The 72,089-nt window shown below is 33.2% G+C and overlaps 6 protein-coding genes across 6 annotated transcripts in view; 5 read left to right on the top strand and 1 right to left on the bottom strand.

Moving 5' to 3' along the window:
* Window positions 1–5,887, top strand: part of LOC130641284 (hatching enzyme 1.2-like) — a 6,899-nt gene extending 1,012 nt beyond the window's left edge. Inside the window, exons 2-8 of the mRNA XM_057448023.1 lie at window positions 736–879; window positions 2,645–2,768; window positions 3,159–3,265; window positions 3,936–4,007; window positions 4,649–4,870; window positions 5,318–5,356; window positions 5,734–5,887. Of these exons, the coding sequence (XP_057304006.1) occupies window positions 736–879; window positions 2,645–2,768; window positions 3,159–3,265; window positions 3,936–4,007; window positions 4,649–4,870; window positions 5,318–5,356; window positions 5,734–5,858 (833 nt within the window). The 3' untranslated portion in view covers window positions 5,859–5,887. The remainder of the gene's footprint in view (window positions 1–735; window positions 880–2,644; window positions 2,769–3,158; window positions 3,266–3,935; window positions 4,008–4,648; window positions 4,871–5,317; window positions 5,357–5,733) is intronic.
* A 12,350-nt stretch (window positions 5,888–18,237) lies between these two features.
* On the bottom strand, window positions 18,238–19,315 carry LOC130640665 (uncharacterized). The gene is made up of 3 exons (XM_057447183.1): window positions 19,286–19,315; window positions 19,086–19,207; window positions 18,238–18,978 (listed from the first exon to the last, which is right to left on the bottom strand). Exons 2-3 carry the CDS (start codon window positions 19,204–19,206, stop codon window positions 18,356–18,358), a joined length of 744 nt encoding a protein of 247 aa, XP_057303166.1. The 5' UTR covers window position 19,207; window positions 19,286–19,315; the 3' UTR covers window positions 18,238–18,355.
* Window positions 19,316–25,484: 6,169 nt separating this feature from the next.
* LOC130641279 (uncharacterized) lies at window positions 25,485–26,463 on the top strand. Its single transcript, XM_057448016.1, has 3 exons — window positions 25,485–25,514; window positions 25,633–25,754; window positions 25,860–26,463. Exons 2-3 carry the CDS (start codon window positions 25,713–25,715, stop codon window positions 26,232–26,234), a joined length of 417 nt encoding a protein of 138 aa, XP_057303999.1. The 5' UTR covers window positions 25,485–25,514; window positions 25,633–25,712; the 3' UTR covers window positions 26,235–26,463.
* A 15,108-nt stretch (window positions 26,464–41,571) lies between these two features.
* On the top strand, window positions 41,572–42,659 carry LOC130641278 (uncharacterized). Its single transcript, XM_057448015.1, has 2 exons — window positions 41,572–41,883; window positions 41,993–42,659. Exon 2 carries the CDS (start codon window positions 42,128–42,130, stop codon window positions 42,617–42,619), a length of 492 nt encoding a protein of 163 aa, XP_057303998.1. The 5' UTR covers window positions 41,572–41,883; window positions 41,993–42,127; the 3' UTR covers window positions 42,620–42,659.
* Window positions 42,660–47,011: 4,352 nt separating this feature from the next.
* LOC130641275 (uncharacterized) lies at window positions 47,012–48,359 on the top strand. Its single transcript, XM_057448013.1, has 3 exons — window positions 47,012–47,041; window positions 47,126–47,247; window positions 47,357–48,359. The coding sequence occupies exons 2-3, from the start codon at window positions 47,127–47,129 to the stop codon at window positions 47,899–47,901; spliced, it is 666 nt and encodes a 221-aa protein (XP_057303996.1). The 5' UTR covers window positions 47,012–47,041; window position 47,126; the 3' UTR covers window positions 47,902–48,359.
* Window positions 48,360–57,557: 9,198 nt separating this feature from the next.
* On the top strand, window positions 57,558–58,722 carry LOC130641276 (zinc finger protein 578-like). The gene is made up of 2 exons (XM_057448014.1): window positions 57,558–58,085; window positions 58,195–58,722. Exons 1-2 carry the CDS (start codon window positions 57,965–57,967, stop codon window positions 58,659–58,661), a joined length of 588 nt encoding a protein of 195 aa, XP_057303997.1. The 5' UTR covers window positions 57,558–57,964; the 3' UTR covers window positions 58,662–58,722.
* The last annotated feature ends 13,367 nt before the right edge of the window (window positions 58,723–72,089 follow it).

Below are 72,089 nucleotides of genomic sequence, written 5' to 3'. Positions count from 1 at the left end.
TTTAAAAGCAACCCAGTTGATAAGAAATTACCCAAAAAACACGTTTGAAGATTCTGAAAGCCAAGCAAAAGTTATTTAACACAAATTCCAGTTTTTATATAATACGCTTGAAAAGTTGCCAAAAAATTGCCTGAAAATCCGTTTTTCCCTATTTTCGGGCAAAATCCAAAAATCAGAAAAATCGGATTAATCACGTGTCCACAAAACTCAGAAGAATTCTGCTTGATGAACCACTGTGTTGTAAGTTTTAAGCTCTAACGATAACAAGAGTTATTTTATTTTCCTGATTATAAGGATTTCATGGAAAGTTTTAGGGGTAGTTTCAAGTAATAGTCAATATCTAGCCGCTGAGAGGTATGGGACCGAAAAAGTTGGCACGCAGATAAATATTGTATCTAAGTAAGTATCATATCACAGCATAGCATAAAGGAAATATCTCTATAATAATAGCCGCCGTCTGTCGGTCTCTGCGCGGACCCCCCGCTGAGTTAGAAAATAATGTTACGGAAACACGAATATCAAATGCGATATATTTTTATCCACTTTGTTGCGACGGGTAAATATAATGGACGGGCGAACCCGTGGATTTTTCCACGGGCAACGACTAGTTATATTATAATTATTATAAATCACTGAGTCACTTGCGCACCATAAAACGTATATCAATGCCTACTCGGAGAAAGACTTTTTTCTGAAAAAAAGATAGCTAGCTACCTAATTTTTTTTTTCATTTAGATCCCAACCTATTTGAAGGGGACATGATACTAAGCCCGGACCAATTGAAAGCCATAAAAAAAGAAGAGTTCGAAAGAGATTTGACATTAGCTGCAACTCGAAAGCCTTGGCCCAAGCTGATTCCTTATGATTTGTACGGACTAAGTATGAACTCAAAATTACTTGAAGTATGTTGTAATTCAAATCCAGTTATTTATAAACAGACAAAGTCAAGAGTAGAAGTTTAGCTACCTTACAGGCCGTTTTCATGAAGCGGAATTCCACACTGAAATGAAAACTTCGACTGTCTTTAATATGTATCACTTCAAATTGTGTTTAATTTCATAAAGGTCTATAAGGTGCCAAATCTTTCACTCAAGGGTAAAGTGTCCCTTTTTATTAACCGGGTTAAAGGGCAGCATCAATATTTTTGAAAATCGCGCAATGTGATTGGTTAGAACTTACGTCATAGCGGGCATTATTCCACAGTATCGCCCGCTACCATAGCAACCATGTTTATAGTTTAAATATTGTAGCATTAAATGTAAATAAACATGAAAAAAAGTAAATTTCGGGAAATACCTTCTAATATTGATCTCTGTCGCGTATTGCCCTCACAAGCTCGGACAATACTTTGAAGTTGGTCAATATTCTCCTGTATTGCCCTCATAAACAGTTATTATAGCGTTAGTAATTCTATTTTGTTCGATTTGACCCGCCACCCAGTGTTAGAAACTAATGTAAACAGTGCTAAGGAATACACTGTGGACCGAAGTGACTCGAACCGGTAAGAGATTTAAATTTGGGTCTTTGGGTGTAAATAAGCGCATATTTATTCCTGGTCACCTCATGTTGCTATCAAGTTAGACATGAAAAACGTTTAACAAGATTATGTATCTGTAATAATATATTTAAAGAATTACTGTCAAGCATCAATCACTTAATTTAAGTAAGATTTGAAACAACATTACCAGTAACTGGCTTTAGCAATGATCTGACAGTATCAACTCAATAACTGATAAAGGGGACAAATTTAGTTATAGGCTGGCTGGATATACAAGGGCAAAATTTTTTAAACTCAACGAATTAACCAAGATAAGAAAACTGCAAATAAAAAGAGTTCTATTTCAAAAATTTGTTCAAAGCAACTGCAACCATTTGCTTTAATTTTTTATTTTAAAAAAAAATAACACAAAAGACCAATGACTGCAAACACGTGGAAAGACATCACTTTGGACAGTAAAAAGTTCACATACGACACATCAACATACAACTAATATTAATGTAACAGAAGTTCAACAACAATAATATATTTGATGTACACAAGCAACTATTAATGGATGCTCTATTCTCCAACGCTAATTCATTAAGATTAATAATGCAATCGCGATCATGAAGTCCGAACACATGGGATTGTCTATCGTAGTAGTGAGAAACAGATCTTTATTCACATGCCATTCGTTGATAGAGATACCGAAATCGACAGCAATCAATAAATGAAATTTTTAAAAAATAGTTTATAAAATGCTTTATAGTCATCGTCACTATTTATTGCGATTACAAGAGGTATAAGGGAACCGTTCTCGAATAGAAGTGCACTCGCTATACTACTTCTTCATTTCCATTTATTTTTCTGTTTTAATTCGTGCCTTTAGATTTTGGTTCTGGTGTTTTAATTAATACCTTCGAAATGAATTGAGAGAAGAATGAAACTTCTAGTGTTCGGCTATACTTTTATATTATAATCACTGATTGTCACAAAAGTAAAATGCCGTCGTGTATAATTGTTTTACCATAGATATACGTAGCATACGAATTACTAGCTAACTAGGATATGAACGCAATAGTGTAAAAAAAACGCCTTTACTCTTAAAAGTTCATGCTCTGCCAACAATTTTCGTAGGTCATGTTTCATTATTTTATATTTTAGAAGCTATCCCGAAAGCTAGAGAAGCAATTGGAGATGCGTTTAAAGAATTTCACAAATATACATGCTTACGATTCATACCAAGGAAGAAGGAAATTGCTTATCTAGAATTCTTTAAAGGCGATGGGTATTGACTGATTTTTAATCACGTCTACGCTACATCAAACACCTATCTTCCTAAAAGAAGAACTTAATTCTTATAAACTCTTAGACTACACAACTTTTTTAGCCTTCTTAGTCAAAAAAAATAAACTTTAAAAAACCTATATAATTCATATAAGGTATTCAGTGTATGCTGTATAAATATTCGGGATAATAAAGAATCATTTTTTGTAAAACAGGGCACTTTTCATACAAATTAAGTCCTTGGGAGTTATGCCGGTTTAACAATGGGGAGGAGGTTTGAAGTGATGCGTCGTCGAAAGGTTAAAGTTTTGCAACTTTATTCTTTTACTTTGTAAGCGCGTTAGTTATTTTACTATGTATGTGTTTAAAATACCCTCTTAAAATTTCATAGGTGCTCGTCCATGGTTGGTTACGTAAGAGGTCGAAAAAATATAATTTCATTAAACTCAGCTTGTTGGACGAAAGGAGTGGCTATTCATGAAATAATGCATTCTTTAGGTAACTTTTATGCAGATTTATGTAGTTAACAATCAACAAACTTCAAATTTTGATAGGAAATGACAAGTATATTTCTGACGCTCGACCGTATTTATTTCGGGTATGGGGGGCGAGCTCCGGGTATAAGAGGCGAGTGCAGTGCACACAAAAAACTCAAGAAATGGAAAACATTAAGAAGTTTGCGGGGTGTAAATGGAGCGAAACTTCAGAAAAACCGTTGGGGGCGTAAATGGGTGTTTGTAGCAAGGGCGTAAAGTCGTTTAGGAACCTCAAAGAATGAACTGTTATAAAGAAAACCATTCATAAGCATTCAAGAATGACCATGGCATACCACTTGCTTAAATTTTTTTCAAATTTTCTTTTGTTTTTTAATTCCAAAATGATAAATTCTCAGCTGCAGAAGATTTTTTACGTTTACATTTCTAATGCTGTCGCCATCCCAAATTTTCAGCAATAACTCATTCAAAACCCATACGAAATTGTGAAATACCTATTCATCAGCAAATTAGCGTGTTTGTGAGTTTTTAACTCTAGTTATCAGAGGTGATTCACAGGAGTCACTTCTTACAAGGAAGTGTCGTATTTGTATTTATTATTGTTTTAAAAAATATTCATGTTGATACCGATCTCTTATTTTCAGTTTCATATTTTTCTGTTATCCGTTCATTAGGTTTCCATCATGAGCAAAGCAGACCAGACCGGGATCAGTATGTGAGAGTGATCATGAAGAATGTACCTAAGTGTGAGTTACTTTAACAGGCTAGTGGATAGAGTTATTTATACTTAAAATATGTTCGTCAAAGGCAATGCCGTCAGAAAAACACTATAAACAATAATGACGCAAGTAATGAGCAAAATATAGAACAATCAAAAAAAATCAAAGCGAATCCTAAGATTTAAAACCATAATGTTTTAATTTTTATTCAATCGGCTGAAAAGCTCTTAAACACGCTATTCATTTCTTACTTTTTTAAGGCTCCAATTTTGTCAAAGTGGCGCTAACAAAGCTCTTGGCTCTATATAGCGGACATGCAGTCAAATGGAAACGAGCCATAAATTTTAAATACAGACTGCTCAAACTGATTTTAAAGTGTTGTTACTATCTGCTGATAAGGAGGTATGGTTAATCATAATAGTCGTTTCCCGTCTGTGAACTGAAAAAAATAGCTGAGAATAGCAAGGGGCCGTGAATGGAAAGGAAATTTTAAAATAGAGACAAAGATAATACGTGTGTTTCCATGCAGTTATATGCACTCTTATCCCCAGCTTGTAGCCTTTATTACTGCTGCTATAAGGTTAATTAATAAGGTAAAATGTCCCTGGGACAAGGTTATACTGGTTGTAAATCATGTAATTGATTGCCATTACTTTTCTTTCTTGTAGACGCAGAAAACAACTTTGTCAAGTATAATAAGGGTAGAGTAGATAGTTTGAACAGTCCTTACGATTTCTCTTCGATCATGCATTATAATGCAACTACGTTCGCTAAACCTGGTACCAACGCTATCGAAACAATTGACCCAACAAAACAGAAGCTAATTGGCCAAAGAATAACATTGAGCAAAGAAGATATATTTCAAATTAACAAGTTGTATAAGTGTGGCGGTAATTATTATTTTCTTTTTTAAAAAAAATGTTTCTTGCTGGAAGGGGCAATTGTAATTCGTAGCAAAAATTTAGACCACATAGCCGTTTTACTGTGTTTTGCTTGTCTGAGTATTTGTTTCTTCAGGACGTATGTTGAACTGGCTTTATATTTTTGTGTGCTCTCAATGAACTCGGTATCCGTTGCTAAAAAAAAGACATCTTCTTTGACATCTTTTTTGTGCTAATAAAGCTGATAGACAATTTCCAACAGACGCACAAGCCTTATTATATTAAGAATGCAGCAACATTTCATTCATTCAACCTTTTCATATGCGAGTTAGAATAGTATTTTGTGTTATACGGGACGTTTTCTCCGCATGAAGATTGTCATGAACCACTGCGTCTATCTAGTGATTTATCTCTGTCTTTCTGTTGTATTTTTTTATTTGGAAGTTTACTTTTTAGAAGAAAAATGGATGACAACTCCTGTTATACCAACCTTAGGTATGATTTGTTCCAGTGTCATCCTTTTCATGACGTCATATAAATTATAACTAAGATGCAGGTCCTTCGCCGCAACCTCCTCCCCCCTTTCTCCACGATATTTTTTTACAAGTAATTTTTCCAAATAACTAAAGTTAGGATTCAGGCGAACAAGTGAACGTTAACCCAACGTCTCTAAGTAAACGTGGACAAAAAAAAGCCAATTAGACTTTAACCCTCAGCGCCACTTATTCTTATGGCCTCCACATAACCCATCTAAGATTGTGTGAGTGCATCTGTTAATAAATATGGTGAGGTTCCACTTAGTATGTGTCCAATATGTTCAAGAGATGTGATGTGTTTAATAAGGGTTCTATTGTTTCTGATTTTTTCCGCAGATCCTAATTGCAAAGACACATATTCGTATTGCGACAGATACAAATACCGGTGTAATCACCCACCAACAGACACACTGACGAGATGGGTGGTCAAAGAGTGCAGACAAACATGTACACTTTGTTGAAAATGTTAAAAGAAAAAAACACTAACACATCTCGTACCCTGCCTTGTCTCCCTTTTTATTGGTTTCTGATGAATCCCATGAAATTTATGTATGAGTACCATTAAAGATACCATTGGTTTCTGATGAATCCTATGTTTTTTCTGTATGAGTACCAATAGCGATTTCCCAAATATAAGTAACAACATCCAGCACTAACAGTACTTCAGTACTCATGATTTTTTTTCCTCTAAAGCTTGATAGTTACATATTTAGAAATCAGCTGTTTTATAAGTAGCTATAGCTTTTATATATGAAACTCAATAAAAAGTACCTGCAGATATTTAAATAGCCTAGCTATCCTTCACAAAATAAGTTTAGACAAGATACCACATTTTAAAGTTCATCCTCGTCCCCAGGGTTTGTTGCCTATGTCAAAGCCGCTGGTGCTTATTTTTACGGCTAAAAAAGACCCTGGAACAGGCTGTTTTTCATAACCAGTATATTGATTACTATAAATAATTAATGAGTTTGTCTCGCTGTTACAGTTTCTGCGGCTAGTAAAAATAACTTGCTCGAGTTCATTTCAAACCAAGTTATTATTTGTTCACCCTGAAACTATATTTTATAGTGATTAAATCAAAATGTTGTAACGTGTGATTAGATAAAGCTTGTACTAAAACAAGACAACATAGCTCAATTTAGCTGGCTAGCTGTTATATTTTTACAAGTCTGGTACGTCTTTGGAAAAAAGTGTAAGTCTTAGGTTGTGGCATCTAGCTAGTTATATATTCGTCAAGGAAAGAAAACCAAAGCTAGTCTGGGTAGCTGGCTAGCTAAGTGTAAAATATGTTTTCAATGTCTCATAAATATTGGCTGAATTATTTTTTTATAAGCAACCCAGTTGATAATCTTAATTGGGTCAAAATTAGCATATGGCTTAGCAACCTTCAGTCATTATTATCGATATCATCGATGGACAATGATCATGTTTAGCTTTATTATTTAGAAACAAAAATAGAGAATCAAATTTAATAAACATTGACCAATCAAATTACACAAATTAAAGTAGTTAACCTTCGGGGACATGGATGGAAACAAGGAATTACTATTGATATGGTTTTTTCTGTCTTTAGATATTACGTTATCTTGTCTTACAACGAGTCCAGTTTCTCTTGCATTGAAGAATATGTTTAGAGAGCATGTTTTAGTTTGAACAAGCTTATAATTTTTAAATCAGGTGCCAGACTCAAAATAGATTTTCTTATTTAGGAGATAGAATCAATTGACCCTCGATCCAATAAACAGTTACATTTGTCTTTTTATAACCTAGTGGGTCATGTATATGATATGGCGTGTCATTTGAAGACCTCTTTGGCGTTGGCGCAATTTTAGGATCCAATGTTCTGTGTTTATTCATTTGTGGTAATAAATGGACTTTAGATTAGAAGCGCTTATGTTTGTAACCTAAAGCCATCGTTAAGGAGTTGATGCATAAGGGCGGAAAAGAAAAACTATTATGGACGATTCTCAACACAAAAGCTGACAGTTTTTTACCCAACAGAATCCTTGTTAAATGTATTTCGCGAGTTTTTTGTTTGTGAGGTACAAAGTAAAGAGAGGATATGAAAATATAAGCATTGATTAAATGAGGAAAGATAAAGTCTGATGAATATTGTTAAAAAAAACCAAAAACATAAACAAAAACAATAAAAAATCATACTCTAGAATTGTCGTACATTAAAAATTACAAGGGTTGTTAAAATATAATTGCAGGGTTTCCTTTTTGCTGCGTATACAACTCCGATTTTCCCATTATGACTTACCGTCTACAGTAAAACGAGAGTAATTCTCTGTTTTAGCAGCTTATATATATATATATATATATATACCAGCGAAAGAAAAAAAAGTGCGTAAGGCTAGCACATGCAAGTTTGGTAAAGCTCTGTAGAATTGCTACGAAACTGGATTTCCACGGAAATTCCGTAACGACAAGGAAACATGACTTTGGACTTATTAGCCATTAATAATATAAATTGAACTCAACCTGTCGTTGAATATCGTATCACCTAAGGTGAATAAATATCAACGCTTATTATTATATTGATTACAATGTATCCTTTTACGAAGTCGGCGACACATTTTGTACATTTTGTATTTAAGACTCGTAATGGATTTATAATGCAGCTTAAACGCGTAAAATATATTTAAATGATATTGCATGTGGTAGTTGTGTATGTTCAAAGAAGTGTCACTATTTTGGGAAAGGAAACCGTCTAAAAATTACAATATTGCGAAAATTTATTTACCCAAAGTTACTTTGTGATTAATTTTTTGTGAATGCAGTACCTCTAGGGAAACATTAGAAAGCTTAACAGCCCAAAAATAAAATTTCCTCGTTCCCTTCAATGCTAGTTGGACACCTACCCACCGCCCAAACCACCCACCAGTAACCATAGCTATTTACATTTCCACTTTATTCTCCGCGGAACCTTCTAGTGACCATGGAGGACTCATTCTGGTTAGGACTTATTGAGCTGAAATTTTTTGTGATATATAAATAAATTGCGTACGACACAATGATGTCTAAACAGACTTTTTTCGTATTTTTTTTCGGGCAAGGAAATTCAACCCTCCTTTCCCACATTGACTACGTCACCCCTCAATCCAATACCAAGAGAATAGATATTTGGTACGACTAAAATTGGACTAAATTTGTTGTCTTTGTGCGTGTGGGAAGTATAGCTTTATAATGCATCAAACACCCAAATCGTTATTTTGTCAAATTTTCCAACTTGTAATTTAGAGAATATTTATTTTATATAAAAAAAATTTCACATCAAAAAATGAAAAAGAAAATAAAACAACACAAAAATTATTTACGTTTGAGTTTCCCTCAATATCTGGGGTACAATTTTTACTCGCCACACGTTTTGGGCTAAAAGGTACAAGCATTTATAAATATATTGAGAAAATTAAAATATTAATATTCTGGGCATGCTTCATTTCTCCTACAGTTACGCTTACACCTACAAAAACATGGTATTTATTTGGTGGTAACTTATTTACTGACAGTGTGGTCCAACTTCCACTGTGGTAGCTAAAATATATATGCAGACTCATGAGACTAGAGCTGCATCAACTGCAGATCACACACCCAGGGTTTTAAAAAGATTTGTGAATGGTAAATAAAAGGGCATATTAAGACTCATTTCGTTGAAATAATTTACATCCGAATATTCAACTTACAATTAAATACGAGAAGAACACTGCGCTTACTTTCTTAGACACTCTATTGACCCGCGACAGTTGTAACTTATCAGTACCAACTCATACTCATCAATATCTCAACAACACATCTAATCACCAAACAGAACGGATAAGAACAGTGACGGGGAGGATGCAGAAATTAACCAGTTGCTACAGTGTTTATGCCATATATACCAAAAAGACAAATAACATACATCGCTAGGTATTTAAGAATCATAAAAAAAACTATTGCTTGAATCTAAAAACACGCAACGTTGCATCTGACAGACAAAATATGTCTAGAGAATTAATTAAGTACTGTCTACAAAATTCCCTGTGTAAGAATTCTCATGTTGTTTATGTCGGTGCAACGAAACGAATGTTCATAGAACGTGTGCAGAAACAACGCAAATACAGATATTATTATCATTATTATTATTTTCCACGAGTTTACATATTGCATTCGAACGTAAAAGATGACTGTTCACACTTACTAATAAAAACAATTTTCATACAGTCAACTCTCAGGAACTTATACCTCGAAAGGATCAACAAATAGTTCGACTTAACAAATTTTCGAGTAAAATGAAGCTCCCGTTAAGTTGAATTCAGTCTAAAATTAGATTATAGTTCGAGTTTAAGAGATCTTTTTAAGATGTGGGAAAAGTAAGATTTTAGTGATAAAAAAGGCATGCCAGTCCTTTACAGACAACATTATCTATCTATATTATATCAGCAGTTAATCACAACTAAAAAACATTAAAATAAGATATTTATATAGTCTTTAATTTCCTTTTCACGAATAAAAAGATCGAGTTATCCGAAGAAATTAGACTAGCTTAGAAGAAAGTATTAACGAAAGTTCAAGGGACCCAGGAAAATGGTTCGAAAGTTCGATTTATCTAGTGTCCGAGTTACCGGGAGCTAACTTCATTTACTAAACAAATTAAAATTTTCCGTTGTAAAACATTAAATATGGATTGTTCACATAATTTACAAGAACACGTTTTGGCTGTCCACATTTTCAAGAAAAATTGGATGATTTTCTTTGTATATCTAAGAATCAAATTTTGTAAAATTAAATAACCTTTGCTTTTTCACTGACATAATGCGAAACAAGTAAAAAAGCTAGTTCCAAGAATAATATTTTTTCGAGAGAAGATTTTCTCCTCAACATAACTAGCATGCAAGAAAAAATAACTTTCTTCTTTCGAATTTGTGTGGGCTGTTTTTATTGACTCGCAAAATTATTCCCTGAAAAATGTTTGCTGAATTAGCCCTTAAGAAAAGCATTAAATTGAATATAGCAAAATTTCTTTATAATCGTAAAGGTTCACTGAAAAATGGTTTTGCTGTAAATTTTGCGTTCTTCTATTTGCCATCAATAAGCAGTACGTGGTTACTAAACGGTAATAACGAGAACAAGACCCCATCGTCACTTGTGTTGCAAGTTATTGCACTAACCAGGTCTTCGTTAACAGGTGTAATACTAGAAGAACCCAAACACAAACCTGATTGTCCTATTTGTACCATGTAATATTGACCAACTGGGATCAAATTAAAATTACTGCAACTAGGGGGATCATCACGAACCACCATGCTGTTTTTTTTGTGCATACACTTGCTCCCTTCCAACATTAAACACTTCGTGAAGTTAAGGGATAATGACGACCACGATTTAAACCTCAGACCGCCTATACCAAATACGTAACCAACTTCCAAACCAGACTTGTGCTTCAGCTTGAAACTGTACGATCCTTCTGTTACTTGCATTCGGTAGAAGTACTTCACTCCTGCGCGTGGTATTAAATTTGATGAACAGCGATCAATATTGTAAAACACACAGCGTCTTGTGGCGGAAAGAAATGAAAAGGATTGACAGTTCAGATTAAGCACGCATTCGCCAAAACATTCCTCCGATCGATTCACAGTTGACATTTTAATGAGATTGGAATGATACGTGGTATTAATTTCTGTGTCTTCGGCAACTTTATAAAACGTTAAGACGGAAGCTGAAATGTGTGAAAGGGAGAGGAGGATAAGCATTTTCTCCTCCATATTTTCTATCTCCGGTGTTTCCAATATTCTTTAAATTTAAAATGAAATACAACGTTATAAGACACAGGCGCGAATCTGTAAAATATTTTCGTTACAAAAAGGCGTTAGTGATATTATGTTATGTAAATATATAATAGAAAATCTCTGAAGTAAATCACTTGCATTCTTCAATGACTATCAAATATTAACCGCCACAAACTTATATTTTTCGTGAAAAGTTGTCGCTTTTTAACAAGGTGTAGAGTTATCAATACTATTTATTACTATTAATCGAAGTAGCTTCTAGCACCTGTCTCTGGTTGAATAAATTTGAGTGTATATCACTTGCAACTTGGTTAAGGGGCGATTCCCTTTGTCACATGTTTTCAATGGACATTATTGCTATTATTTTCAACAGGTAATCAGCTGGTTTAATAGAGATCGGTAAGCCTTTTATCTCTATTAAAGTTATAAATAAAAATAGAAAAGTCTTACAGATAAAATTATTCCTATTGCTACACGAGTTAACAGCTACCTCAATGACATAAAATGATTACTTTGACTAATATGATTTTTTTTGTACGTTTTATGTCATGCTCACTAAATTCGTTATAAAAAGCAATAAAAAACGGGAAAAACAAAATAAAAGCAAAAAGATAAAAATATATATACAAGACATAAAATTTCTCCAATGGTATTAATTTCCTTATTAGCGGTTTTATAAACCAATTTCAACTTGAAATATTCAACACAAAATCTTCGTTTTCTTTCCTTTTTTCTCTTTTTTCTGTATGTTGGATTGGCAAGTTCCAGATGATATCGTTTAACATTTATTATGTCGTACACAACGGTACAGTATTTTTTGTGTGATATTTAGATTGTATACACGAGGTACAAAATTTCGTATGCAGCAAAACTTGTATTGTATATTCTGTCCTTCGGCAGCACCCTAATCGTTCTGGGCTTAATTTTTTTAATAATGTGGCATATATATAAAATGTGGCATACCCGGATCATATCTGTTCAATTTTCTTAGCCCGTACATAAAGTTAGAAGAATTGTTTTGCCTACAGCTAGTTTACCTATTCGTTACTGTTTAGACATAAAATTTTACTCTTTACCGACGTGGTTACACTTTAGATTCTCATGAAATGGGGCTGAGAAAGCACAATCATGACTAATAGCTGCCACAATTGATTTTTTAACCATTTTGATTTTTTCTCATTATTTAATGCTCTCGGCTAAACATGGTGTTATATTTTGTTTGATTTCTGATAATTATTTTTTTTTTCAGTCAGAGCTCCTTTTTTAATAAGTATATATACCTCTTTTACATTAGTAACAACTTCAAATAATTTAAAGAAACTGTTGGATAATAATCCTGTTTTAATCCAACCTGTGTTAAAAGTGTATTCCTGTTTAATTTTTACAAATGTATTTTCTCTTTCAGGACAGCCATCATCAAAAGAGCCGCCATCAGCATTTCTAATAAATCTTGCTGGTTTTACTGAAACAGAAAACGAGCACAAACTACCTAGAAACGACAAAGAAGCTTTAAGAAGCAACCAGAATGAAGTGGCAAAAGTTAAGCGCAAGTTCCAAATATAAAAACTAAATCACTCAAATTCTTATATTTTAATTTCTGAACTAATGGAATACTTTGTTCATAGAAGTTTCTAAGAAGTTATTATTGACTTGTATAAATATTTTCGAGATGTTGCATATCATAATAATTGAGATTTTAATTTTGAAATTTCGGGATAATCAATGTTCCTCCCATATTCCTTGGTTTTCAAGTTCTATACTCCAAAATTCCAGTATTTTGCTAACAGCGCAAATCGTCAAGCCCCAAGTCTTTTCATTCACAATTATTAATATTTTTTCTTTCACATGAATTTACATAACGAATTCACACTGAAATGTCAACTACTAACATCCGTTATTAAATAAATTTAAAAATTCTTAAATGATATTTTAACCCTATTCGGTCCGGGGTTTTCGAACATATTATGACTGGGGGAATCTCCCCATTCCCCCTCAATAACTTTTCATAGCCTTGTTCAAATCGAATCAAACTTGGCACACTTATAGTACGTGACAAAAGGAACAAAATGGCGGTAATGAATTTTTTCTTGCGTCAGCACATTTTCTGTGACGTCATTAAAAACTCGAAACTTCTTCAAAATGCCACCGTCTGCTTAAAATTTAATTGCTTAAGTTGTAGAGCGAATTTTTGCATTCTGTTTGAAGTTTCTGAAAGCTGAATAAAATCCATTTAACATATTTTCCGGTTCTACATAGATCACAAGAAACGTTGCCAAAAAATGCCCGAAAATCCGATTTTTCCGATTTTCGGGTAAAATCCAAAAAATCGGGAAATCGATTTAATCACGTGTTCAAAACATGAAAAATGATTCTTCTTGATGAAAAATAGTTGTGTTGTAAGTTTCAAGTTCTAAGGATAATCCTAACAAGAGTTATTATATTTTCCCCATTGTAAGGGTTCCATAGAGATTTTTAGGGGCAGTTTCGAGTAATAGCCAATATCAAAGCCTCTAAGAGGCATGAGACCTAAAAATTCTAAAAAACTCAGTAAGTATCATAGCCATGCAACGTAGCATTAAGGAGTTATTAAAAAAAACCGTCAGGGGGGCGGAATCTGCCCCCCCCCCCTAACCGAATAGGGTTAAATATACTAAAAACAGTTTGCCATAAACAGGAGATTAACCATATGTATAATTTTTTTGCATCATTCACAAGGACATTATTTAGACTTGCGATATTTTAAAAAAAAAAAAAAAAAGATTTAAGTCACAGAATAAAATAATTCGTTTTCCTTTTCACTCAGATGATGCCAAACCACGAGCAAAGGGCTATTTCCATGACTAATATATGTTTGGAGACAAGATTTTCTCCTTAACTTAAGCATTCAGCAAAAAAAAAAAATTCTTTAATTTGGGTGTGAGTATAAACTAACTGTTTTTACTTACTCTCGAAATCGAACCAATAAATATTCTTTTTCGAAACTTTTCTTAATTCGCGTAAAATTAGATGCAGCAAAATTTCTTGAATAGCGAAAGTTTCTTTAGTTAAAAAATGAGAAAGAAAGGACAGAAAAAAATCACTCGCGAAAGTTTTTTCGCGATATTTGGAAAGAAAACATAATCTCTTCAGTAAGGTTATGCCTTAAATTTTGCGTTTTTCCCGTAAAGTTTTTTCCTGTAGAGTTTCCGTTTATCAACCTTTTTACTAAACGGTAATAAAGAGAACAAGATTTTTTCATCCGTTGTGTTGCAGGCCATTTTGAATCTTGTTATATTATTATTTATTTTTTATGTTGAGTTGTGTCTATCTATCTAGCTAGTTCTGGTTTAAAAGTGAAAGTAGTCATGTGCAGTTTGGCTTACAACAAAATACTAAATCAATAATTCTTATGCTAAATGCAGTTAGGTGGCTACATCTCTTAATACTATTATAAAAACTTATTTTACAAAATAAAATTGCTCACTGATTTTTATTTAAACCGAAAGTTGTAATAAAGTTTTTTTGGAAAAAGTTATTACTTCGATCCGCCCGTGCAACACCTTTTAACTGTACTTACCGGTGAGACTGGCGTTAAAAACGGAAAGTTTTATATGATTTTATTTAAATTGGAGCTGTGATAAGTTTTTTTAAAAGGGTATTATGCCTATATGGGTGTGCAGCATGATTTACATTTACTAATCGCTCAGCCCAACGACATGATTAATTTTTGAACATTCAGGGAATCTTATTCCATAAAATGAAATAATATTGAACGATTGTTTTTGGTATGACAGGGCAACGACGGGTTTGAAACTGTTTTTATTAAAGCCAAATTTGCAGTAAAGCTATATTTTAAACACTATAATGCTATAATGCTGCATGTATGCTTTACTCGATTTACGACATACTGCATACCTGTACTAAAACGCTTCGCCTGAATTTGTGAGACATGTTGCGAGTCTTAGTCAGATCTTCGCTTGGCGTTTAACGGCACAGTTACTTGTGGTTATCTCGGCTAGTTATCGTGATATTACAGTTAAAAACAAAAGCAAAAAGCAGTAAACGCACTAGAAGCAAACAAACGTAAAATTTGTTAAGAAAGAATAACATAAGGCATAGGTAAGATCAGGAAAGCCAAAAAAACCACTGAATAAAGTTATAACGCAAATCAATGCAATAGTGTATGCTTTGGCAATATAAAATAATATACTTTTTAGAAATCCTAATAATTCTGACATTTTTTGGAAGGTCATTAAAGTGCTTACTGACTTCAACAGAGAAAGAATATTCATTATTTTCTGGATCTATCATAAGTTCATCTTGGCGTCACTGTTAGATATTTCTTGTTATTTCCTTTTTAAAGTTTAATGTTGTCGGGTATTGCTTTGTGTGCTAACTTTCAAGTCACATAAGCTATTCTTTCACTAACATTTTTTTAAACCTCCTTGCTAACACGAAGCCAATTTAATTTTACTATTTCCGATTCCGTTGTATAACGGTTAGTTCTATACCCTGCGCAAGAATTCTGTAATTTTGCCGCCGGTTAACGAAGTATTTAGGTAGACTAAAGGCAAATACTGTATTACCATAGTCAATTCTGGATAAAATTAATGTTTCAGTTAAATTTTTCTTAAATGAATCGGTTTCAAACGTTTAAACTTTTCAAGAGGTCGGCAACATGGTCGTTCCATTTCAGATTTTCCTGTATGGTTATTCCTAAAAGTTTCATGTTTGATACACGCGTTGAAGATTTTTTATAGAAGATTTACTAAAATAATGGAGCTGATGAACCCGCTATAATTGTTGCGTTGAACAGAGCATTGTTTTCGTTTTATTAGAATAAAATACGAGGCTGGTCTTCTTTGACCAGAGTTCCATATTTGTAATGTCCCTATCAAATTCTTTAACACAATTATCAACACTTGAGACTTAACATTAATGATAGAATGTAGTATCATCGGCAAATTGTATTGTTGATTAGATAAGTCATACACATAAATGTTGAACAATGTAGGTATGCTTTCTTGCCGGACACCAAAATTGATTTTTTGTAACGACGAGGATTTATCATAAAATTGCAAGTATTGATATCTATTACTAAGTTTATCACTAATCAAGGTTATAAAAGTCGAGTCAAATTTGAACTTTTTTAATTTGTTTAAAAAAATTTAGCGTTAAATGCTTTGCTGTAGTCAGCCATTACAGCTATTGTAACTTAAATTTTGTGGAAAATGAGGCCTTTATATCATTACAAAACTTATGTAAGAGTGTACTACAACAATGTACTTGTCGATAACCGAATTGAGTTTCCTTATAAGCATTAAATTCTTGTATTTGATTTTTTACTTGGTTGAGAATAACTTTAACCCTATAATAGCTGTTTATGAGTGCAATACAGGAGAATATTGACCGACGTCAAAGTATTGCCCGAGCTTGTGAGGGCAATACGTGACAGAAGTCAATATTCGAAGGTATTGCCCAAAATAAACTGTTATTATATGGATTATTATCCAGGCACTGCATTTTACAACCAAAAAATAAAATTATAGGCAGGACGTAGGAACCATGTCTTTTTGGGAAACTATTCCCATATGGAATGTACATTCGAACCAAAAAATGTTTTTTTTAAATCGAATATCGTGTAAACATCACAGGTTTTTATTGTAGCTGCAACATAGAAAATGTCACTTATTTTTCGCGTTTTCTTTACTTTTTTTTCGTGTTTATTTACCTTAAACACGGTTGCTATGGTAGTGGGCAATACTGTGGAATATTGCCTGCTATGACGTAAATTCTAACCAAATACATTGCGCGATATTCCGAAATATTGATGCTGCCCGTTTAACCGGGCAATAATCTCAAATATTTTCGATAGGACGGGTAACACGGATATATTACTAGGAGAATTATCATTATTAATAGATACAAGATAAACCGAACAACAAAATATTATTCAAAATTTAATATTCAAGACAGATCAAGTCATGGTACACTATGATTAATGCCACCTTTTCATACCGTTTATTAAAAAAAACAAGTTATTTAGGCTTTCGGTCTGTAAGTTATATTCCATCTTTAATTATCAATGTTCTTAGTCACAGTTCCTTTTAGTATAATAAAAAACTGTACTAACTCTTGCTTGTTATTTAGATTTTACAGCAGATGTAAGAGAGCTGGTCCACTAAAAGATTACTACGAAAAATGTTTGATACTCACCAATTGGTAAACAGTTGGTATATGATTTGTCTCGATTTGTGCGAAAAATGATTTATTGTGTTCAATTGCCTTGTCATTCACGAATCATAAGCAATTTTGCATACTTATGAAGATGTCCTTAATATATTTAAAGCTTTGGACATAAAAAGTGTGAAAGATGAGAGTATTATGATGGATGTAGCGGCCGTATATGATTTGAAATCTTTAAAATGCAAATAAAAAAACCGTGATCTGATTAGCCTAATAAAGTAGCTAGAGCGCGGTCAACTTTTTTTTGCGTACAAAAACGTTCCAGCTATCGTAAAATTTGGACCACGGAACCCAATCTGTTAACGATCGGTCTGTTACAGTTAGGAAAAAGGCGCGGCTAAGTATCATAAGCGAAAGAGCAAGAAGAGTGCCTCTCTAAGATAGATTTAAAAATAAGGGGTATGGTAGACGTTAATGAAAGAATTCAAGGAGAAGTATGACAATTTTCTAAGGACTTTAAGCATCACCTTATCAGCTGAGGAAAAGGATTAAAAGTGACTATGAAAACAGTACAACCAGAAAACACCCTGTAATATCATAGGTAATTTGCCAGCAAATAAGAAAATAATTTCATTAGCAGGTGTTTCCTAGAATTTATCGAGCTGTGTTCTAGTTTACTATCTATAGAAATTGAAAATTTTTTTCATTAAAACTTAATTTTTGCTACAAACTTGGGTAGTTGAGGCATAATTTTATTTTGGACTAAATTTAAAACCATTCCAAAACTTTTTGTCACATTATTTTTGGATTTAACAATTTGTGCTTTCCTGTCGTAACAATGTAGTTAGTTTGTTACCAGGATAATAAAAGACAACGACGATGAGCCAACAGTAAGGGAACCAAAATAGTCGACATACAGAAACATTTTTTATTAAATGCGTATAGAAACATAGCATTTGGAATATGCAATATTTAATTCTTTATCCAACCCCTAACAAAAGTTTACAGGGCAATTTTTTTGGCATTTAGTATGGCTTGTATCGTCTAAGTTTGTTGTAGTGACATCGGTAGCTACTTTTTCGGTAGATAGATTTTCCGCAATAGCCGTACAATTTTTTGCTGTAACATCGACGTCGGTAACAGAAATGTGTTCGCTTGTGACAAACACCATAACCACAGATTCTATACCATTTTTTCAAATAGCATCGACGCTTCCAACAGAAATGAGTGTGTTTATTGCAAACACCATATCCACAAATTGCGTACCATCTCTTTGAGTAACATCTACGTCTCCAACAGAATTGAGTGTGTTTATTGCAAACACCATATCCACAGATTTTGTACCATCTCTTGGCGTAGCATTTACGTCTCCAACAGAATTGAGTATGTTTGTTACATACTTTATATCCACAGATTCTGTACCATCTCTTTGAGTAGCATCTTCTCTTCCAGCAAAACTGAGTACGTCTGTTACAAACACCGTAGCCACAGATACGGTAATACTTCTTTGCATAGACACGTCTTCGGAAACAGAAGTGACTTCTGATGTTGTAGATGTATTTTCCGCAATATCGATAGTATTTTCTGCTGTAAAGTTTGTTTTGGTAGCAATAGTGGGTTGCAGAGCTATAGCGTTTATATGGTCCACCTAAGAAAATAAAAATAATACAAGGAACTTCTTCATAAATATGTAATTCCTGTATTCTTCACACCAATGAGGCTGTACCATAAAAAAAATGCAAACGAAAAACTTACATCTTCTGTAGTAAGTAGGATCTTCAAGATCAGTCACTTCGCTGGTTTTGTCTTGTTCTACTTCTTCTGCAAGCGCCAAAGCGCTAATGCAAATCAATGCAAGAGCGATATACAGCTTCATCCTAAATAAAAAATGTCATATAATACTAATAAGCTTTGCGTCACAATGTATTCTAACTAAAACTAGTAGAGGTGCCTACTTGGTATTTAGCTGTCTTTGTTGCTACCCTTTGGTAATTAATGAACAACTGTGCAAAATTTACCCTATTTATACCTTTTTAAAAACTGCATAATCAGGTAATGCTGTAATTAATTTATTGAAATATTTACCACTAACTATATATCCACGTGCTTTAATATGGCTATCAAGACCGCGGAGGACTTCTAGACGTGCTTTAACCCATTAATACCCATTGTTAAGGAAGAGAACAAGTGGACAATGACGTTGGAATATTTCGAAGGAAGTGATTCGTTGATGACTATTAAGTCTTTACAGTATTTACTATCCGTATTCCTCTTGTATCACTATCATTGTCTTAGCTAAATAACTGAGAACACATTTAACCGAAATGGAAATAAGGTTTTTGATTACCTATACTTTTTTTCTCTTATTATTTTGGGGACCAAAAAAATTCGTGGCATCATAACGCAATTAAAAAAACCATGTGCACTTCCCACGTTTGGTTGCAGTAAACTTGAGAGCTTTTACATATTGTTCTGTTTAGTACGTGATAAGTAGATTCTCTCGGTCATTATTACACCAAAAGTATGTAGTTGTAGTTATAAATCCTGGACAAATTGAAACAAAGTAATAGCGGTGTTACTACGTTTAATTCACCTATTTTGTGGTGTAAGGAAAACGGCCATTTATAATACCTTGTGTCATGCCTCCATGTTAATAGTGAATTTAAAAGAGTGAGTAAAAACACGAAAAATTTTTGGCGTTCGTCTGAGGTGTATTTTCACATGTTAAGCCTGGAATTTTTGTTATTTTTTTCTTGTATTTAGAGCGGTAAGCACAACTGATTTTTGGTTTTTAGCAACTGCTTTCTAAAAACACGAAGTCTGTTATGGATCATTTTTCTGTGAAAAAATGAAAAGCCTGAAGTTCTAATATAAGCAGTGGTTTAAACAATATTTTGGGAGAAGGATTATATGGAGTAATTGTCTAGATAATATCAAAGGGCGTAGTCTATAGCTATTTCCTCCGCATAGAGTTAAGTTGCCTTCGTTCTATAAATACTGATGATTATTGCAAAAAAAATATGCAATAGGTTTAGCGCCATGAAAAGGAGTACAACCTATATGAAAGAATAAATCTGATACTCAATAATGATTCTACTATAGTTGAAACATTGGTAAGTTTTATTGTCAGAATACCTGCTCTTTCTGTTAATCAATGGGATGGTAAACCATCTGTCTCTTATTTACACCACAACACGAAAATACTAGGATAGATTTGAATTTAACATGAAGTTTCAATTGTAGCAGAACGTACATTAGAACAAAATTAAGAGATAGAAAAGTGGTGAGAGTGTAAAAAAAACAATTAACAATGTTAAAGGAATGCAAGCTGTGCAGCTTAAAAAAACTGGCATACTTTCTTAAATTTAAAACGATCAGGAAAAACATAGGTCTGGTGTAATTTGGTATTATTTTACATTGTCAGTGGACCTTATAGCCCAATAATCATAGCTTTTAAAACTTTTTTTTCTTAAAGAATCTTATTGTTATGAAAAAGGAGGTAGATGGCGCGATAATTGGCTGAGGATATATGATTATTTTTTTTTCGTCCTAATTCATGGTCAAGCCAGCTGTTTAATTTACTTTCAACACGCTCAGTAGGGGCATAAAATCAATGAACAATTTTTACAAATTTTGGCAGAAACATTATACACTTGATAATTTTGATAGCAAACAAAGAACATTTCGAGCATTGTGTTTTATAATTGCTTTCAATGTCACTCTTGCAAGACTCCATTAAATTGGCATTAAACCATAATCTACAAAACTAATTAAAAATCATTATTTTGTCACTAGGACTGATGCGTCCCTTGATATACCCTCACGAGGAACAGAATTTGCATCTGTAGTCACAGGAAAGTTGTCTGAAAAATACATTCTGCTTGTGTCATGAAGCATGAATATATGATTAATAAAATTGTCCCTCAGCTTTTGGGACACTTTTTTTAATGTGGCTTGTATTTTGGAACTAAAAACGAACACAACTCTTTAACGACGTTTCGGCCGTACGACGGCCATTTTCAAGTATAGCTATTTACAATTGACAAATTCAACACTATATACAAAATATCGTACGATATATCATCGTACGATCAAATATTCCGTAGGGGCAAGTCAATTATCTGAAAATAGAAATAATGGCATTGATGCAATATTTCTATTAAGAATTGGCTTATCCCTACGGATTAACAAGCTTTCCTTCAATTCCAAATTAAAATTATTAGATGCGGAGGAGATAATAGAAAAATTATCTAAAGATGGTCTATTTTTACAGAAAACAACATGCTCCAAAACCGCACTAAGGTTAATAGATTTGACGGATTTTCCAGTCAAGGCAGAAACGGCCATGTGTTCGCACATGTATTATTTGGCTTGTATTATTTTATTACATTTTGAAGACCATTTCAAATTTATAGTCGACAAAAAACTTTTTTTCCTGTTTTGTTGTTCGCATTACATAAAGCAATATCTCAGTTAATTTATTATTTTACTTTGAATTTTTTTATAATGGTGTAATCTCTAAACAATATGTTTGCAGAATAGGGAAGAAAGAAGTTAAAGGAATAAAAAAGGAAGTGAAAATGTCGAATTTGTTGCTGTTTGGCACGTACTGACTGCTAGGAAAGAAAGTACTTGTAAAGTAATTTAAACATGCATTTATTAGCTATAAAAACTAAACTACTTTTGACATGGAATTGTAATAGCACCGATGCAATTTAATTAATTTGCAGAAGGAAAGGTACTCAGACTTCAAAATAAGACATCAGAAAATATACCTTATTGCCTTTTTTAACTCATTCAGCTTTGGTATGCTAGTAGAAGGGCCTCCTTTCTATCGCAAATAATTCCTACAAGTTTAAGAAATTTCTAAATAAATTTATAAGTTATACACCTTGATATTTTGTTACTGCTTCTCACCTTTAATTTAGATTCAATTTTGGAGAAACCAATTTTTTAAATTAAATGAAATCCTTTAGTATCTTTTTGTTAGTACTACACTCATCACCCGAACCCCGGCATAATAGGGTTAAGATCATCTGGGCAATACTTGTGATAAGTTTTATATCCATTGAACAATAGGTTTAGAAACTGCAGACGAAGCATTCGAAGGCCCTAAATTGCCCATTAGGAATTAAAAGGAGCTAAAATATGGAGTCGATGGGCTATTTCAAGAATTATTTAACATTAGTACTACAAATTTTAACGAGGCCAATATATTATGGCGGCTTGATTTATGAATACCGTTGTCTAATTTTTTTTCTTTTATAATATGCATCGGGTTATTTGGCTGCTTTTTTAGCAATAAAACAAGTTTGTAGTTAGACTTGCGCTAAGTTGGCTTCTTCGTGCCTAAAATGTCTCTTATATTAAGGTTTCTTTTCTGTTATATTTCGTGCTTTTCGTGATTTGGACCAAACTTACGAAATTTATAGCCGCAGAATATTACTCAAGATAATATTCGCGAAATTAATAACCAAAAAAGATTCCGACTATGCTAATAATTTATAAGATTGTCTTTGAAGAAAAAGAGCATAATTTTATTCATTTATTGAGAAAAATGAAACGTTGTCGCCGAGATCATAATAAAGGATCATAAAAGTGCATTGCTTTCACAAATATTAAAAATATTTAAATTACGTCTTCGCGGAATTTTATACCCGCAAAACATTTTACACATATTCGTCCGCGAAAATGTCCTTTTTCTCCGAGCTTAAAAATATATACTCCGAATCCTGATACCTGAATATTTTTCCATTATTACACCTGAGAAGTTTGAACGAAGTGCTGCGAAAGCTGTATGCTGAAGTGGAGATGGAGAAAAAATAGCATGCAGAACCCAAGAGCATTACCAGGCATTGGAGCTGCTATCGGTCCTACCATACTTTAACCATAATACTCTGGAAAGATCAACATTATTGCTAAATGATAGTTTTATCAAATGTTCACTACAAAATGTAAACTTTGCTGCAAAACAACAATAAAAAGCCTACTTAAAAAAGCTTTTATACAGCAACCAGATATGCCTTTGTAGAACACTTATTTTGATGATCCTGTCAATTAACCAACCAAATTATAAGACTTCATTATATTTAGGGATGTTTTTATTTAGACAGACGAGAAAGAGACAATTCGAAAAAATTAAAGAAGAGTCATTTTTTGTGAGATTTGATTCTGAAAATCAAAGATATGTTATAATGCACGGCTGACAGAAAGTGGTCATGAGTAAAACAGTCAAGATTACAATGATTTGCGAATGTACAACTGGAGGCTCACCTTTAAGTCCGGTCAGAGCTTTTGAACTTTACCTTTATTTACTTAAATCTATTGCAAAAGCCTACAAATGATTTGCTAAAGACAACATTTAGTATACAAACGAAGATATCAGGAATGATGACGAAAACCGTTTTATCTAAACCTAGCCTAACTCAAGTCTATACGAATTATTGCGTAAAGGCGTCGACCGTAACAAAATTGTACCAAGCTGGTGTCGAAACGCATAAAAAGGAAAAAACATTGTCAAACTATATTTCTTCCAGCTCAAAAGAGCAGAAAAGAGATGCGTCTCAACAAAACCTGTCAACAATCGAATTGTCCATACGAATGTTACGACTATGATTTAAAACTAAACAAAATTTCGTGTTTGTTGCATCAGTCATGCCAAATGCCTCTTTTCGAATATTATACCATTATTTTTAATAGTTTTTCTTTCCAGCCCTGATATTAAACTGAGTTTGTAAAGCATGATAGAAAGAGCTTGTAAAGTTTAAAAATAATAAAATTAATCGATAGATTTAACATGTTTTAATATTAGTAACAATTGTAATAATGTTCATCTACTTGGGTGTTGTTGTCATTTGTTACCCCTGGATTATGGCCCTCAAATAACAACAACGCCCTATTAATAAACATTATTTTTATATTTATATATCTTTTTTCCATTTTTTAAATAAGGTGACGATATAAGTAACACGAATTATGACGTACTTCTTGTTTGATTAAGATTTTCATGTATCTAAACTTCTTGGTGAAGAAGCAGAACATTCTACTTATGCATGTCACTTATCTCCCTTCTAAAATTCCTATCATGGCGATGAAATTAAGCACCGCTATTCTGCTTTACTTGTTTTGTATGACCTTTCTTCTTAGATGTTTTCTGCAACCCTAAGAGTTTTCCAAATTATTTGTAAAATTTAATAACACTTCCTTGTTTTGTCAAGCAATAAAATTGTCATTAACATTTAATAGGGATAGAGTAAACCACTAATATCTATTAATATGCCCACACGTTCTTCTAATTTCCTTCCCCCGCTTTTTTCGTGTTGATAGGATTGTGTCACTCAAATTAATTTTGTAACAATATTCTCGCTAGTCATGTCTGTGTTGAAACATTTAGGTTGATATTTTGCACCTTAATCAGAAAAAGGATTTACTTTGCAATAATTTTACTATACCAAATGTATATTATTTCGAATCAATAATTTAGATTGAAGGTTGAACACAAAGGAATTCTTTCAGACTGAGTAGTTTGAAGAAAAATATTGTGCAGGTCTTGCACTACTAGCTGCACAGTTCCAAACCCAGTTGATTTTTTAAATAACTATTAAATTTAAACTAGTAAATCTTTCGCATTCTAAGAATGACTTAAAGTCCACACAAATTTCTCTGTAAAAAAACACGGATCTTCTAAAGAAGGTGTAATAAGACTCTCACTTTCTTTGATCTCCTAACAAAAGCACTGACATAAGGACTTTTAAGCTTCCACGTTAAGGAATGTTTTGCTGAATTTATTACCATCATTACACTATTGATATCCACAACGCGCCAAATGATCAATTTAATAGTTGGAACATTATTGAGACAGTGTTCTTTGTTGGACAAATAAGTAATGTCTCATCAATGAATAAATAACATATATATTTATTATCATTTAACTATAAATTACAAAATTGCGAAATATGGATGTGTAATCATTGTCTGTTTAAAGCACGTCAAAATAAATTAAATTGCAGTAGTGTTTTAACTGATTCGAAAGACACCGCGTGCTTTTGCTAATTTAGCAGATAATTTCTCTCGTAAAACGTTAATAAAATTAATGAACCTTAAAAAATATTGTATAAAAGACTCGCGAAATTCATTTTATTATTCCAACTCGCAGTTCCATTTACACAACCAATTGCAGGAAAGGTAGGTACAAGACTATCTTTGGCCGTGGTTTAGGTCATTTACGTTACTGTTATGTCTTTGCACCACGCAAAACACTTTTAATTATCTTACTCCCACACTATATGCAACTTTTATTTAGAATGAAGCTTTATATCGCTCTTGCATTGATTGGCATTTGCGCTTTTGCGCTTGCCAAAGAAGTAGAACAGGATAGCACAAATGAATCCACTGATCTTGAAGATCCTACATACTACAGAAGCTGTAAGTACTTTGAGTACAGTTTAGTACAAGCTGCCTTTCAAAGATTGATTTCACAATCAAACTTTATTTATATATCTCATCATTTTACATCATTTTATATTTTAGGTGGACCTTATAGACGCTATAGTTCTGCAACCCACTATTGCTACCGAAACAAACTTTACAGCAGAAAATACTATCGATATTGCGGAAAATACATCTACAACATCAGGAGTAATTTCTGTTTCCGAAGACGTGTCTATGCAAAGAAGTATTACCGTATCTGTGGCTACGGTGTTTGTAACAGACGTACTCAGTTTTGCTGGAAGAGAAGATGCTACTCAAAGAGATGGTACAGAATCTGTGGATATAAAGTATGCAACAAACATACTCAATTCTGTTGGAGACGTAAATGCTACGCCAAGAGATGGTACAAAATCTGTGGATATGGTGTTTGCAATAAACACACTCAATTCTGTTGGAGACGTCGATGCTATTTGAAAAAATGGTATAGAATCTGTGGTTATGGAGTTTGTCACAAGCGAACACATTTCTGTCACCGACGTCGATGTTACAGCAAAAAATTGTATGGCTATTGTGGAAAATCTATCTACCGAAAAAGTAGCTACCGATGTTACTACAACAAACTTCAACCATACAAGCCATACTAAATGAAATGTTGTAAATTTTATCAGGTGTTGGTTGAATATACAAAAATGAGCATTTAAAAGCTGTTTTAACTTATTTTATCGCCTATATTCTCTTTTTCTATCACTGTTAACTTTTCTGTTGAGGTTTTTCATAAGTCCTTGTTGCTATGGGGAATAGATTTTCCTTGAATTTTAATGCCTATTTATTGGGCCACTGCCTGCGTAATTTTTCGGTTTGATATCTCCCAGAATTCTAGATATTAGGTATTACTTATAATAACACTTTGAACTTCTATGATAACCTTGTAAGCGGTATCATGTAACAATATCCAACGAGTTTATGCAACTTAAAACATATGTTTATTCATCATAGAGAAACATTCTGTAAAGTTTGGTAATTTTCCCGATTTTGTGATTTTGTGTATTTTGCCCTACAATCGGTTACAGGAAATTTTAAGACATTTTAAGACTTCTGAGCTATGTAGAAACCGGAAGGTATTGTAAATAAAGTTTATTTTGTTTTCAGGAGAAAAATTAATACAGGAAGCAGGAACTATATAAACATTCTTTTTTTCGCCCTGTAAAACTTTCTGCCTAAGTGACTTCTTGTTATAGGGCGTTATAATCCGGTTAAATTATATGTGAAAAGCTAGGCTGTTATCATTCATATTTTCGTTGCCCAGTCATACGTACATTAAGTGTTAATAAGTTTTCTGACAGTGCCGCACAGGGTGGAATCTTTACAATCGCCTGATGATGAATAAGTAGAGACAGGCAAGGGCTTGAACGCGAAGGGTTGTTGGTTTTAAGGAACCAATTGCATTCTTCAGCTAGCAAGTGAGCTAGCTTGTTAGAACGTTTTTGGTCCAATTTATCACTTAAAAGCACTCCACTGGTGAATGTAATAAAGTCTAACCAACAAAGTTATGTGTTAGAAATCGTGTAGTTAAATCCGAGACATATCTGGTAAGACTTGTTATAGTTTTGATATCTAGCTTAGTCAGATAAAGTTAAAAAAAGCAATGCTAGCCGGCTAATCTAGGCTACATTTTGCTCAGATGTGAAATTATATATTTTGTCCATCTTATAGTTAGAAATAGTAAAAAAATTACTCACCATTATAATCTATTAAACTAGCTAGATATATACCAGAAAATGTGTAGTTAATAGTTAGGTAGCTTCTCAGTAGTTTTGATTAATCTAAAACCCAAAAGTTTTTTAAGATGTGTAAGAAATTCAAAAGTGCTGACAAAACGGCCAACTAACTAGCAAGCTAGCTAGCTAGCTATCTATATATATTATTTAAATTTTGCAATTGTTTCCTCCGGCAATAATATCTGTAACCTTTACGATGTCTGCAATATAAAGCCAAACACCCGACATAATATTTTTAAATATTTTATATCATGCTCACTAAATGCGTTATAAAAAGCAATGAAAATAAGAAGAACAAAATAAAAACAAAAGCATACAAGACATAAAATTTCCTCCATGGTACTTATTTCCTTAATAGTGGTTTTATAAACCGTTTTCAACTTGAAATATTAAAACCTCCGTTTCCTTTTCTTTTTTGTCTTTTTCTGTATGTTGGATTGACAAGTTCCAGATGATATAGTTCAACATTTATTTTGTGGTATATGACGTACCTCCATGATATGACACAATGGTACAGCATTTTTGTGTAGGATTTAAAATGTATACACAAGATACAATATGTCGTACACAGCCCAAACTGTATTTTGTATTCTAGTCTTGGGCAGCACCATAATCGTTCCGAGATTAAATCTTTTAATAATGTGTTATATATATAAAAAGTGGCATACCTGGTCCATTTCTGTTCAATTTTCTTAGCCTGTACATAAAGTTAAAAGAATTTTTTGCCTATAGCTAGTTTACCTATTCGTTAACGCCTGGACATACAGTTTTCTTCAAAAGAATTGCCCTCTTGTAAAATGGTTATCTTCTGAAACTCGAAAAATATAGCCAATAAAAATTATTTCTCATGCTTACTTCACCAAGCTAGTCTAAAAACACCACATTATGAATTCCAAAATTATACTTTTATTTTTACAAGAGCTGTTGCATTTTAGATTCTCGTGAAATGGGGCTGAGAAAGCGCAAACATGACTACCGTAAATGACGGATTAAGCGTCCAATAGCCACCCCTGCCAAATAGGCACTTCAGAGTTGGGAAAAAATTTGAAAATAAGTGCCATGCTCTAATAAACGCCCCCCCTACCCACATCATTCTTTGCAATTCTTTTGTCCTGGGTAAAGGCCTTAAATTTGACAGAAGCTACAAGTTTAACTTTCCGTTTTACTTCCAACTATTCTTGTTTGTATTTCTATTTTTTATTCTTAAAAAATTATGAGAATGAAGTTTAAAAAATTTGCTTTTCTGAAGAAAGTTAATAAACTCCGATGCAAAATTAACAGCCTCCTGTCAAGATGAAATTTTTAAATAAGCGCACCGGGCGCTGAATTCGTCATTTACAGTAAAAGCTGCTGTAGTTAGATTTTTTAACTCTTTGATTTTTCTCATTATTTAATGTGCTCGGCTAAACATGTTGTTATATGTTGTTTGATTTCTGATAATTATTTCTTATTTTTGTCGGAGTGATTGCTTTTGTCTCTTAAGTGTACATACCTCTTTCATATTAGTACTAACATTAAATATTAAATAATAATCTTGTGTTAATTCAACTTGTGTTAAAATTGTATTCTTGTGTAATTTTACAAATGTTTTTTTTTTCACGTCAGCCATGAACAAAACGGTCACCATCAGCATTTCTAACAAATCTTGATAGAGAAAGTTTTTTCCAAATTACTCAAACGGAAAACGAGCAGAAAACGAGCAGAAAACGACTAAAAAGAAACTGCCTAGGAACGATAAAAAACTTCAAGAAGCAACTGCAGTGGCAAAAGTTAAGCTCAAGTTCCAAACATAAAAATTAAGACACTCAAATGCTTATATTTTAATTTCCTAACTAATGGAATATTAAACTACTTGCTTCGTTCGTGTTTTAAGGCAATTTTTATTAATTTGTATGATGGAGTATTTTGGTTATGTTCCATATCATAATAATTAAGATTTTAATTTTAAAACTTCGGGATAAACAATGTTTCTCCCATATTCCTTGGTTTTCAAGGTCTTCACTTCATAATTCCAGGATTTCACAGTTTATTTGAAAGCATGCCTTGCCTATGTATTTTTCTACTGGGGAAAATCGTCTAGCTCCAGGAATTTTTGTTCACAATTAATAATATTATTTCTTTCAAATAAATTTACATACCGAATTCAAACTGAAATAATGACAACTACTAACATCCGATAACAATTCAAATATACAGAAAACATTTTATCATAAACAGAAGATAAACCATATACATAATTTTTTTGGGATCAGTCACTAGGACATTGTTCAGACTTGCGCTATTTTGAAACGAAGTGGACGATTTTCTTCAACTCACAGAATCAAATAACGCGTTTGCCTTTTCACTGACATAATGCCAAACCACGAGCATAGGGCTAATTCCATGACTAACATATTTTTTGAGAGAAGATTTTCTCCTTATCATAATTAGCATTCAGCAAAAGAATAATTTTTTTTCGATTATGGATGCGAGTAGAAAGTAACTGTTTTTAGTTACCCTGGAAATCGGACCAATAAATATTCTTTCTCGAAGTTTTTCTTAATTCGTGTAAAATTAAGTGCAGCAAGATTTCCTTAATTGCAAAAGTTTCTTTACCCAAAAATGAGAAAAAGACAGAAAAGAACACTCGCAAAATTTGGAAAGGAAACATAATCACGTAACGTGTTCATCTATCGTTTTTTTTTACTAAACGGGAATAACAAGAACAAGACTTTATCATCCGCTGGGTTGCAAGGTTTTGTAACAACGAGCTCTACTTTGTCAACAGGTTTAATACTAGAAGAACCCAAATACAATCCTGATTGTATAATTTTTACCATGAAATATTCCCTAACTGGAATTAAATTAAAGTTACTGCAACTAGGGGGATAACCAAGCTTCACCATGCTGCTTTCTAGTTGCAGACACTGGCTTCCTACCAACATTAAACACTTCGCAAAGTTGAAGGATAGCATCGACCACAACGTAAATCTCCGACCATCAAAACCACATACGTAACCAGCTTCCGAACCAGACTTGTGCTTCAGCTTGAAATTATACAATCCTTCTGTCGCTTGCATTTGATCGAAGTCACTCCTGTGAATGGTATTAAATTTGATGAGCAACGATGAATATTGTAAAACACACAGCTACCTTTGATGGAACGAAATGAAAACTCCTTGCAAGCCGGATTGAGCATACATTCGCCAAACATTCCTCGGATCGATTTACAAGTAAAACTTTAATGACATTGGAATGATACGTGGCATTAATTTTTGTGTTCTCAGCAACTTTATAAAACGTTAAGACGGAAGCAGATATGTGTATAAGAGAGAGGAAGACAAACAATGTATCCATCATGTTTTCCATCTCACATCTTTCCAATATTATTCCAACTTGAAAAAAAGAAAAACCTATATTACAAAACTCACTAAGGAATCTGTAAATGTATTTTATTGCAAAAAGATATCAGTAATATTCTTTCGTATAAAGTAAAAAAATAAACCGAATAAAGTTGCCATTTTTACAAGGACGAATTTCTTAGATAAAGATAGTGAAATTAAAATCTATACTTCGTGATTAAGCTAACACATTATTCAGGAATCTATATCCTGTCACGTAAATATGAAATAAAAACTCCTTATGCAAATTACTTACAATCTTCAACGTGCATTAAATATTAATGCCACAAACTTGGTTCAACTTGTTGTAGAAATTTACCACCTTTTAACAAGGTGGTAAGTTATCAATACTATTTATCGAATTATAGGGACAATGTTGCAAGTGCCGCAAAGATAATAGACCAAGTGGTAAACCCACAACCTCTCGCTTGCTGGATTATTGCTATTCCGACTGCGCTATCCATCCGATGCTATCTGCCAAGCATAAGTAGTAAATAAGGCAAGGATACTACCTCTTTGCGACATACTACGAGGGCGAGTCGCATGTATTTTCTTGCAACATACCTTTCTACCAACACGTACCAACGAGATATCACCATACAATGCACAACCGGAACTGAAGTATCACCTGATAAAAAAATATGACGTCATATTTATTGACGCATTAGCACCAACCATGGTTGAATCCAATGCGCTAAAGAAAATTTCAAAGATTTACTTACCACGACCTAGTCAGCTTTACTTTCCAGAATTTTATATTACCCTAAATTGCTCATTTTTAAGCATTTTAAGGTCATTTTACTTTTAGTTTTCATAAATATTTGAAAAATATAGTGAAAATACAAAAAAGTTCTTCCTCTTTTGACAATTTTGATAACAATATTGATGAAAATGTTGTCAATTTATGTAACACATCATACGAGATCTAGACATTTTAATAACATAAAGTAATACCTGATTTCTATAAGCATGGCTAGCCCATCCCATTCCCACGCTCAGTTATAATACAAAGATTAAAAGTCTTAGTAATATGGCACAGTAAGTTGCGAGACACGCCAGACCCGTGTAATAAAGGACATTCGACACCGTGAATTTATACACGGTCCACTGACTATCTCTATAGTAATAGCAGTCGTCTGTCTGTGTGTTCGGCAGGCTTGCCGATATTCCTTTGATCTTTTTGCAATTTTAAAAAACCCGGGGGTTGTTTAATCGATAAACTCATTATTGATTAAAATAAATTTAATAAATTAAATTATTTCTCCAAATAGTTTTATTATTTTAATTTATAAACTTAGTTAAAATAAATAAATTAAGTTATAACAAGAAGCCCTGCGGCTTGAAGATTTCCGTCAATAGCCTGAAAGATATTGAAATTTGAAGCGGACCTTGAAAAGGGAGAATTATGGGGTAAACAAATCACCGAGTATCCCAATTCTCAATTATTATTGTAACTAACCTGCAATGTTAAAATACAATCTAATAAATAAAAAATAAAATAAAATTTTTACATAGCTATATGAAGTACTCTAAAATAACAGTTAAAACTTTAACTGGATATTTTTGAAACTGATCAGGAAATTCTGGAAATTTCAGAATACAAATCTTGTTATGTATAAACTTGACGATTCGTATATAATAACTTTTGAACGAGCTCCATTTAAATGAAGGAAGTAGTTCATTGTTAATTAATTCAGCAATAAATACATATTAGCATTTAAGTATTTCAGTATTTAGGCTATCAGAATTTACTCTCCTGTTGAAGATTTGTTTAAATGTTGATGGTGCATGGTTTGAAACAGCTGATCTAAAAAAGAAAGTACGTTTTAAAAATGAGAAACAAGAATACAATTTTGCCATGAACTGAAATTTCATTAGGTTGTTTAATTATTGCCTCTTTAACCTCTCTTTGCCTCTTTGATTTGAAAAGTATATTTATTAAAAAGACACAAATCAATGCCATGTGATGCACAAGGCATATTATATATATAAATATATATAAATATTTTTGTTAAACAAGTAACACATTAAGCAGGCGATCCATGATTTTGATACCTGTGGACAATACATGATTTATTTTGTCGAAATTATTTATTAAATTCAAAAAATTTAATTGCTTGTTATCCTTTTTTGATTCGAATACTCGGAAATCAATAATAAATGCCTTTTATTTTAATACGCCGGTTTTAATATGAACCCCCGTGATCTGAATTGCTGATTTCGCTCACGAGCTGTAAAAAACAATTGCGACATAGGCCATTTGGTTTGGAAGTGATGGTGTCAGGTTTGTAGGTCTCCTTTCGACCTTTTATCCTCTACTTTGTATCTATACAGATATTTATTTTCTGTATGTTTCCACATGTTAAAATACAATTACATTTTTTAGCCATGTTTTAATCTTAAACAAACCAATTTGATTGTTTGAGACAGCATCCTGTTAAAGCTAGCTAGTTATAACTATCCTCGTTTAATGCTATCCTTCTAAAGTTCTTTTTTCAGTTTGTTATATTATTGGTTATTTTTTATGTTGACCCATATGCAATTTGACTTACAACAAAATTCCTAATCAATAATTCCTATGCTAAATACAGTTAGATAGCTACACCTTTTATTACTGTCATTAAAACATATTCTGCAAAATAAGATGGCTGAGTTTTTGTTCTAGCTGAACTGGGCAACAACAGGCTGTTTTATGTATTACGTCTTTTAGCATGTGCAACACGGTGTCCCTTTACTAACAGTTTAGCTTGATGTGACGATTCATCTTTAACGGAAACTTATTTCGTAAAATCAAACATATTACACCCGTTTGTGCTTTACACGATTTGCCACATACTACATACCTAAAGTAAAGTACTACTTGAATGTGTAACACAGTTTGCAGCTCTTTTTAAGTGCTCCACTTGGCTTTCAACGGCAGGTTGCACAGTTACTCGTCGTTTAAACTGGCATTTGACGCCGCGTCCTCTTGGTAGTTATCATATTACAATAAAAACAAAAGCAAAAAGTAGTAAAAAAACTATAAACAAAACTAAGAAAAAAACCTAGAAAACTGGTCCACTCTAAAATTACTACGATTAACATTTCATTGACACTCGCCAATTGGTAAACAGTTGGTAGATGATTTGTCTCGATTTGTGCGCATGATATTGTGTTTAATACACCTTCCTGAATTTTATAAATTATAATAATTATGAAGTCATTAAAAAAGTTATAATGGTTCTGTGCTCTTCAAATACGGATATTCAGATAAAATATTAAATTATCATGACAAAAATGAAGTTTTTAGAGCAATATAACATTCTGGCCGGATTTTATTTACATTTAAGAAAATAATTATTTTGAAAACAAGGCTATTCTTGGAAAGCTTCGCTATATGAAGGGTGTGACCGTAACTTTAACCTCGGAGTTGAGGCACTTAACGAAAAGAAATATTAACGAAATTAGGTAATTTGTTCTACCTTTTGTTAAGAAACTTAGGGATAAGAATCACTTTTAGTATCAACCTCTTTATTTGAGTTTGGCATAATTAAGAAATTTGGGAAAGGTTTATTGCCTTGTCATTCTGGAGTCTAAAGCAATCATCATGAATTATGAACATTTTATTAATAGACATAAAAGTTGTTGAAGATGAAAGTACAATTATGGATGTAGCGGCCGTAAATGCTAATGGGGTAAACAGATTTTGAATACTCTTTCCTTTGTGGAAGGAAATGCAAATAATCAGAAAAATCTTATTTTGAATTTTCCTAGAGTTTCTCTAGCTGAGTTCTAATTTACTATCTATATATCTTTTCTACCTTTCCATAAACTCAATCCATACCGATTTCATTTAGCGTTAGGTTTTGACATCAATAATAGAATTCAAGTCAGACCTGAGACAATTAAAGATTCACAGACCCGCAGTTTGGTTATACGTGTTGATTGTCAATTGTAATTTTTTCAGTAAAGCATACCTTTTCTACAAACGTGGGTAATTGACGTATAAATTTATTTTAGACTAAATTTAAAACAATCCTTAATTTTTTTTGTCACATTGTTTTTTGGAATTAAAACTTTTCATTGTGCTTTCCCGGCGTAACAATGTAGTTAGTTTGTTACCGCGATAACAAGAGACAACGACGATGAGCAACCAAAAAGGCATCTACAAACGTCGACCTATAGAACCATTTTCTAATAATTGCATTTAGAAACAAAGCGTTTTGAATATTCAATATTTATTTATTTATCCAACACCTAACAAAAAGTTTACAAGACAATTTTTCCTGACAATTAGTATGGCTTGTATGGTTGAAGTTTGTTGTAGTAACATCGGTAGCTACTTTTTCGGTAGATAGACTTTCCGCAATAGCTGTACAACTTTTTGCTGTAACATCGACGTTGGTGACAGAAATGTGTTCGCTTGTGACAAACACCATATCCGCAGATTCTGTACCATCTCTTTGAGTAACATTTACGTCTCCAACAAAATTGAGTGTGTTTGTTGCAAACAGCATAACCACAGATTTTGTACAATCTCTTCGAGTAGCATCGACGTCTCCAACAGAATTGAGTGTGTTTATTGCAAACAGCATATCCACAGATTTTGTACCATCTCTTGGCGTAGCATTTACGTCTCCAACAAAATTGAGTGTGTTTGTTGCAAACAGCATAACCACAGATTTTGTACAATCTCTTCGAGTAGCATCGACGTCTCCAACAGAATTGAGTGTGTTTATTGCAAACACCATATCCACAGATTTTGTACCATCTCTTGGCGTAGCATTTACGTCTCCAACAGAATTGAGTATGGGTGTTGCATACTTTATATCCACAGATTCTGTACCATCTCTTTGAGTAGCATCTTCTCTTCCAGCAAAACTGAGTACGTCTGTTACAAACACGGTAGCCACAGATACGGAAATACTTCTTTGCATAGACACGTCTTCGGAAACAGAAGTGACTTCTGATGTTGTAGATGTATTTTCCGCAATATCGATAGTATTTTCTGCTGTAAAGTTTGTTTTGGTAGCAATAGTGGGTTGCAGAGCTATAGCGTTTGTATGGTCCACCTAAGAAAATAAAAATAATACAAGGAACTTCTTCATAAATATGTAATTCCTGTATTCTTCACACCAATGAGGCTGTACCGTAAAAAAAAATACAAACGAAAAACTTACATCTTCTGTAGTAAGTAGGATCTTCAAGATCAGTCACTTCGCTGGTTTTGTCTTGTTCTACTTCTTCCGCAAGCGCCAAAGCGCCAATGCAAATCAATGCAAGAGCGATATACAGCTTCATCCTAAATCAAAAATGTCATATAATACTAATAAGCTTTGCGTCACAATGTATTCTAACTAAAACTAGTAGAGGTGCCTACTTGGTATTTAGCTGTCTTTGTTGCTACCCTTTGGTAATTAATGAACAACTGTGCAAAATTTACCCTTTTATACCTTTTTAAAAACTGCATAATCAGGTAATGGTGTAATTAATTTATTGAAATATTTACCACTAACTATATATCCACGTGCTTTAATATGGCTATCAAGACCGCGGAGGACTTCTAGACGTGCTTTAACCCATTATTACCCATTGTTAAGGAAGAGAATAAGTGGACAATGACGTTGGTATATTTCGAAGGAAGTGATTCGTTGATGACTATTAAGTCTTTACAGTATTTACTATCCGTATTCCTCTTGTATCACTATCATTGTCTTAGCTAAATAACTGAGAACACATTTAACCGAAATGGAAATAAGGTTTTTGATTACCTATACTTTTTTTCTCTTATTATTTTGGGGACCAAAAAAATTCGTGGCATCATAACGCAATTAAAAAAACCATGTGCACTTCCCACGTTTGGTTGCAGTAAACTTGAGAGCTTTTACATATTGTTCTGTTTAGTACGTGATAAGTAGATTCTCTCGGTCATTAACACACCAAAAGTATGTATTTGTAGTTATAAGCCCTGGACAAGTTAAAATGAAATAAAAATGGTTTAACTAGCAAATTACGTTTAATTAACCTTCTTTGTGGTGTAAGGAAAACGGGCATTTATAATGCATTGGGTCATGACCACATGTTATTATTGAACTTCTCTCATTTTTTTCTTGTATTTTGAGCGGTAAGCACAACTGATTTTTGGTTTTTAGCAACTGCTTTCTAAAAACACGAAGTCTGTTATGGACTCCTTTTCTGTAACAAAATGAAAAGTGTGTAGTTCTAATACGAACTGCGGTTGAAAAAATATTTTGTGAGAAAGATTATATGGACTAGTCGTCTAGATAAAAGCACAGGGCGTAGTCTATACCTATTTCCACCGCGTAGGGTTAAGTTGCCTTCATCCTATAAACACTGATGAATATGCAAAAAATATGCAATAGGTCAACTTTTGGCGACATGAAAAGGAGTACAAAATATGTCAGAGAATGAATCTGATATGCAATAAATATTTTTCTCTTGTTGTAACATTGTCAAGTTTTGTTGTCAGAATACCTGCTCCTTCTGTTAATTAATGGAATACTAGGATATCTACCTAGGATATACTTGAGACTAATATGAAACTTGGGCTGTTGCAGAGTACGTAAATTAGAACAAAATTTATAGCTAAAAAATATAGCGGTACATAAAAAAAAACTAATTCGGAAAAGGTGTATTAAATAATTGTTTTCCCCCTGAATGTTTTATCCATGTACTTATAATATAAAAAAAATCTTTTTTGCAACTAGTCACTTTTTATTATTTATGTAAAGAGAGGTAGATAGCGCAATAATTGGCTGCCGATATATGATTATTTTTTTTCGTCCTAATTCATGTTCAAGCCAGCTGTTTTATTTACTTTCAACACGCTCAGTAGGTTCATAAAGTCAGTGAACAATTTTTTTAGCTGTAATTGCAAATTTTGGCGGAAACATTATAAACTTGATAATTTTGATAGCAAACAAAGAACATTTCGAGCATGGTGTTTTATAATTGCTTTCAATTAAACTCTCGCAAGACTTCATTAATTGGCATTTTGCCATAATCTACAAAACTAAATGAAATTATATACCCTCACGAGGGACAGAATTTGTAACTGGAGTCACAAGAAAATTGTCAGTAAATCTAAAAAATTCATCCTGATCGTGTCACGAAGCATGAATATAATGATTAATAAAATCGTCCCTCAGCTTTTAGGACATTTTTTTTAAATGTGGCGAAAGCAACCACGCTGGTATCATTTGCATAACATAAGTTTTGAAGACCATTTCAAATTTATAGTCGACAAAATTCTTTTTTTTGCCTTGTTTTGTTGTTCGTCATGACATAACTAATATCTCGGTTAATTAACAATTTTACTGTGATTTTTTTATAACGGTGTACTTTCTAAACAATATGTTAGCAGAATAGGAAAGAACAAAGTTAAGAAAACAGAAAAGGAAGTGAAAATGTCGAATTTGTTGCTGTTTGGCACGTATTGACTGCTAGGAAAAAAGTACTTGTAAAGTAATTCAAACATGCACTCATTAACTATAAGTAAAAATTAGTCTATGTCATGGATTTGTAATAGCATTGATGCAATTTAACTAATTTGCAGAAGAAATGTTTTCAGGTTTCTAGACTTCCTTTTCCTAGCTTACTTCGCTCTGGTATACTGGGCAAATTTCACAAATCACTCTTACAAGTTAAAGAAATTCCCAAATAATTTAAAAGTTACTAGTCGATAAGACCCGTTAAAAAATCGACTTAGGCAGAGGAACAATGGAAAAATAGATTGCTTTAGGTATTTTGCTGACGTCAGCAGTGCTTAGAAAAACAGTTGCCAAATTTTGTTTAACCGTTGCCTCCCATGTGCAGAGCTTAAAACACTGATGAATAGTATGCATAGGATCACGTAATTTGACGAATGTATAAGAATATTATATTTCGCTGACGTCAGCAAAGATTAGCAAAAATACAAAATATATATATTTTTAAATTTTTTATACCCGTTGCCTGATAAAAAAATGTGCAAGGTCATATACTTTTGCGGAACAATTGCAGAGATTTTGAGCTGTACGTTTAAAGGTATTTTGATGACATCATCAACCTGATCATTCCAAAACGGATGTGGGAACCCAAGTCTGGAAACTTACACCCAATTTGGTCCCAGGATGTGCCTAGTTACCCACGCGGTAAAAAAATGACTTACGTCACTACGTTTTAATTTTTCAGGAAAGATTTTTTGCCATTGCAACCAATTTTTTGAGTTAAGTATAATTTCTTAAAATTTTATTGTAAAAAAATATTAAAGTTGTTTCTATAAGATTTAGGAGACTTTTAAGTATAGATACATTATTTTTTGTTTCCCAAATTAGTGTGGCTAAATACAAACCAAATATACTTTACAAATTTAATTTTTTAGCAATTTTAATGGCGTCATTTGATTACCTATTGATGCCCGAGGAGAGGGGCAAAAATCCCCTATCTGGCATAATTTAAAAGTATAAATTAAAAAAAGTGTACAAACTTAATTTTAATACTTTATGCAAATATCAGTAAAAATATATGCTAAACAAGGCATCCCTAAAAAGTAAAAATTACGGACGTCAGCAAATTTTATTGCTGACAATAATCATTTGAGGAATGATTTTTACAACCCAACACAAGGGAAATTTATGGCGGTAGGGCCTTCCCCTTCCTGCTTTTTTCATGTCTTTCAAAAAATAATTTTAGAAACTACAGAGTGCAGAGTAGCGAATCAACCCTTAGTATAACCAAGACCCCTAAATAGCTCCGGAAAGAATATGGTTACAATAACGGCCTATGTCAAAAATTATGAAACCTTAGTACTATAAATTTTAACGTCACCGATTTGATTTGATTTATTTGTCATTTGTGAATATGAATTTGTTTTAATTTACTTTGTTAGCTTACAATTAAACAAGTTTGCAGTTAGGCTTGAGGTAGCTTGGTTTCTTTGTGCCTTATATATGCGAAAAATTGTTCTTAAAACAACTTTATAGTAATATTATTTACATGGGTATATATTTTCGTGTTTGTCGCAAATTTGGGCCAAGTTTCGCGAAATTTATAACCGTAAGATATTATTTTATTTGCTATTCGCAAAACGTTATGCCCCCCCCCCCAAAAAAAAAATCCAGCTAATACCATGAAGGTAAACAAATGCGTTTGTTCGAAAATTTTTAACTGTAAATAACTCAAAATTTCTCACAAAAAAGATCGAAATGAACAAGAAATATTTTTGTTTATTGTATATTATTAATAATATAACGGTCACTATCTTCCCAGTAACGCCCATTTTTTCCGGCATAAATAAGAAGTTGGTGGGTCTAAATATATTATTTACAACCCACTTGCAATATGGAATTATATCCAAACATAAATTGCCCGGCCAAAAATATCATTTAACGCCCGCAGATTTTTGTGCTCCGCACCGGGCATAAATTCACTATCAAAATCACGTGCCTCAAATGACAACAACGCATTCGAAATGAACATTACTGTTTTATTGAATTCTTTTTGGGGAAGAAGCAGAACTTTCTACATTTGTATGTCTCTTATCTCCCTTCTACACTTCTAATAATGACGTTTTAAAGAAACGATGTGCCACTACTTTACTTGCTTTGTATGAACTTTCTTCGTAGATGTTTTCTGCAGCGTAAGAATTAAATCATTTGTAGAATTTAATAACATTTCCTAATTTCTTCAGGCAATAAAATTGTCATTAACATTTAATAGAGATAGAGTAAACCACTGATATCTATTAATATGCCCACACGTTCTTCTAATTTCCTTCCCCGCTCTATTGGTGTCGTTAGAATTGTGTCACGAAATTAGTTTTGCAACAATATTCTCGCTAGTGATGTCTGTATTGAAGAAATTAAGTCGATATTTTGCAGCTTATCCAGAAAAAGGATTTACTTTGCAATAATGTCACCATACTAAATATATTTGTCTTATTTTACAGCCAGAACAATAAAACACAAAATAAATCTTCCCGACTGAGTAGTTTGAAGACAAATATTGTGCAGGTCTTGCACTACTAGCTGCACAATTCCATATCCAGTCAATTTTTTTAAATAATTATTAAATTTAAACTAGTAAATCTTTCGCATTCTAAGAATGACTTAAAGTCCCTACAAATTAAAGCGTAAAGGATATTTTCTTTAAACAAGGTGTAATGAGATTGCGGAAGGAGACGGGTGACTCCCATTGTGTCATCAATAAATCTTGGCCCAAATCTAAATATACCGCAGATTTGCTGCAGGACGTTTATTGTTTCAGGCAATAGCTGCAAAGAAAAAGAATAATGAGATTTTAACTTTAACTAATCGCGTTACAAAAGCGCTGGCATGAGCACTTTCAAGCTTCCACGTCAAGAAATGTTATACTGAAGTTTATTACCATCATTAAACTATTGTTATCTGCAACGCGCCAAATCATCAATTTAATGGTTGGCAAATTACCGAGACAGTGTTCTTTGTTTGACAAATAAAGTAATGTCTCATCAGTGACCAAAAAATACAAATATAAATTACAAAATGCGAAATATGAATTTGTAATCACAAGCGCGCCAGAAAAACTGAAATTGCAGTAGCGTTTGATTCGAAAGACACCGCGTGCTTTTGCTAATTTATCAGATAATTTCTCTCGTAAAACGTTAATAAAATTAATGAACCATAAAAATAATTGTATAAAAGAAACGCGAAATTCATTTCATCATTCCAATTCACAGTTCTATTTACACAACCAATTGCAGAAAAGGTAGGTACAAGACTATCTTTGGCCGTGTTTTAGGTCTTTAACGTCACTGTTGTGTCTTTGCACCACGCAAAACTCTTTTAATTATCTTAATCCCACACTATATGCGACTTTTATTTAGAATGAAGCTTTATATAGTTCTTGCATTGATTGGCATTTGCGCTTTTGCGCTTGCTGAAGAAGTAGAACAGGATAGCACAAACGAATCCACTGATCTTGAAGATCCTACTTACTACAGAAGATGTAAGTTCTTTGTTTGCAGCTTTTATAGGGAGTTTACTCAGTGTCTTTCGGTGGCCGTACTTACTAGAATTATGTAGTTATTAGAATTTTCCTACTTTTCTTCTTCTAGGTGGACCATACAAGCGCTATAGCTCTGCAACACACTATTGCTACCGAAACAAACTTTACAGCAGAAAATATTATCGATATTGCGGAAAATACATCTACAACATCAGAAGTCACTTCTGTTTCCGTAGACGTGTCTATGCAAAGAGGCATTTCCTTATCTGTGGCTACCGCGTTTGTAACAGACGTACTCAGTTTTGCTGGAAGAAAAGATGCTACTCAAAAAGATGGTACCGCATATGTGGATATAAAGTCTGCAACAAACATACTCAATTCTGTTGGAGACGTAAATGCTACGCCAAGAGATGGTATAGAATCTGTGGATATGGGGTTTGCAATAAACACACTCAATTCTGTTGGAGACGTAAATGCTACTCGAAGAGATGGTACAGAATCTGTGGATATGGTGTTTGCAACAAACACACTCAATTCTGTTGGAGACGTCGATGCTATTCGAAGAGATGGTACAGAATCTGTGGATATGGTGTTTGTCACAAGCGAACACATTTTTGTCACCGTCGCCGATGTTACAGCAAGAAATTGTACGGCTATTGCGGTAAATCCATCTACCGAAAAAGTAGCTACCGATGTTCCTACAACAAACTTCAACCATACAAGCCATACTAAATGAAATGCTGTAAATTTTATTAGGTGTTGGTTAAATATATAAAAAAGAGCATTTAAAGCTGTTTTAAATTATTTTATCGCCTATATTCTCTTTTTCTATCTCTTTTATTGATGTTTTTCATAACTCCTTCTTGCTATGGGGAATAGAGTTGATGCTACCTGACTTTTCATAGCTATCTGATGGACAACTGCCTGCCTAATTTTTGGGTCCGATATCTCCCAGAATTCTCGATATTAGGTGTTACTTAAAACAAAACTTTAATTTTCTATGATATCGCTGTAATTCGTACCATGTAATAATTTCCAATGGGTTTATGCTTAGGATTTGCAACTTAAAACATATGTTTATTCATCATAGAGAATTATTCTGTAAAGTTTGGTATTTTCCCGATTTCGCGATTTTGTCTATTTTACCCTGCAATCGGTTTTCAGAAAATTTTTAGACATTCTGCCTTTTGAACTATGTAGAAACCGGATGGTATATTATATAAATTCTATTTAAGTCTCAGAAAGAAAATTACTATATGAAGCAAGAACTATATGAACATCATTTTGCCGGAAAGAATTTTACTATTTTAACATCCAAGAAGTGGGCTCTTACTTTCTGCAAATGATAAATTTTCCTATTTCTAATCAATCAATTAAATTGGTGGCTTCATGACATTGTTTCTTGATGATTTATAGTCAAATATTACAGTAAACGTATTAAGAAACAATGACCGTTTTTTCTTGTTTCATGAACATTTCTTCTAGCATGTTAAGCTTGCAGAACTTCTTGGAACACTTATTTATGCAATTTGAACACATTACTTTTCTGATAGTGCTGATTGTGTTAAAGAGATCATGAGAAGCTATGCAACAGTTAAGCATCATCATTCTAAGCAAAGTGTATTTTAGTCAACCTCGAACCCCGAGCCTGTTGCGTTTTTTTGATATGAGGATGGACGCGTTTCATCCTCATATCAAAAGAACGCTACAGGCCCTGGATTCGAGGTTGTATTTAAGTAAGGGCGTGTTAATAATGAAATATGGAATGGGCCTTAAAGAACAAGTAGGTGACCTACAGTATTTTCGTATTTCCAACGTTTGCGGGAAATGGCCTAAATCTAAAGAAATGATAAGAAATGGTGTATTTGTGTATTTTCGTTAGCAACGAAAAGTGGCAAAACAGCGCATCAGTACGATACGCTGTTTCACAAAATGATGAAAATGCATGTTTGGAATTGTAATACTAAATCGCCAAAGCCTTTTGCATTGTTTATTTATTTTTATGACTTCATCACGAATTTATCCCATCAGGTGTAGCATTGTATTTTTAGATTCGGACTCGTTGCTACACTTCATATTCTTACGACGTGATTTACGTACAAAACTATTAACAACTTTTGCTAAATAATTTTGTGCTTTACAAATTGATTAAGGTTATAAGTAATGCAGGATTATCTCCTACTTCTTGAAAAAAAATCGAGAGAATGCTACTGGAGGTTAAGTTTTTACAAAGTACCTCAGTTAACACAGGCGATTAAATCTATGTTGAAAATGAACGGTGTAAGGGTTACTTTTTTACACAAAGCATTGTTATTTCCAAGTATGAAACTGCGTGCTAAGGTTATCGAAAACTGATCTTTCTCCTTTAAAATGTTTCTGTTAACAGACACAATGTCTTTGTTTAAGATTACAAGATAAGCATTGTCATGCATCAAAGTACATAACAATCAGAAGTGATTTTGCAAACAACATTATATACCTATAGAAGACCTTGGAATGTGCAGCTAATTTCGTGCCTTTTGACAACATTTTTAGTTTAGTTTTGATCAACAGCCGATCAATGACCAAAAAAAAAATACCTAAAGTGGTAAGTTCTGCATTAAATACATTTTTTGAGTTGAGAAAACTTTTCTTACCTATGTTTTAAAAGACATGCAGTATTTCATATAAGTTAAAATTTTTGTTTTCATCATTTTATCTAAATATTTAAGAAATGTTCCTAAATATTTCATTGTTGTAATCAGTGTGGTAATGGATGTTAAATTACATCACAAGTACTTTTTCCCAATGCAGACATGCTCTAAAACGAGACATCTTTATTTTCTTCTCTGTTATCTTAACTTCCTTCTTCCTAATTTTTACAAATTGGAGACTTTAAGGGGATCGAATGAATATAAAGAATGACAAAAAGTAACATCCTTATTACAAAAAAGCTTCAAGGTTTACCAGAAGAAGCAACCATACCCTATTCGGTCAATAATATTTAAAACATACTAAGACCTCCCTCTCCATAAATTTGAATCAAACATTGCACATTTTACTTATACTACGTCATAAAAGAACACAATAGTAGCAAAAAAAATTTTTTATGTCAGCACTTTCTCTTTGACATCATTAGAAACTTGAAATTTGTTTCACCATATGCTTAAAATTTAATCATTTTAGTTTAGAACGAAATTTAATATCCTTATTTTCAGTTGAATGTATTGAACGTTACTTTTGATATAAAACAAAACCATATTCAAGGTAATACCTTCCCTGCTAAAAATGCACAACAAACAAAGAAAAAATTTACATTGCATAATTACTTTCGATGGCGCAGCAATAGAATCTTCCATAATTAAATCAGCTAAAAATCTTGATTACATTAGCATTTTTGGGTAAGTTTTATCATTGCTAAGTGTGCAATTCAAAATAAATTTCTGCCCCTAAAGAAGGCGAATATAGACTAATAGACTATTTTATAATTAAATCAACCGAAAATTTTGATTACATTTTTGGGAACCTGATATCGTTACAAAGCGAGCAATTTAATATGCTTTTCTCTCCCTAAAAAAGGCGTATACGGAAGTAACGACAGTTTCTGGGATACGCTACATTTGCTCTAAATCTCTCGACTATCGTGCCTATCTTCAAAAAACCATCCTTGACATTCTTAATCATTCATCCAACGATATAAAAAAGAATGGTTATCTAATATAATAAAACGAATATACTTATCACCTACTGAAAATATTACTATGTAAAATATGTAATGATTGTCGACCAGTCGTCAACATGGCGCATGGTTGTTTCAGCAACATTAACACACCACAATTGTCTTTACGGAATAATTGGATTATAAAAGATAGCACTAATTGTAGCACTTAAAGAGCAGATAATAATAGATTCAAACAATCAAAAGTCATATTTTCTTACTCTCTAAGGGTTAAATATGTAATCTCTTAAGAAAAAATGAATTTTCACTTCTATTCTGGAAAGGTAATAGGCTTACAGAGCTACACATAGGGACTGGATAGTTTAAAATCAGCTGATGGGTACCAATCAGTGCAATAAATTGACTCAAATTTTGCAATGAAAGGCATACAGGACTTAAAGTTGTCATGCAGTTGTCATTTTATTAGGTTATGCTGGAATAATACTTGACCTATTAAACGTTAGGGAGTTATTTCTTTCTACTTTTTAAAAAGAAAATCTTTTTACAAGAAGTAACTACAATCGTGGACAAACTCAATAAAACAATAGCAGCTTAATTGCCATTTTTTATACACGGTCAAAAGGTTCAAATATCCTGTACGCCGCAACCAGCAGGCTACAAAGTCAATAACTTTCCAAATTTTGCTAGTAACATTTCCTAGCGGACCCGCACACTATAATAATTCATGTCGGACGCCTCAAAAGTCTGAAATTTAGAGAAATTATTCGTGCTGATGTCAGCAAAAATCGGGACAGGTCAAGAGTTTGAGACTAACGATCTTACGTTATTTGATTAGACCAACTTAGAAATCACTGACTACTTTATGACAGAATTTATGACTTAACATCCTTTGCAACATCTAGCTTTACTGACCTACCGCTCGCAAGTTCAAATTTTAGATGCAACATTAATCTATCGAGAATAATTAGGCTGCATATTTATTGCAGATCTGAAACAAATAGTACTTAGTCACTTAAATAGAACTCAAACAACGAAAATGATCGCATTGTTGTTACTAAAACATCGTGCGCAGATGCAGTTTGTAAACGACAAAACTATAAAGTATATTTACATATCACTACACTACAACATAAATCTCATGACGTAATACTAACAACATATACTTCCGCTGCCAAATTTTTCCTAAACTTTCTACTAAAAATAGAACGAAAGAACTTGAACCGTTAAACAGAAATTGTATTGTCACTTTCTGCCCTGCGTTTATTTGTTTAACATATTTTCTTCCCTTGACAATTAACATAAATGGGTTTCCTATACGTCTGTTATTCAACTGTGGTCTTGATAGCTTTATTAAAGCATGTGCTGATATAATTAGCGGTAAATATTTTATTAAATTCATTTCATCTCTTCATGATTAAGCACTTTTCAAAAAGGTATAAAAGGGTGAAAATATCATGCAGTTCTACATTGCGTCCCTGAGAGGCAATAGTATTGAAACAGGTAAGTGCATCTATTTTCTTTTAACTACGGAGAAATCCAGTGTTAGACGACAGTTATTGTTATACAACGACATTTATTATTTAGAATGAAGCTGTACATAGCTCTTGCATTGATTGGCATTTGCGCTTTTGCGCTTGCGGAAGAAGTAGAACAGGATAGTACCAGCGAATTAACTGATCTTGAAGATCCTACTTACTACAGAAGATGTAAGTTCTTCGTTTTCTGCTTTTATAGGAAGTTTACTCAGTGTTTTCCAGTGACAGTGCCTACTAGAATTAAATAGTTATTAGAATTTATCTTATATTTCTCTCCTAGGTGGACCATACAGACGCTATAGCTCTACAACCCACTATTGCTACCGAAACAAACTTTATAGTAGAAAATACTATAGATATTGCGGAAAAAACATCTACAACATCAGAAGTCACTTCTGCTTCCGAAGACGCGTCTATGCAAAGAGGTATTACCGTATCTGTGGTTACCGTGTTTGTAACAGACGTACTCAGTTTTGCTGGAAGAAAAGATGCTACTCAAAAAGATGGTACCGCATATGTGGATATAAAGTATGCAACAAACATACTCAATTCTGTTGGAGACGTCGATGCTACTCGAAGAGATGGTACAAAATCTGTGGTTATGCTGTTTGCAACAAGCACACGCAATTTTGTTGGAGACGTAGATGCTACTTGAAAAAATGGTACAGAATCTGTGGATATGGTGTTTGTCACAAGCGAACACATTATTGTCACCGACGTCGATGTTACAGCAAAAAATTGTACGGCTACTGCGGAAAATCTATCTACCGAAAAAGTAGCTACCGATGTCAGTACAACAAACTTCGAGCATACACACCATACTAAATGAAGTATTGTAAATCATATCATAGGTGTCGATCATTGTTGTTGGTCAAATATATACAAAAGGAGCATTTAATAATTATTTATTTCTGCACTCAATATCTATATTTCTCCCCTCTAAATTCTAACTTCTTTGTTTACTAAAAGATGTGAAAATGCAATGAAGACAACATCCACATATTTTTTAAACATAACATTGCAAACAACAACGTTATAAGCAACTGTACTAAAATCTGCGGATTTCTAAGGAACTTTTTAAGTAACGGTTGTGCAGGGCCCTATAAACCCCGCCCTGAATAGGGTTAATTATTTTTACAAAAGGATACTTCAGGTAGGTTTAAATTGCTGCTTTCTTCGTGCATCATCTCCAATAAAGTACGTGTTTGTCATTTACCTTTTGAGGTATGTGTGGACTGTTGTTATAAGTGTTAAAATGCGGTAGTTTTGTTGTTCGCCTTTTAATTAGCTAATGTTAATTAAGTAATTCTTTCCATTGATCTTAGCTATGAAATTATAAAGCGATTTCCATTAAGGAATTAAGCAATTATGCTATGTTACACTAATTAAAGTGCCAGCTATCCAATAATTCTGAAGCAGTGAAGCTTATTAAAGTGCCACAATTGTAGTATGGAACTAAATCAATAAATTAGCATAATTATTTTTCTGAGGATTTTCGCACAAAAATCATCGTACCCATCGAGAAGGTCTAAATTGCGTAACAAAAACTGTAATTAAAAATTATTAGTCTCGTATGTTTTAATACACAGTACTACAATACACGGTATTACAATCTCGACGAGACTCACGAGACTCTCGGTGCTGAAAACTCACGAAAATTTTGAGCTATTCGGTGGCGCAAAAGGCAAGTTAGCAGCAGCAGTCAAGTGCATTCACTGCTTATTGCTGGTTTGTTGTCATGGCTAGTAATTCAAGTTGTGAGCCAGTTTTACTAAGCAAGTTTACGTTAAATGATTTCAAGTTTATGGAGTCATCTGGAACTTACAAAATTTCTTTCTATACGAAAAAAACAAGTTGTGGGGAGTGATGAAGAGCTTGCAGGCAGGTACGAGGAGCAAACTCTGCTGCTGTAATTTTATTGAGCTGAATTTATGGAGAACAATATCCTGGCATAGGTTAAATAGTATATAGAGGATAGCCAGTCATTAGCTAGCAGAACTATTTTTATTTATTTTTTTAACACACAGGGCATTTGCAGCTTACGAGGAATGTTGTGATGCTGATCCTGATTGTGAACATACAGAAAGAAGTTTGTTATTAGAGTACCAAAAAAGCTTAGTTATCAGCATGAAAATATATCAGACGCCTTAAAAGTGCAGAAAGGTTGGCTAGGAGAAAAAAATGGAATGCTGACGTGGCCTCACCTAAGCATCACCGACATTTCCACCTATTTTGCAGTGCATAGCTCGCTTTTGAACGTAATCTGTTGCGTAATTTTTCCTTTCTTTCTCCTTCTTCTCAATTATGTATCTCTTATGTCAATTTTCTCACCAAAAAGTATTTTTTCGTAAGGAAAATAAACATAGACGCTTATTTCGTATAAAAGAGACTTCTGATGTGTTGCTCACACCTATGTAACTTTTTAGCATAAGAGTATGGAAAATAAAAATCATAAAGATGCATGCTCTGTGAAACAAGAGGAAACGTTTAGCCTTGTAACGCAGCATTAATGTATAGCTAGCGTTGGGTTGATGAAATTATGTTTATTTGGGTGTCTTCAAGCTGTAGTTACAGAGTCGATTACATTCCTTCTGCGAATTAATTAGATTGCGTCAGAGCTATTACAATTTCATGTCATAATGTAGTTTACTTTCATTGCTACTGATCGCATGTTTAAATTACTTTACAAGTACTTTCTTTTGTGTGCCAAGCATCAACGAGATCTTTCCCTGTCTCTTTAACTTCCTTCTTCCCCATTTTGCGAACATTCTTTTAGAGACTACATTGTAAAATATTTTACAAATTGAAATGAGAAATTACTAGGACAAACAAAACAATACAGGAAAGTAAGTTTTGTCATGCATAAGTTGGAAATGTTCTTGTATTGAAAGAAATGATATAACCGTGGTGGTTTCCGGTATTTTATGACACGAGCAAAATTTCTTTGTCAGTTTTAAATGTCAATTTTTTTTCGATCCAACAAATACAGTGGACATAGAGACAAGACAAGTCTTAATTAAAGATACTTAAGTGTCATATTGTAAGAATAAGGTAAGAAAATTGTGATTTTTTTTAACACTAGTTGTTAATTCTCGCAAAAATTCACAGGGACGTTACTCAGTCAATTACCTATTCCAGAATAAAGCTTCGCGCAACCATTTCCAACACACTGACAGAAAAAATCTAGTAATAAAGGGACTAGCCGAGGGACCCGCGTTTAAATGCCGATTACGCCACAAGTAAATGTAACCCGGTTACGCTAAGTTGAGCGCCAAACTACTACACACTAAGGTGCGTAATAGAGTCTCTTTGAAACATACAGAAAATGAATAGCAGATCTACAAACCGGACCTTCGTAGCATGCTACCAATTTCTGTCCGTTTTAGAGAGGTGTCTATAAAGTTAACTAATTTTTAGTGCGTAATGGACCCTCGACAGCCTTTTTCATTGTTTGGCAGCAGAAATGTTACTTAACAAATCAAAAATAGTTTCTTAGATGCAACCTATGCATACAAGTGATGAAATCTAGCAGATTAAGGAAATAACATGCAGAACAATACTTAGGAGTAAGAAAGTCAATGAAAGGCATTAATGTCTTTTAATGTCCGTCATATGGAGCTTAACTTTAACCAAAATGTTTACTTGGGATATGAAAAAGACAGTTCTATAAAGATAAATGCTTTAGAAAGATTCCTCTTTGTAAATTTCTTTGAAAAATTTTTTCAGGACAAATAAATCTGTCCGTCATATATAAGTGTCATATAAGTGTTATATAAGTATAAAATTTTGATAATTTTGAAGAGAATAGGGAGTAATGGGTAGTGAGGTGTCACGCAAAAGTTTTACATTCTCACATTTATTTACTCAATTTAAATTATTTTAACGATGTTAAAAGATGTTAAATACTAAGTAAGGGAGGTTAGTCAATGTGATATTTCGCAAAGATTACATTATGTTACACCGCCGCTTATCTTATAGAACACATATCCTTCTTGATAATGGATGAGGTCATAAACTTCTTCTTGTTCTTTAAACCCAATAAAGGAGATTTGCAGCTAGAACATTACGAAGAGTATGTTAGTTCAATTGTCACAACATATATGTAGGGGAGATCACAGTTAACAGATATTTAAATTGGCGAATAGGTTATATTGTTATCAATAAATCAATCAAAAATGTCGTAAAAATGCTGTGCAAGTTGTATTTTATCAGCATAAATGCCGGAAAACTAGGATTTTCATTTTGATACGTATCGAAAATACAATAAAAAAGGAAATATCTGGGGTGATACGATATTATTTCTATGTCGTTAGTCGGTGTGATTAATCACTTAACATTTTATACCCATGAAAATGCTTTGCATTATTCAAAATTCTATTTCTATTTTTTTTTTGTTTAATGTCTTACTTATAATACTGTGAACGAATTATCACTACTTCAACCAACATGTAAAGTGTGCAAACATTTCCTTCCTAGATTTAGTACGACTAAAGTTCCCGTGTATTGTCCATATGTAAACAGATACGAAGCAGGGAGTGTGGTAGAGATATATGATTGTTATGATTAAACAAAATTTATGGGAAAACCAGCTGTTTAGTGTACTTTTAATACACGCAAGATGCACGCGTAAAATCAATGAACAAGTTTTAGCCGTTATTGCAAATTTAGCGGAAACATTACATACTTTATAGTGGGGACATCAAGCAAAGCAACCATGCAGAAAAAGTGTGCAGAAAGGTCAAAGACTCCATCATTGGTAGTACCCTATCAAATTAGATATTGCCATGCGCATTCCTTTGTGAGGTGAAATGCAAATTTATGTACTAAAAATTATAAATTGTATGCACCAAAATACCCTTTTGAGCCTGATTCTCTCTTTCTTTTAGTTTTTAAAAACGTGTAGGCATGAAAATTATATTTCAAATGACAGATTTCCTTTTACCACAAAGAAATAATTTGAGAATAGTTAGTCAGTAACAGAACTATTATCTCATTTAAATTTGTCTAGAATTTATTACAGACGTAAAAACATTCAAGTTTTATTTAGTAATGATCATGAGAACCTACTTATCACGTACCGAAAATAACAAAGTGTAAAACCACTGAAGATTACTGCGACCAAACGTGGGATGTGCACATGGCTATTTTTATTGCGTCGAAATACCGTGGAAACACTTTAAGCCAGAAATTTTTATGATTAAAACGCGATCTCTAGGGCATAATTTTAATTTTCCATTTCGCGAATAAAAAACGGGAAGTGTTTTGCATACAAGTAAGAATGTAGGAATAAATTAAAAATTCTGATACATTTTTTGAATTTTCATAGAAAATTCCGATTAATTTAAAAAAAATCAGTCATTTTTAGCTATATGTGTTTACAATAAGTTTACAGTCATCGTGACTTTCGAAAGACAGGAAATTTGAGCATTTATTAGATTTATCACCTCTTAAAGTACGAGTTATTGCAAAGGTGATACTTGACAGGAGCAACAGATGTTATCTAAATATCACATGTTAAAGAATCATGAGGTATCAATGAGAAAGATAATATTTAGAACTGCACTACTTCCTGCAAAGTATTGTTACGTAAATATCCAATTATTTGTTTCTATCCAAAATGTTTCTTAACAGGTTTCAAACACGTCTAAAAATCTGCCGTAGTCTTAAGGCATGTGGATGCATAATAAGCGGTAGATGTTTCGATAATTTAGTGGCATCACTACATGAGTGTGCACATTACCCTGAAAAACGAAGGGTTATAGTAAAAACACCTGCCAATCAAGTAGGTATTTCTTGTTTTATGCCAAAACACACTGTGAAACAAGGACTATTGATTTTATGAGATTTATATCGTTCTAGCATTGGTTGGGATTTGTACCTTGGCGCTTGCCGAAGATGTAAAACCGGATACCACACACGAAACCACTGATCTTGAATATTCTACATACTTCAGAACATGTAAGTTTTTTGTATTTTGATAACAAATTGCCTCAACTGCTTTAGCTGGCTAGTACTGCAGAAAGTAATTTTAAAACGTACCTTACATTACTTTATAGTTGGACCTTACAAATGTTGTCGCTCTGCAACACACTATTGCTACTGAAACAAACTTTACAGCAGAAAATAGTATCGATATTGCGGAAAAAACATCTACAACATCAGAAGTCACTTCTGCTTCCGAAGACGCGTCTACGCAAAGACGTAATACCATATTTGTGGCTACCGTGTTTGTAACAGACGTACTCAGTTTTGCTGGAAGAGAAGGTCCTACTCAAAGAGATGGTACAGAAACTGCAGATATGGTGTTTGCAACAAACACATAATTTTGTTGGAGTTGTATATTCTACTTGAAAAATCGTACGGAATCTGTGGCTATGTTGTTTTTCCCCAGCGAACACATTTTTGTCACCAATGCTACAACAAGAAGTTGTACGGCTATTGTGAAAAATCCATCTACAGAAAAAGTAGCTACAGATGTTACTACACCAAACCTCAACCACACAAACCATACTAAATGAAATGTAAATTTTATCATGTGTCGGTTAAATATACAAAAATGAGCATTTAAAAGCTGTTTCAACTTTTATAGCCCATATTCTCTCTTTTCATCACTGCTACCCATTTGGTGAGGCTTTTTCCTAACATGTTGCTATAGGGGAATAGATGTGATGCCATCTGGCTGTTCATACCTAACTAATGGGTGCCTAGCTGCCTAATTTTTTCATCCGATATCACCGAAATTTCTAGGTACTAGGTACTTATGTATTTCTATGAATTGTAATAGGTATCATGTAATAATTTCTATGGTTAGAATTTGAAACTTTCAGCATATGTTTATTTCATTATGGAAAATTATTTTGTAACGTTTATTGTGTTCCCGATTTTGCTGCATTTTACCGTAAAATCGTTGTTCGTGAATTTTTTAGATATCTGACATCTGAACTATGTTGAAAGCGGAAGGTATATTAAATGAAATTTAATAATTCGCAGGAACTTAAAGAATTGAAATTAGTTCTAGAACTAATGAATTGGGAAAAAATGATATTTTTGTGAGTTGTGAGTTTCGGATCACGTTACATAAAAAAACAAAAAACTATTGGCAACATTTTCTTTTAAGACTTAAATTATCTCCGCAGTAAAACCTCGAAAAGGTTTAATATCTTTAAAGTTAAATATGAGTAAACCATATTGTAGTTCGTGGTTTACTAAAATTACTTGTTAAGAAGACGGTGAACACATTCATCCTTGGTCTGAGTTTTGAGTATGAACAGTGAAATCTTCACCATATTAAAATAAGCAGATCAAAGAGTTGGAATTTCACTTTCTGCAGAAAATAAAATGAACAGTTATTTTTGGTATTGATGATAGCTTATTTAAAGACTTACTAAACAAGTCTTAAAAGGTGTCTTGTTTAACTCATTGTTTCACACTACCAATGTTGCATAATGTTCTTGCGCGTATTTTAACACATACTGGTATGGCGAAGGCCTTTAGTCTAATTGTAATGCCCTGTCTGTAATTTTTAACAAGCTAAATTATCTTCAATTGATAACCATTACAATTTAACAACATTCCTCCATTTCCAAGTAATTCGTTATATTGGTGGTTACATTGTTTCCTGATGATTTTTAGTGACATATCCGTAAATGTATTAAAAGTACGCAAATCCATTGTACGTTTGGCATTGGTATTTCGTTTTTCTTGTTTCATGAATATTTCTTTTAGCATGTAAAACTTGCAAAATTTTCTAGAGCATTTATTTTTGGTAGTTTGAATACATTAAAAATATACTGAATGTGTGTCCCGCTATATGACCCCTAAAACCTTTTTGAGTTTAAATAATGTATTTGTTTGAATATGCAGTTTGTCAATTAGTAGGATTATTGAGAAGTAAGTTAAAAATTAATTTCTTTATCATGTGCTACTTCTCCTGGTAGTGCTGATTGCTGATAGTGCAGATTAAAGTGAGAATGATAATCGATGCAACAGTTACACAGCATCATTCTAGATGAAGAAAATTTCAGTAAGCTCGTGTTTAAAATGAAATGTGAAACAGGCCTTCTTCAACATGTAGGTGACGTACAATAATTTCGTATTGCCGACGTTTGCGGCAAATCTCCAAAAGTTAAAGAAATGATACAAAATGATAAATCTGTGTGTCTTAAAACAAAAAGTGGTGCAACAGCGTATCCGTGGGTGCAATACGAAATGGCTGAAATGCGTGCCTGGAATGTCAATACGAATGGGGAAAATGAGTATCAGTGATGGTAGTAAAAGTTGTAAAACTGCCTGTTTCGGATAACAATATGAAATGCTAATACGAAATGCCTAAACTGCACTTCTGAAATAGTAATACGAAATTGCGAAAGCCTTTTGCATTGGACATTGTATTTTAATAGCATTATCTCGAATTTATCCGATCAGGTAGAATTTTATTTTTCGATTTGCACTAGCCGTTGATTTGCACTGACTGACGTGTCTTACATGCAGAACTATTAACAATTTTTGTTTAATAATTTTGTGCTTTACAAATTAATTAGGATTTTTAGTAAAACAGGATTATCTCCTACTTCTTGCTAAAAAATCAAGGAAGTGTTTTGTTGTCATCATTTTATCTAAATATTAAATAAATGTTCCTAAATTTTTCATTGTTCTAATCACTTTGTTTAAATTACTTTGCAAGTACTCTTTTTCCTATTAATGCAAACATGCTCTTAAACGAGACATCTTTATTTTCTTCTCTGTTACTTCCTTCTTCGTAATTTTTAGAAATTTGAGACTTCAAGGGGATCGAATGTAAGCAAAGAATGATAAATAATAGCATTCTCATTACCACAACGCTTAAAGGAAGATTAATGTATATAATCATGTTAAAGAAACATTTACTTTGACAGAAGAATCAACCGTAAAACCTGGTACAATACAACATGTATTTTTGTTTGTTTCAATGCAATAATATCAGTATTGAAAAAACATTCGCCATAATTCGGAGTGTACTTCACCATAAACTAAAACGCATTTTTAGCTCGTTAATTTAAGGTGTTTCTTTTTAATTTAAAATAAATAATAAACGGAAACATTTAGCTCTATTATAGCTTGTTCATTCTATAATTACTTTCGATGGCGCAGCAATAGAATCTTTTACAATTAAATCGGCTAAAAATCTTGATTACATTAGCATTCTTGGGTGATTACTATCGTTACTGAGTATGCAATTAACATAAATTTCTGTCCCTAAAGAAGGCGTAGATAGAAGTAACGATAGTTTCTGGGATACGCTACATTTCTCTAAACCCCTTGACTATCCTTGACATTCTAAATCATTCACCCCATGATATACAAATAATGTATTAATGGTTAGCTAATGATAAAACGAATCTACTTATCACCTACTGAAAATATTACTATGTAAAAAATGTAATGATTGTCGACCAGTCGTCAACATGGCGCATGGTTGTTTCAGCAGCATTACAACACCACAATTGTCTTTACGGAATTATTAGATCATAAAAGAAATCACTAATTGTCGCACTTAAAGACTAGATAATAATAGAATCAAACAATCAAAAGACATATTTTCTCACTCTCTAAGGGTTAAATGTGCAACCTAAGAAAAGTGAGTTTTCACTTCTATTTTGGAAATGTAATAGGCTTACAGAGCTACACATAGGGACTGGATAGTTTAAAATCAGCTGATGGGAACCAATCAGTGCAATAAATTGACTCAAATTTTGCAATGAAAGACATGTATTCGGCACACAGGACTTAAAGTTGTCACGCAGTTGCCATTTTATTAGTTTATGCTGGAATAATACTTCACCTATCAAACGTTAGGAAGGTCATTTCCTTCTACTTTTCAAAAAGAAAATCCTTATACAAGAAATAACTACAATCGTGGACAAACTCAACAAAACAATAACAGCTTTATTGAGACTTTTTATACATGATCAAAAGGTTCCAATGGCCTGTACTCCGCAACCAGCAGGCTATCAAGTCGTTAACTTTGCAAATTTTGCTAGTAACATTTCCCAGCGCACCTGCACACCGAAATAATTCACGTCGGACGCCAAAAAAGTCCAAAATTAAGAGAAAATATTCGTGCTGATGCCAGCAAAAATTGGGACAGGTCAAGAGTTTGAGACTAACGATCTTACGTTATTTGATTAGACCGACTTGAAAATCACCAACTACTTTATGACAGAACCTTATAACTTAACATCCTTTGCAACTTCTATCTTTACTGACCTAATGCTCTCAAGTTCACATTTTAGATGCAACATTAAATTAATGAAAAATATTTAGGCTGTATATTTATTGTAGATCTGGTATAAATAGTACTTAATCACTTAAATAGAAGTCTAGCAACGAAAATGATCGCATTGCTGTTATTAAAGCATCTCCCACAGATGAAGTCTGTAAACGACACTACACTACAACAAAAATCTGATGACATAATACTAACAACATATACTTCCGCTGCAAAACTTTTTCCTAAATTTCCTACTAAAGGTGAAACGAAAGAACCTGAACCGTTAAACAGAAATTGTAGTGTCACTTCCTGTCCTGCTTTATTTAAATTATTTTCTTCCCTTGACAATTGACATCAATGGGTTTCCAATACGTCCAAAATGCAACTGTGGTCTTGATAACCTTATTAAGGCATGTGCTGATATAATTAGCGGTAAATATTTTATTCATTTATTTTATCTTTTCATGATTAAGCACTTTTTACAAAGGTATATAACGGGGAAAATATCATGCAGTTTTACATTGTATCCCTGAGAGACAAAAGTACAGAAACAGGTAAGTGCATCTACTTTTTTTAACTACGACGAAATCTTGTGTTACACGACGGTTATTATTATACAACAAAATCTTTTCATAGAGAATGAAGCTGTACATAGCTCTTGCATTGATCGGCATTTGTGCTTTTGCGCTTGCAGAAGAAGTAGAACAGGATAACACCAGCGAATCAATTGATCTTGAAGATCCCACTTACTACAGAAGATGTAAGTTCTTTGTTTATAGTTTTTATAGGGAGTTTACTCAGTGTTTTCCGGTGACAGTGCCTACTAGAATTAAATAGTTATTAGAATTCATCTTATATTTCTCTCCTAGGTGGACCATACAGACGCTATAGCTCTGCAACCCACTATTGCTACCGAAACAAACTTTACAGTAGAAAATACTATCGTTATTGCGGAAAAAACATCTACAACATCAAAAGTCAACTGTGCTTCCGAAGACGTGTCTATGCAAAGAGGTATTACCGTATCTGTGGCTACAGTGTTTGTAACAGACGTACTCAGTTTTGCTGGAAGAGAAGATGCTACTCAAAAAAATGGTACCGCATATGTGGACATAAGGTTTGCAACAAACATATTCAATTCTGTTGGAGACGTCGATGCTACTTGAAAAGATGGTACAGAATCTGTGGATATGGGTTTTGTGACAAGCGAACACATTTCTGTCACCGACGTCGATGTTACAGCAAAAAATTGTACGGCTACTGCGGAAAGTCTTTCTACCGAAAAAGTAGCTACCGATGTTACTACAATAAACTTCGACGAAACAAGCCATATTAGATGACAATTGTAACTTTTATTATAGGTGTTGGTCAAATATAAACAAAAGGAGCATTTAAAAGCTCTTTGTATTTATTTTTACCTATCATATTCTCCTTTAACTTCTTGGTCCAGTGAAATGTCCTTAAACACGCAATAAAATCATGTATGCAATTTTTACAATCTACAATTTAACTTTGCAGTACTTTGTATATTACATCAAGTAAGCCAACCATGGGTACCAGTAATCTATGTTACAAATTTCTTTGGTAAGAATACAACTACTCCATATTCTAAAGTATTTAGTCTTTCCCGCTGGAGGCATGACATGGTTGTCTTAGGCTGATGTCAAAAGCAGTTAAGAATTCATCATGGCATAAAATAAAACGTTTCAGAAGGTATTACTGTTACGGGTGTTGTAAAAACAAAAAATGAACTATTCGTTTTTAATCTTAAGGATAACTTATTATATGACTTATTAGTCTTACCCCTATTCGGTCCAAGGTTGGGGAGAGGGCTGATTCCGACCCCCCCCCCTGCCGTTTTTTTATTAATAACTGTTTTTTTCTATGTTGCTTGGTTATGATACTTAATGAGTTTTTTATTTATCTATAAAGCACCTGTATGCGAAATATTTGGGTCCCATCCGCTCGGCGATTTAGATATTGGCTATTACTCGAAATTATCCCTAAAAATCCAGCAAAGAGAAATACACATGCTGTTTTCTAAGTACGCTGTAGTTCTTTGCACTTCGTAGGTGCGTGTTCATAATCACTGCAATTAATTAATAACACAATTAAAGGTCTGAATCAGCTCTTGTCGAAAAGAAGTTGAGTAGTTCTTCAGTTCACGTAGGGTTAACGTTGTTGATGCGATTTTCTAAAGTTGAAATATCCTTGTTATATTTTTAATTTAACGGTTTTAATACTCACATATTCGTGTAAGAAAAGCCGACATTTGACTCCGGGCTGAGCATATCGTTTGACAGATACTTGTTTGAAAGAACAATAGATGCCACGTTTTAAATAGACTGCGTGGCTGCGTCACATTATTTCTTGCTGAGCGAAAGTAATTTTAATGACATGTTACAGTAAATTTATTAAGGTGAGAAAAACAACAAGATTAAGTTCAATTCTATTTGTTTCTGGTTGATGAAAATTCATCGAGCTTATAAAAATAGCTAGCCCTTTTAGAACATTAATTTTTGTAAAAAAAGATATTTATAATTTACCTTGAATGTACTAAAATGTGTTACTACTTAAATAGGAACAGAACACTTGAGCACACACAAAAACGGCGAAAAGCTTTAAGTATTCGATTTACTTTACAATTTGGTAAGAACCAAAAAAATTCTCTGTTTTATCATACACTGCTTCTTCTGCTAGTGTTAAACTGACATCTGTATAACAGTTACGCAGAACCACTCTAAGTAAAGACCGTTTTAGTACGCGTATGTTAACATATGGAATACACCTTGTCCAACAGGTAGGTGACCTACGAAATTGGTGAATGGTAAATCTGTGTAGCAGCAGTGGTAGTGGTACAAATGGCACTGTGTGTCTATAATAACAATACGAATTGCTAAAATGCGCATCTGGAATAAGAATACGAGATTGTCAGCCTTTTGCATCGGTTATTCATTTTAATGACGTCATCACGAACTTATCCCATTAGGTCGCATTGTATTTTTCGATTCAGACTGGCTGTTGCTACACTTCAAATTTATACGACATGTTCTTTATACAGAATTATTAACAACTTTTGCCTGATAATTTTTGTGCCTTACAAGCTAATTAGGGATTAAAAAGTTTAAATTACATGCTTAAATACTTTGACATAACAGATGATTTTCTACTCCTTGACATAATTTTAAGAAAAGTGTTGGTGAAGGTATAGTTTTTCAAAAGATCTATTTAGGCGATTCAAAATTCATGTTATTAAGAATTCAATCAGAAAGTGAACAGCGACAGGGTTACTTTAATACACGAAGCACTGTCATCTTCTGGTTTGAAGTATTGAGTGTTGTGCCTTTGTTGTGCCTGTGAAATAAGCATCGGAGTTCAATGTTTTTAGTTAATTTAATTTTTTTTTTTTAAAATCCTTTTTTGTTTAAGGAAATCCTTCTCATTCTTCGCATCTAATTTCGTAATTGTTAACAAATTTCGTGTTTAGTGTTAGTGCATCAAATGACAGGAACAAAAATAATTACAGTTCTGAGTTTAAATTCATTTGCCGATTACATTATTTTAGGCTAAGAAAACTTTTGTTATCAATTTTAAGAAATAATCCATTACTTCGTATTAAGTTAAGATTTTAGCCATTTTTTTGTCATCATTATTTATGTCAATATAAGGAAATTATCGCTAAAAATTCCATTGTTGTTGCCAGTTCGATATTAGAAAAGCGTCTTTTTTCTGAGAAAAATGAAATTTTGAAAACCGTCATCACCATATTATGCCACAAGGCAGTTTATATCTTAACATACTATAATGTATTTTAAATTACTTCACAAGTACTCTTTTTCCTATCTATCAATGCAGACAGGCTATAACGAGGCATCTTTGCGTTCTTCTCTGTTATTTTAACTTCCTTTTTCCTAATTTTTAGAAATTGCAGGCTTTAAGTGTGTGCTTTGTTTATATTTGATTTCTAATTTGCAACCTCAGGTGCATTGATTTTTGGGGCATCTAGGGTCATCTACTGATTTTATTCAGCTTATCTAATGACGCTAAGGGGAGTTGAACCAGTTGCTAAAGAATAAAACCAATATTCAAATCAAACTGAACACAAAACTATTGCTTACTGTTAGATCATATATTGTTATAGCATTATCTTTCCAATAACCAAGTTTATTAACAAAACGACGGTCATATCAACTAATCGATTTGTTATTTATAAGCATATATTCTTGTAACAAGACTCTTGCATACCTTGAAGCCGAAAAAGCAAAAATAATTGTTTTTATCACTTCTTACTAATACAAACGATAATATGTCGAACTTATTTGACATATTATCTTCCCTGTGAAATAACTAGCGTATATTATCGCTCTAATACCTGGTCCAATACCGCATGAATTTTTCTTTGTTTTTAATATAAAAGTTTGAAATAGAAAAGGCATATGTGTTCTCTATTGCTCTATAAACGAGGACACATTTCAGTTGGTTAATTTAAAAAGGGCTTTTAATTCATTTCTGTTTTAATTAATTCAATGAAAAATTTTGCTAATTATCGCAACATGAAAAGAAATTATATTGAAGAAGAACTACTTTGTTCATCACTAACATACTGCCAAGCAGTGAGCGGGATTCGATGCGCGGTCCCCAGAACTGGGAGCCGCAGACGAACTCACTACACTACGTGCGGCAATATGATAGCGATGAACTCAGATAGTTTATCCGGATGGTGTGTATGCATATAGATGAATATTTATCATAGCACATCCGTATTTCATTCTCAACATCCGTATTTCATTCTCTATTGAGAATAAAATACGGATGTGCTATGATAAATATTCACCTATATGAACAGAAATATTTAACGACACAAAAACTTAATAACAAACTGAATCAGCGTAAAAAATTGATTACTTTGTCACTTTTTAGTGAGTAGTATCGTTAATTAGTGATCAAGTCATTATTCATTTCTGTCACTAAAGAAGGCATGTTAGGAGGTAACGACAGTTTCTGGCATACGTTACAATTGCTTAAAGTTCCTAGATGAGTGCGTTAGTTTAACGGCAATATACTGCTTGACCTATTTGAACCTATTGTCTGTATCTACAAAAAGACCATCCTTGACATTCTAAAAAAGTTACCCCACAATGTAAAATAAATGTATTAATGGTTAGCTAATGATAAAACGAATCTACTTATCTCGTACTGGATATTTTAATATGTAAAACATGTCATGATTGGTGACCAGACGTCGAAATGACACATGGTTGTTTCATCAACATTACAATACCACAACTGTTTTTTTTGGAATAATTGGATCATAAAAAATACTATTAGTTTTAGCACTCAAAGAGCGCAGATTAATTGATTCAAACAACCAAAAGTGATATTTTCTCACTTTGTGACGGTTGAATTTGTGACGGTTCAGCACTTTTAGATAAATTAGTTTTCCTTTCTAATTTTGGAAGGTGAAAGGCGTACTAGGGCGTACATAGGGACTGGATAGTCTTAAATCAGCTGATGGTGACCGATCAGTGCAATGAATTTACAAAATTATGCATATCTAAGAGGTATGCATTTCGCATACAAAGCGTTAGCGAGTCAATTTCTCTCTCCGTTTGAAAAAGTAAAATACTTTTACAAGAAATAACTACAATAAAACACAATAAACCAATAGCTGTTTTATCGCCATTTTTCATACATGATAAAGGTTCCGCAAACAGCAGTCTACAGATTTGCTTTTTTTGCAAAATTTGATAGTAACATTTTCCGGCGTACACGCGAAAGTAATCCACGTCTGCCTTCATGACAGTCCCGAAATTCTTGAAAAATATTCGCACTGATATCAGAAACAATTGGGACGGGTCAAGAGTTTAGGACTTTCGATCTTAGAACATTTGATTAAATCGACTTGAAAATCACTGGCTATCCTATCCCTTGCTAAACCTAGCATTACTGACCTAATGGTTGCAAGTTGAGACTCTATCTAACTCTATCAGATAACTTCAACAAAGCATATAAAAAAGCTTCTTCTCGTTTACGTCTGTTACAAAATCTGAGAAAGAACATGGACAATAATACTGCCACAACAATTTACAACTCTATGATTATACCACTGGTAGTTTTCAACAGTATCATAAATTTAAACTTGTCAAGAACCGAAATAAATAAATTGAATTCTCTGGACAGTCGTGCAAAACAGATAACCAAAAACGCAAACATCAAATCAACTTACACTGTTATTTTGCATGCTTGTAAAACGGTGAAGAAATGCATTGCTGGTGAAACATGTAGTAACATGAAAGAATTAAATTCTCACTCCAAATGCACGAGAAACCAAAACTGTTTGCTGAAGATTCCAAAAATCAAATTGGAAGTAACACGAGGCAGTTTTCGTTATATGGGAGCGAAAATATATAATAGTTTGCCACTAGATGTACGAAAAGCGACAAATGTGAATGATTTTAATCAAAAGATCAAAGATTTCGTATTTTAGATTATTATTTACCTAATATTTTTACGGTAGTTCTTAATTTTCTTTTTTATCAACAGCTCTCTATTTTTGGTCTCGTATTAGTTTTCAACATTTTATTTTCTCACATTCGTTTCAATCTATCTAACTATTTATTTTGAAGAACATATTATATTATATAACATGTGCGCAGAGTTATCATTTATAGTTTTCTATTTTTAATATATACTTAGTAAATTTACCCTTCTCTCTCACATTTGTTTAGATATAGTCTGTTTGGGTATGTTTATAATCTTCTCTGTCTATTATATTAATATTTTTCTTTTGAATAGTTTATTTTATATATAATTTATTTTTTAAATCATTACTTTTATATTTTAAACAGGACACATATTTATAGCAGTTTTTTAAAACTGAAATGTACATATCCTGTATAAATATTCTGATAAATAAAAAAAAAATATAAATAGATGCAAAATTAAATCAATCGAGAATATTTAAGCTGCATTTTTATTTTAGATCGGAAAAAATAGTACTTAATCATTTAAATAGATGTCGAACAACGACAATGATCGCACTGTTGTTAGAATATTAGCTACAGATGTAGTCTGTAAGCGACATGGAAGAAAAATGTTTATCATATCACCACCCTTTATTAGAAAAATCAATATTCCGCTGTCAAACTTTTCTTCAATTTTCTTTTAAAGATAATCTTTCCTGCGTGCATTACACCGTTAACGAAAAAAACCTTTAATTAGACAAGTGTCACTTCCTGCCCTGCGTTTATTTAAAATATTTTCTTCCCTTGACAATTGATATCAATGGGTTTCCAATACGTCTAAAATGGAACTGTGGTCTTGATAGCCTCATTAAAGCATGTGCTGATATAATTAGCGGTAAATATTTTATTTCATTTATTTTATCTTTTCATGATTAAGCACTTTTTAAAAAGGTATAAAACGGGGAAAATATCATGCAGTTTTACATTGTGTCCCTGAGAGGCAAAAGTATAGAAACAGGTAAGTGCATCTACTTATTCTTTAACTAGGGAGAAATCCAGTGTTACACGACGGTTATTGTTATACAACGACATTTTTCATAGAGAATGAAGCTGTACATAGCTCTTGCATTGATCGGCATTTGCGCTTTTGCGCTTGCAGAAGAAGTAGAACAGGATAACACCAGCGAATCAATTGATCTTGAAGATCCTACTCACTACAGAAGATGTAAGTTCTTTGTTTGCACTTTTTATAGGAAATTTCCTCAGTGTCTTCTGGTGGCAATACCTAGTAGAATTAAATAGTTATTAGAACTTATCTTACTTTTCTTCTCATAGGCGGACCATACAGGCGATATAGCTCTGCAACCCACTATTGCTACCGAAACAAACTTTACAGCAGAAAATACTATCGTTATTGCGGAAAAAAAATCTACAACATCAGAAGTCACTTCTGCTTCCGAAGACGTGTCTATGCAAAGAGGCATTACCGTATCTGTGGCCACCGTGTTTGTAACAGGCGTACTCAGTTTTGCTGGAAGAGAAGATGCTACTCAAAGAGATGGTATCGCATATGCGGATATGGTGTTTGTAATAAACACACTCAATTCTGTTGGAAACGCAGATGCTATTTGAAAAAATGGTACAGAGTCTGTGGATATGGTGTTTGTCACAAGCGTACACATTTCTGTCACCAACGTCGTTGTTACAGCAAAAAATTGTACGGCTATTGCGGAAGATCTGTCTACCGAAAAAGTAGCTACCGATGTTATTACAACAAACTTCGACGATTTAAGCCTTACTAAATGACAATTGTAAATTCTATCACGGGTGTTGGCTAAATATAAGCAAAACGAACATTAAACAGTTGCAATTCTTTTGCCTTCATACACGAATAGCACAACACAAAATGAGAAATTTCTTTCAGGAAAAACGTTCTATTTTCGCGCCTAGCGAGACGTGTTTCCTGTTCAAAAAAAGGAACTTTTTAAAACTAAATTCAAACTATAAACAATTTATATAAAAATCCCCATGCAAAATTGGATCTGTTCCTGTTCCGGAAATCACTTAAGGGAATATCAGATGAAGACCTCTTGATTAAATTGATCTGTATATTTTCAACAAAAGGGACAGTCCCGTTAATACAAAAATTCTAGTTTTCTGATTGTGTTGCTAATTTATTTCCTTAAATGCAAAGTTTAATACTTTTGTTTTAGCTTCGCGGTTTTTCTCTTAAGTTATTGCAAGGAAAGGTTTTTTAAGCCAGTTGCGAAAAGATTTTGTAAGCTTTGCCCACCAGTTTGACAGAAAGCAATATTTGACAGGAAGCAAGGTTTGACGGGAAGCAAAGTTTGATATGAAGCAAAGTTTCACACGAAGGAAGGTTTGACACGAAGGAAGGTTTTACGGGAAGCAATATTGAAAGCAAAAATATCCGCCAGGACAAGTTACCATATTTTCCAGCTATATACTTATATTTTTTATGGTATCACTTCATGCAATTTTTTTTATTTTTTTAAATGGAGCATTAAAAATTGTGTGCCAGAGGCAAATGCACGTCACTAAATAATTCCTTCAGTTGTTTTTACTTGAAAACTTTTGAAACCTTACTCTTAAAGTTAAAAATTAGCGAAAAAGTTTCTAATTTGTTTTAAAGGAATTTTGAAATTGTTAAAGAATAATCCACTTTACGAAAAACCTTGCACCACAATAGAAGCAAAACGTGGATAGGGCGTTGTCATTTCACGCATTATGGTATTCCATGATGTGCTGATACAACATGTCTCCCTTCAATGCGCAGTGTGACTTAACGTGTTAAGTAATTGATGATAGGATGTCTTGACCGGATGAAAGGATGTCTTAAACTTATTCTCAACGCAGCGGACAAATTTTGTTCCCCATTATAAATACATTTCAGTTTTTCCAATCATTCATTAAAGACATCGTCCTTTCATCAATTATTTTACACGTAACTTACCATGTCAATGTCAGTGCACTAAGTTATTGAAATATTTGCATCGTCAGGTTAAATTAAAGCACATCCCACAACTCAAGCACATCCTATGTCTTTATGAAGTTAATTGCGTTAAAAAATCCCTAGTATCACAGGTTAATCGACACTTTTTCTCATATTGATTTAATAAACCTTACACTTTTGACAAAGTTTATATTACAGTAAAAGGCGTAGGTATGAAACTGTATTTAGCATTAGAAAGCTTATTTGAAGACTTTGTTGCAGCCAACTGTATTTGGCTAGTTTCACTTTTTAGCCAGAGGTAGCTAACAGCTAGATAACCACAGCCTGCAGTTTCTAGTTGGTAAAAATCTGATTGCGGAAGACAGGATTAAAAGCTCTTATCCCAAACTGAATAATAATGGTCCCTTTAAAATCTACGTTTGTAGCCAAAACTTATTGATTAGCTTAAACTTTATACACGGCATTCATACACATGTTAAAAATACGGTTGCTCTGCCAATCCCCTACAAAGCAACGTTAATACTCTATACTAACAGGCCAACAAGAATGCATGAAATACTGACGCAAGAAATATATGTACGAAGGGAGAATTTCGGGGGAGGGGGTATTATATTTATCTATTGGACACCTACATGTCAATTTTTTAGGTTCAGAATACCGGTTAATTTATCTCTTCTCTTTATAGCAGCTGCACCTAGAGGCAAACCAGAGAAATTTTCACAATTTTTGTGGGGTATTAGATTGAGCATAACTAAACGTTGTGCACGTTGGCTCCCCAAGTGTTGTAAATATCGTGGAATGGATAGACGTTCTATCCAAATAGCAATCGATCGATTGCGTGGGTACAGTAATCGCCCGGTACAATCGTATGGCATAACATTGTGTGACATGACAAATAGAGATAAACAATGGCATCATGTTAATGATTTGTACCACGCTCTGGCTAGACTTAGCGTCGTCGTGCCAAACTAGCAAATTTGATCGAACAAAAGAAGTACCTCGTTTTCTTTTTTCTCTATCTTAATACCCAGAAATTTAGCTCCTTTCTTAGGACAATTATCCCACCACAACGTAACTTTTGAACCACGTCACACCACTAATTTTTGTGATTGGTCTTATCAGATTTACCTGCATGTACAGCGCCATATTTTTAGGTGAGATCAACACCTACTATAAAACCGAAAAGTCTTGAACATATAAAGTACGTGCACAATATGCAAAAAGCACGGACATGATTTTCCTGAGATTCATGCTCGTATTGATTCCTCTGCACTGCGGAAATTGCTTTCTGTACCACTTTAAGACATTGCGCTGACCATTCTGTTTAGCAAGTTCAAGAAAGAACCAAAAAATAAGTGAAGGAACAACGTGCTCAATATCAGTGTTTTGAACGTCTGCTAGAATTTGCCAATTTTTTTCATTAGTGAATAAACAAAATATCATCAACAATTAAACGAATTTTTTTAATGCAATTATTCACACATGGTGACCTCTTGAGTTACTATTGATACTGCTATCAACGAGGGTCCTGCGAAGGGTTTCCTAGTGTCAGTAGTCATTTAAAGCTCCCATTTAAGCTACTAAAGTCGTTCAAGCACAGCAATCGCTCAACTAGACAACTGCCTAAGATATCAATGCTATTCTCATTCTACGCTTTACAACAAAGCTACAAGAGAACAACTAGAATTTGTCAATTATTGTTTGCGTTTAATATTTCCGCGACAATATCGATAGTTATTTCTTAGGCAGACGTATCATCCTCAATACACGTACAGTTTCCTGTCTTAGCATCTTCGACGGTAGCAAAAGTGAGTTAAACTTGTTGCACACGCGAAGCCAACATACTCCATAATATCTCTCCTTGTAACATCCACGTCTCAAACAGAAGTGAGTGTTCTTGTTACAAATACGTTCACCACACACAAAACGTGCGTGCGTGCTTTTCTATATAGACATGTTTGCGGAAACAGAATTGCTTTTGGATATTTTAGGTGTTTCTCCCACAAAGGCGATAGGATGTTTTGTTGTATCGTTCAATAACAATAACAATGAGTAGTCACAGAATTGTAGTGTTTTTTGTGGGGACCACCTAAGAGTATAGATAAGCTCGTAATCGTGAGTAAATCATAAATCATATTTTGTAGAGAGCAGGGTCTTTGGCATCCGTGACTTCGTCTGTAAGATCCTTTTCTACTTTCTCTGACAATGCTAAAGCACAAATGCTAATGAATGCAAAAGCTATAGACAGCCTTATCCTAAATGAAATAGTAGAAAAATCAAAACATTTTACAATTGAATTCTTCTTCTTCTTCTTCTTCTTCTTCTTCTTCTTCTTCTTCTTCTTCTTCTTCTTCTTCTTCTTCTTCTTCTTCTTCTTCTTCTTCTTCTTCTTCTTCTTCTTCTTCTTCTTCTTCTTCTTCTTCTTCTTCTTCTTCTTCTTCTTCTTCTTCTTCTTCTTCTTCTTCTTCTTCTTCTTCTTCTTCTTCTTCTTCTTCTTCTTCTTCTTCTTCTTCTTCTTCTTCTTCTTCTTCTTCTTCTTCTTCTTCTTCTTCTTCTTCTTCTTCTTCTTCTTCTTCTTCTTCTTCTTCTTCTTCTTCTTCTTCTTCTTCTTCTTCTTCTTCTTCTTCTTCTTCTTCTTCTTCTTCTTCTTCTTCTTCTTCTTCTTCTTCTTCTTCTATGCCGTTTCGATTTGTAAAAAACAGTGTTTTATTTATCTTAGGCGAAGCAAGTGACTTTAAAGTCATTTGCTTCTGTAGACTAATCCCTTCCACAAGGTAATTTTATTACTCCCGCTAAATGACGAACCAGAATGCAAGACATAGCAATGCGGGGATATTTCGTCGAACGTCCCTATGTTCGTCTATGAGCCACAATGGTGACTGAGCGTAGCTATGGACGAATTGATTGTGATACAGATTTACCCGGCAAAGTAAAAGAAAGACGTGACATTGTGGAGAAACGATCAACCATTTCTGCATGCTTTGTTTTATGTCACACAACGTTATACTAAAGAAGCAATAAACAATAACTTTGTGACTTATAGGTATTCCTTAGTAGTCATTTAAATTCCTATTCTTGTCATGTCATGAAAGAAAAAAAACACATGTTTGTTTTAAAGCTCTTTGATACATTCGCAATTCAGGGATTTAATACTTTTAAAATCTTCGTTTCCGACGTTTGCCGGGGATGGTAAACATATTTGTTTGGATTATTTGGGTCATCAAATATGCATATGCACATATAACAATGAATATAAATGTTTCACGCGGTCTCACATAAACCTCTCTCGCAAATTCTGCTGTGACATCGCAAACTTTTATACAACAGTCTATAAATTTACTTGGCAGTATTTGTGCAAATATTCTCTAGCTATTCTTGTGCAAAAGCGGAACAAACGCTGCATTGCGATATTTCGTACAAACCCGTGGCGACGTCAAAAAGCACGTGAAATTCGATATTAACGACTCTTTTCCGTACCTAATCAGTCTTTGTTGTTTTTGAGAAAAGAAAGTACATTTTCCATTCTTTCGCCCAATTTTGCGCTCTAAAATAGTGCTTTTGAAATTAGTTAAAGAAAAAATTAAAAAAATCATATTATAATCAGATTTTTTAACATCGTAATGCAGTATTCCTTTATTCAATCATTTTACTCATTTATTGAAAAACTTAAAAATACAAAATATACCTTTTCCGAATTTCATAGATTTTAATAATTATGACGTCATCCCAAATTTTATAATTGTTCTGTGCTCTTCAAATAAGGATATTCGGATAGAATATTAAATTACCACGAGAAAAATGAAGTTTTTAGAGCAATATAATAATCTGGTTGGATTTTATTTAGATTTGAAGATAATAATTATTTTGAAAACGAGACTATTCTTGGAAAGCTCGGCTATATTAAGGGTTTGACCGTAACCTTCTGCTTCGAATGGAGGCACTTAACAAACAGAAATATTTACGAAATTAGGTCATTTGTTCTACCTTTTTGTTAAGGAACTTAGGGATAAGAATCGATTTTAATATCGACTGCTTAAATTGAGTTTGGCATAATTAGGAAATTCGGGAAAGGTAAAAAAATTAAAAGACAGGAAAACTAGTAGAAAGATTTATCTAGCAAATGCAATTTTCAAATAATATTCATAAAGTTACTGATCTGTTGCTTTTGTCTCTTTGTCTAAAACCCAGATTAATTGCGGCCATTTTTGTTGGAACTCCAAATCTTCTACCAAAGCTTGGTAAAACAGCTTTATACTTCCTACCAAATTCTTTTGCCTTCATACACAAATAGCACAACACAAAATGAAAGATTTCTTTCAGGAAAAACGTTCTATTTTCGCGCCTAGCGAGACGTGTTCCCTGTTCAAAAAAAGGAACTTTTTAAAACTAAATTCAAACTATAAACAATTTATATAAAAATCCCCATGCAAAGATCTGTTCCTGTTCCGGAAATCACTTAAGGGAATATCACATGAAGACCTCTTGATTAAATCTGTGTATTTTCAACAGAAGGGACAGTCCCGTTAATACAAAAATTCTAGTTTTCTGATTGTGTTACTAATTTATTTCCTTAAATGCAAAGTTTAATACTTTTGTTTTAGCTTCACGGTTTTTCTCTCAAGTTATTGCATGGAAAGGTTTTTTAAGCCAGTTGCGAAAAGATTTTGTAAGCTTTGCCCACCAGTTTGACAGAAAGCAATATTTGACAGGAAGCAAGGTTTGACGGGAAGCAAAGTTTGATATGAAGCAAAGTTTCACACGAAGGAAGGTTTGACACGAAAGAAGGTTTTACGGGAAGCAATATTGAAAGCAAAAAAATCTGCCAGGACGGGTTACCATATTTCCCAGCTATATATTTATATTTTTTATGGTATCACTTCATGCAATTTTTTTTATTTTTTTAAATGGAGCATTAAAAATGGTGTGCCAGAGGCAAATGCACGTCACTAAATAATTCCTTCAGTCGTTTTTACTTGAAAACTTTTGAAACCTTACTGTTAAAGTTAAAAATTAGCAAAAAAGTTTCTAATTTGTTTCAAAGGAATTTTGAAATTGTTAAAAAATAATCCACTTTACGAAAAACCTTGCACCACAATAGAAGCGAAACGTGGATAGGGCGTTGTCATTTCACGCATAATGGTATTCCATGATGTGCTGAAACAACATGTCTCCCTTCAATGCGCAGTGTGACTTAACGTGTTAAGTAATTGATGATAGGATGTCTTGACCGGATGAAAGGATGTCTTAAACTTATTCTCAACGCAGCGGACAAATTTTGTTCCCCATTATAAATACATTTCAGTTTTTCCAATCATTCATTAAAGAC

The sequence above is a fragment of the Hydractinia symbiolongicarpus genome, chromosome 4 (assembly GCF_029227915.1).
Source record: "Hydractinia symbiolongicarpus strain clone_291-10 chromosome 4, HSymV2.1, whole genome shotgun sequence".
Taxonomy (NCBI): Eukaryota; Metazoa; Cnidaria; class Hydrozoa; order Anthoathecata; family Hydractiniidae; genus Hydractinia; species Hydractinia symbiolongicarpus.
Note: the sequence above shows the minus strand (reverse complement) of the source record. Positions and strands in the feature narration are given on the sequence as shown.

Excerpts from the sequence above, each read along its gene's own strand:
- LOC130641276 (XM_057448014.1), top strand. The coding sequence starts at position 57,965 with ATGAAGCTGTACATAGCTCTTGCATTGATCGGCATTTGTGCTTTTGCG. Across the intron at positions 58,086-58,194 it reads TCCCACTTACTACAGAAGAT|GTGGACCATACAGACGCTAT; the intron begins GTAAGTTCTTTG and ends TTTCTCTCCTAG.
- LOC130641279 (XM_057448016.1), top strand. The coding sequence starts at position 25,713 with ATGAATCCACTGATCTTGAAGATCCTACATACTACAGAAGCT. Across the intron at positions 25,755-25,859 it reads TCCTACATACTACAGAAGCT|GTGGACCTTATAGACGCTAT; the intron begins GTAAGTACTTTG and ends TTTATATTTTAG.
- LOC130641278 (XM_057448015.1), top strand. The coding sequence starts at position 42,128 with ATGCAAAGAGGCATTTCCTTATCTGTGGCTACCGCGTTTGTAACAGAC.
- LOC130641275 (XM_057448013.1), top strand. The coding sequence starts at position 47,127 with ATGAAGCTGTACATAGCTCTTGCATTGATTGGCATTTGCGCTTTTGCG. Across the intron at positions 47,248-47,356 it reads TCCTACTTACTACAGAAGAT|GTGGACCATACAGACGCTAT; the intron begins GTAAGTTCTTCG and ends TTTCTCTCCTAG.
- LOC130640665 (XM_057447183.1), bottom strand. The coding sequence starts at position 19,206 with ATGAAGCTGTATATCGCTCTTGCATTGATTTGCATTAGCGCTTTGGCG. Across the intron at positions 18,979-19,085 it reads TCCTACTTACTACAGAAGAT|GTGGACCATATAAACGCTAT; the intron begins GTAAGTTTTTCG and ends TTATTTTCTTAG.